The 72089-nt window shown below is 38.6% G+C and overlaps 4 pseudogenes; 3 read left to right on the forward strand and 1 right to left on the reverse strand.

Annotated features, from left to right (window-relative positions):
• Nucleotides 1-3512: 3512 nt before the first annotated feature.
• On the forward strand, nucleotides 3513-4731 carry LOC110258047 (annotated as a pseudogene).
• A 4192-nt stretch (nucleotides 4732-8923) lies between these two features.
• LOC110258048 lies at nucleotides 8924-9851 on the forward strand (annotated as a pseudogene).
• Nucleotides 9852-26520: 16669 nt separating this feature from the next.
• Nucleotides 26521-26895, reverse strand: LOC110258050 (annotated as a pseudogene).
• A 3609-nt stretch (nucleotides 26896-30504) lies between these two features.
• LOC110258049 lies at nucleotides 30505-34273 on the forward strand (annotated as a pseudogene).
• Nucleotides 34274-72089: the final 37816 nt, after the last annotated feature.

Consider the following 72089-nt stretch of genomic DNA (forward strand, 5'->3'; position numbering starts at 1 on the left):
AGTGATATCATATGGTATTTGTCTTTGTCTTTCTGGCTCATTTCACTCAGTATGACAGTCTCTAGTTCCATCCATGTTGCTGACCATTTTTTAATCGTGTTTTTGGTTTTTTGATATAAAGCTACTTGAGGCGTTTGTATATTTTGGAGATTAATCCCTTGCCAGTTGCTTCATTTGCAAAAAGTTTCTCCCATTTTGCGGGTTTTCTTTTCATTTGGTTATAGATTCCTTTGCTGTGCAGAAGCTTTTAAATTTGATTAGGTCCCATTTGTTTATTTTTGCTTTTATTTTCATTACTCTAGGAGGTAGATCTGAGAAGACATTGTTGCAGTTTATGTCAGAGTGTTCTGCCTGTTTTTCTCTGAGTTTCATAGTATCAGGCCTTATGTTTAGGTCCTTAATCCACTTTGAGTTTATTTTTGTGTGGTGTTATATAATGTTCTAATTTCGTTGTTTTACATGTAGCTGTCCAGTTTTCCCAGCACCACTTACTGAAGAGACTGTCTTTTTTCCATTGTATATGCTTGCCTTCTTTCTCAGAGATTAGTTGACTGTAAGTGTGTTTATCGCTGGGCTTTCCATCCTATTCCACTGATCTATATTTCTCATTTTGTGCCAGTACGCATATTATTTTGATGACGCTAGCTTTGTAGTATAGTCTGAAGTTGAGGAGCCTGATTCCTCCAGCTCTGTTTTTCTTTCTCAGGATCACTTTGGCTATTCGAGGTCCTTCATGTTTCTGGAGTTCCCTTCGTGGCTCAGGAGTTCCTGTAGTGGCTCAGCAGAAATCAATCTGACTAGTATCTATGAGGAAGTGGATTTGAGACCTGGCCTCGATCAGTGGGTTAAGGATCCAGCGTTGCCTTAAGCTGTGGTGTAGGTTGCAGATGTGGCTCAGATCTGGCATTGCTGTGGCTGTGGTGAAGGCTGGCAGCTTTAGCTATAATTCAACACCTAGCCTGAGAACCTCCATATGCCATGGGTGTAGCCAAAAAAAAAAAAAAAAAGAGTCCTTCATGTTTCCATATAAATTTAAAAATCTTTTGTTCTAGTTATGTGACAAATGCATTGGTAATTTTATAGGGATTGCATTGAATCTGTAAATTTCCTTGGGTAGTATACTCATTTTGACAATACTGATTCTTCCAATCCACAAGCATGGTATATATTTCCATCTGATTATATCACCTTTGATTTCCTCCAACAGCATTTTATAGTTTTCAGAATACAGGTCTTTTACCTCTTTAGGTAAGTTCATTCCTAGGTATTTTGTTCTTTTTGACATGATGTAAATGAGATTGTTTCTTACTTTTTCTGATCTTTCATTATTAGTGTATAGGAATGTGAAAGGTTTCTGTGTATTAATTTTTCATCCTGTATCTTTACTAAATACATTGATGAGCTCTAGTAGTTTTCTGATAGCATCTTTAGGATTTTCTATATATAGTATCATGTAATCTGCAAACAGCAACAGTTTTACTTCTTCTTTTCCCATTTGGATTCCTTTATTTCCTTCTCTTATTTGATTGCTGTGGTTATGACTTCCAAAATTATGTTGAATAAAAGTGGCAAGAGTGGACATCCTTTTCTTGTTCCTGATCTTGGCAGGAATTCTTTTCACTTTTCATTGTTGAGAATGAGGTTAGCTGGGTTTGTCATATATGACCTTTATTATATTTAGGCATGGGTTCCCTCTATGCCCACTTTCTGGAAGGTTTTAATCATAAATGGATCTTAATCTTGTCAAATGCTTTTTCTGCATCTGTTGAGATAATCATGTGGTTTTTATACTTCAATTTGTTAGCATGGTGTATCACAAAGATCGATTTGCAGATATCAAAAAATCCTTGCATCCCTGGGATATATTCCACTTGATCATGGTGTATGATCCTTTTAATGTACTGTTGGATTTGGTTTGCAAGTGTTTTGTTGAGGATTTTTGCATCTATCTTCATCAGTGATATTGGTCTGTAATTTTCATTTCTTGAGGTATCTTTGTCTGGTTTTGGAACCAGGGTGATAGTGGCCTCAAAGAATGAGTTTTACAAAGAAAAATATTCTGTTTTACAAAACAGAAATAGACCCACAGACATAGAAAACACACTTATAGTTATCAAAGGGGAGGGAGGGATAAATTAGGAGTTTGGTATTAACATATACACAGTGCTATATATAAAACAGATAACCAACAAGGACCTAGGATGTAGCACAGGGAGCTATACTCAATATTTTTAATAAACTATAAGGGAAAATAATCTGAAAAAAAGATATATATGTATAACTGGGTCACTTTGCTATACTCCTGAAACTAACACAACATTTTAAATTAACTTCAGGTTTTTTAAAAAATATATATTATAATTTTTTAAATCACAAAGGTATAAATAATAAATCTAGTATATTTGTTTCTCAGAATAAAAATAATTAAATTAGGATATAAAACCAGCTAACCTACAGCAGAAAAAAGAAGACATAACTATAAAAGGAGAACTCTGCAGACACACTTAGCACACAGTGGTACAGGTATTCTGGAACAAGTATAGTGAAGGACACTCACAATATCTACACAGAAGTTTTTTTTAAACTCTGAGACATTAAATCAAAGTTACATAAGTGATATCTTGTGTTTGGAGGTTGGACAACTGTATTTTAAAACTCATTCTTCCTCTGTGCATTTATATGTTCAATATAATACCAAACACCCACTGAGTTCTTCTGAAATTTCAAAAGCTGATTCTGAAGTTTATATGAAATTACAAAGGCCCACAATTAATTAACAGACATCTTAAGACACACAAGGTGGAAGGGCTTTCTCTCCCAAATACTATGACATATTGTAAACCTGCTCTACCCAGTACAAAATACTACTGGCACAGGGATAATTAAATAGACTAGTGAAACATTAAAGAGCAAAGAAATAAATATCTTTACTTTTTTTTAAGCTCAAAGTGATTTTTAATATGCCAATCAATGTTAGTAAAACACAAGTCAAACAGACAAGTGGAAACAGTTTTAAACCAAAATTAATAGGAAAGCAAACAACAGACAAATTATTTTTGCAGCATCTGTTAGCCAGTATTATTAGTCAAATAATAATGTCCCAAATACTGCTGACTCTAGAGTTTAATCTGTAGTAGCTGTGCATATGGTTTCATATGACTCCTTTTATTTGAGAAGAAGATTCTGTTATTTTTTTTTTCCCACTGTACAGCATGGGGATCAAGTTATTCTTACATGTATACATTTTTCCCCCACCCTTTGTTCTGTTGCAATATGAGTATCTAGACATAGTTCTCAATGCTGTTCAGCAGGATCTCCTTGTAAATCTATTCTAAATTGTATCTGAGATTCTGTTATTTATTTAGGTTCCAAAATCATATATGGAAATTATTTTCTTTCCCCATTATTAAAAAAAACATTCCATTTACAGATATTTGTACTTTATTTAGATGACACCACATGAAAGCTAATAACACTTTCTCTGTTTCTTACCAGACAAGCTAACTGGATATATGGGCCAACAGAATCTATCATTGCTGACTGAATTCATTCTGATGGGAGTCACAAGGAAGCCTGAGCTTCAGGCCTCAATTTTTGGGATCTTCCTCATCCTCTAAACAATCACAATAGTGGCCAATCTGGGTAAGATCATTTTGACCCAAATGGATTCCCACCTACACACCCCTATATGCTTTATTATCAAACACCTGGCTTTCATTGATCTTGGTAATTTTACAGTCATTTGTCCCAAGATGCTTGTAAATTTGTTGTGGATCAAAGTACCATTTCCTGTTATGCATGTGCCACACAGTTGGCTTTCTTCCCTATAGTCATCATCAGGGCATTTTTTAGCTTGTTTATCTATTTGGCTATCTGTAGCCCCCTCCTCTACAATGTTATCATCTCCCAGAGAATTTGCCATGTGCTGGTAGGCATTCCATACATCTACAGTGCCTTTCAGGCACTAATGTTCACCATTAAGATTTTTACATTGACCCTTTTTGTCTCTAATGTCATTAGCCATTTCTATTGTGATGATGTTCCCTTGGTACTTATACTCTGCTCAAATGCACAAGAAATAGAATTGACCATATTATTTATTTATTTATTTATTTACTTCTTTACTTATTTTTTGGCTTTTTGCTATTTCTTTGGGCCGCTCCCACGGCATATGGAGGTTCCCAGGCTAGGGGTCTAATCAGAGCTGTAGCCGCTGGCCTACGCCAGAGCCACAGCAACGCGGGATCCGCGCCACGTCTGCAACCTACACCACAGCTCACGGCAATGCCGGATCCTTAACCCACTGAGCAAGGGTAGGGACCGAACCCGCAACCTCATTGTTCCTAGTCAGATTCGTTAACCACTGCGCCACGACGGGAACTCCAGAATTGGCCATATTATTTAAAGCATTTAATTTGATCTCTTCCCTCTTGGTCATCCTAGTGTCATACCTACTGATCCTGATAGTCATATTTCAAATGCATTCTACACAGGGCAGGAAAAGAGCTTTCTCTACATGTGGTTCTCATCTGTCAGTGGCGGTTGCGTTCTATGGGTCTCTACCATTTATGTACATACAGCCCAAATTCACTCACTCCTTTGATACTGATAAGATGGCCTCTGTATTTTACACTTGAGTAATCCCCATATTTAACCCCCTGATCTATAGCTTAAGGAAGTAAAAATGTCTTCTACAGGGTCTTTAAGAGTCAATGCAAACTTTGTATGTAATATCCAATATGAAATATTATTTTAAAGTATGAAAAAGTCAAATGGCATCTGATAATATTTCTAATAAATATAATTGCATTATTCTCAGCTCCAGAGCAAAGGCTAATTAAAATGCATGGATAGAGGTTGCAGGTTCGGTCCCTGCCCTTGCTCAGTGGGTTAACAATCCGGTGTTGCTGTGAGCTGTGGTGTAGGTTGCAGACGTGGCTCGGATCCCGTGTTGCTGTGGCTCTGGCGTAGGCTGGTGGCTACAGCTCCAATTGGACCCCTAGCCTGGGAACCACCATATGCCATGGGAGCGGCCCAAAGAAATAGCAAAAAAAAAAAAAAAAAAAAAAAAAAGCATGGATAAATACTTTCCTTTGTATTCAGCCATATTAATCCTCATGTTTTAGGTCTCAATTTAATGTCACTCCCTCTCCAACATGCCTTATTCTTGAATCAATATTTCCTTTATTGATTCCACAGAACCCCACATCTCTCCCAATGGAAACACTTATTAAGCTCTTAGTCAGGAAACCACGTGTTTGTTATCAGGCAAATTCTTAAAACATATTTATGTTCAATATACTGAGTAATTTAATAAAAAACATAGTAGTTTGAGGGGATAAATAAAAGATCAAAAATAACCAATTGGGACTTCTGGAGATGAAAATGCCTTATTCTATAGGAACATATATTTATTGAATGAGAGTAACAGCATGTAATATGCTGAAAAAGAAATGATAGTTACACTTAAGCACATCACAGTAAAGGCTATCAAAAACGAGGTCATAGGAAAACCAAAATTCTGAATGAACTTAATGAAAGTAGTCTCAGTGATCCTTAGAATAGCAGCAAGTTGTGTACAGTACATTTAAATTTAGGTCCAAGTGGAAAGAAGAAATTATATGAGGCAGAAAACCTGGCAGAAGAAATGTTGGCCAGAATTTTTTCCAAACCATAAAGAATAAAAAAAACCCTATAACCCCAAGGTATAAAATGCTAAAATAATTCTAAGCAGGATAAACAGAAAGGAAATTACACCAAAGTATGTCATATAAGGTTTCTGAAAACCAAAGATACAGAAAAACATTTTTAAAAGATTGGGATGAAAGACAACATAGGAACTGATTAAAAAAATATTTACCACCAATCATTGGCAAAAACAATGTCACAAAACATTTTCTTATATCAACTTATAACTATATGTCCATCAAAATTACATTTGGTTAATGAATGCTACTTTGTCATAATATTATATAATGCTTTTCAACAAAGTCATTTTTCATTTACTCATGAATTGCATATGTATGTTTCAAATATACTTAACATGCACATTATATTATGTACTTGAGACACTGACAATGGCATATTTATTTTTTCCAATGTTTAGTGCCTTTGTACAATTTATTTATTCAGTTAGGCCCAGGCATGACATACTTTTGACTTTTCCTAATGGTGCTTTTGGAGAATAATTAGCAAATATCCAAAACACTCTTCCTTGGTAATTACATACATTTTAAAAAATCCTTGAATGAGATCAAATCTTTAACAAAATGCATCTCAGAGGGGGTTGAAAAACACAAAATATTCTGCAATGACAATGAGAATGAAAACAATAGGAAGTAAAAGCAGATTTTCCAATAATGTAAGTAGCAACATTGGTCTTGAAAACTTCTTGGCACATACAGCTTAAATTCAATCATCACCAAAGATTGAAACTATTATGCAGTGCAAAACTGTTTCTTTAGTTTAAATGGATTTATCTATCATGTACTACAAACCAGTATAGTCTCTGATACTCTGTGTTGTGGATTTAGACAATGTTAGCATTTTTTTTTTCAAATGAGCATAATGCTTCAAATTTTTTTTTTTGTATTTTTGCTATTTCTTGGGCCGCTCCTGCGGCATATGGAGGTTCCCAGGCTAGAGGTTGAATCAGAGCTGCAGCCACAAGCCTACACCACACAGCAACGCTGGATCCGAGCCATGTCTGCAACCTACACCACAGCTCACGGCAATGCCGGATTGTTAACCCACTGAGCAAGGGCAGGGACTGAATCCACAACCTCATGGTTCCTAGTCGGATTCATTAACCACTGCGCCAAGATGGGAACTCCTCAAGTATCTATTTTAGCAAGGATCTTTGCCTATCATTATTTACCTAGTATTTCTCCTGACCCACTTTTTATTTCCTATGTTTTCAGGTAGACCTTACTAGAGTAGAAGAATACTATCATGTTTTTCCAGATATATTCTGAAGATAGAATAACTTTGAATCCTGATTCTACCACTTATTATCTAGATAACTTGGTTAAGTTAATTCACTCCTTGTGCACCTTGTTTCCTTGACTATCAGATGGACTATGGTAATACGATTGTCACATGAACAACAAGGGTTTGCACTGCATGGGTCCTCTTAAACACAAACTATTTTTAGTGCATACATTACTATGTTTACCAGTGGTAGTTGTTAGAATCTGCAGATGCAGAATCCCCTGAGGACAAAGAAGGCGGACTTTGAGGCCTGAGCATCTGCAGATTTGGGATCTGCAGCAGGTTCTAGAACCAAGACCCTGTGAATACAGAGATGACCAAACTACTTCCTAGAGTTGTTGTGTGGATGAAACAAATTAATATATGTAAAATGCTCAGAAAAATGTCTGGCACATAATGCATTCTCTATCAGTGCTTGCTGTTCATTTGTATTCTGCTTCCTACTGGGTCTCTTTACGTGAATCTCTATAAATCATTAGAATTCATAAATAATCAGAATGGCCAAGACCTTTTTATACAAAAGAGGGAGGTACAATGGGAAGTTCACTAGAGGTAATTTGTCAGAAACAACAGATGTAAAAAAAGGAGAACTAAGATATTAATAGCAAAATTTTAAAATTAACATAGCATTGGATTTTGAATTGGGTAAACAAGCTGACTTTATAGTAAGTGGAAGTACTGAAATTTATATCCAGTGGTCAGAAGTTTTATAATCACCACATAATTGATCACTCCACTAACAGTTTAGAATTTCTTCCTGTTTACAATTTTAAACAGATATGATGACTGTTGATAATGCAAATTTTATGGTTTGGCTGTCGATTTCTGTTTTATAATTATTCAAAATTTAAAAAAAGCAGAAATATAATATATAGGTCTTTTGATATATTTAGAAAAGACTTTGGGTAAAAAGAAGTAGCTGTATCAAAACAGTCACTTCAAAATGTCTCGCCCCTTTAAAGCATTCTTTACAAATGTTTCAGTGAATATGTGCTTTGTGATTCTATCAACTAGGAATAGGTGTTCAAGTGGGCCTTAATATTTGTGGTGAACTCCCAGGGAGCTTTCCCCTGGCCAGAGCTAGTGTGTGGCTGGGTCAGCCCTTGTGATTCTTATTATGATTGGAGGATGCAACAGTCATTGGGGAACCTTGAAAAACAAGGCTTATTACTCATACCCTGGAGGGCACATGGCACACTCAGAGACACACAGAGAAGCTAAGCAGAGAGCAAGGGAGGGAGGAAAGCCATGGGTTCTGCTTTCATTGTGGTCAAGGGTGGGGTGTTTAGATTCACTTTGTTCTGGTGAATTAAAAACATAAGATCAGAAATGAATGTGCAAGAAGGGAAAAGCAGGTTCAATCAAGCAATCAGTTACCTGTATCATCTAGGGCTTTCTAAAAAGGAAAATTTATGGTTGGGGTGGCCTGGCTCTTAATCTAATTGGTATGGCTGAAAATGTATTTACTTGAGGTGAATGTCTTGAAATGGACTGTCTCAGCAATGAAAAGCTTATATCAAGAACCTCATTACAATCAGAAAAGGTAATCATTGGGCACTTTCACTGCCATGTAAATGTAGGTATGTGTGATTTTGTCCTTATGAGAAGAGGAATCTTTATTTATATTTGAGATAAAGAAAACAATTCTCTATCTCATATATCATGTATTGAATTCCCTTAGGAGATAGGATCCAATATTGGAATTCAGGATCCAGTATTGTCTCTGAGGCAGCACAGTTTTGATCCCCAGCCTGGTACAATGAGTTAAGGATCTGACCTTGGGGCAGCTATGGTGTAGGTCACAACTGCAGCTGGGATTCAGTCCCTAGCCTTGAAACTTCCATATGCCTGCAATAGTGTCCATTAAAAAAGAAGAAGAGGAAGAGAGCATCTCAAATATAATAAGTATTGATCTGATACACAGGTTACCAGGATGATCCATATGGAGAAACACAATCATACTGCAGTAACAAAAGTGGGGCCAAATTTATTCTCATGGGGATCACCAATAACCCTAGGCTCCAGGTGTCTCTTTTTGGAATCTTCCTCATCCTACACTAGGTCAGTGATGGTAAATCTGGGCAAGGTTTTCCTGACCCATTTGGACTCCAAGCTACATAATCCCATGTATTTTTTCCTTAGACATTTGCCAATTACTGATCTGGTTACTCCACTCTCATTGGCCCAAAAATGATGGGCAACTTTGTCCTGCACCAAAATACAATTTCCTACAATTGGTGTGCCACCCAACTAGCAGTCTTTGAGATTTTCATCATCACTGAGAAGTTTATGCTATCAGCAATGGCCTATGATCATTATGCAGCCATCTGCAAACCTCTTCTCTACATAGTCATCATGGCAGAGAAAGTATGTTGGGGCCTGGTACTCACTCCCTAGCTCTACAGCACTTTGTGTCACTGATTCTCACAATTACATTATTTAATTTGTCCTCCTGTGGCTCTAACATTTCTATGGTGACTGCCTCTCTCTGATTTCCATGCTCTGTTCTGGCACACACAAATCAGAATTGATCATTTTGATAGTTTCAGGGTGTAACTTGCTCTCTTCACCCTTGATTGTTCTTGTATCCTACACATTTATTCTCATGGCTCTTCTCAGAATGAACTCCACTGAGGGAAGTCACAAAGCCTTCTCTAACTGCAGTTCACACCTGACAGTGGAGGTCATGTTATATGGAACATTATTATTTATTTACCTGAAACACAAATCTAGCCATATGTTTTCTATAGATAAAATGGTCTCTGTTTTGCACCCTGGTGATTCCTATGCTGAACCCATTGATCTATTGCCTAAGAAACAGAGAAGTTAAAGATGTTCTGAGGAGAACTTTAACTAAATGATGCAAAATCCCCAATTAATATCTTAATATTCAGTTACAAATGTGGGTCCAAAAATTGTTGTTTAATACTTTGTCAGTCCAATTATACCATCAAAAAGTAGAAATGTTTTACCACATTGCCTTCCTCTTTTTCATGATGAAACACTTCCTCCTTGGATTGAATAATTATAGCTAGATAATTTGTCTCAAGTAATTTTAAAGACCATATTGGAACCTCTATATTTAGAAATAAGGCAAAGCATACCAATTTTTTTGGTCAAACGTCAATTTTTCTGGTCAAACCATATCAATTTTTTTTAACTCATGGAGGTTAAAAATGTCTCAAGTCATCCAAATGGAATGCAATTAACTAGAAAAATTGTAATACACATGTCATAGAAGTCACTGTGCCTTAAAGATAAACATAATTGAACCATGAAGAATGTGTAGGTTAGAAAAGCCTCAAATAGAAGTAAATTTGTGATTATAATACATCATGAACAAGCTGCTTCAAGAATCTAAGCTGAGTAGAAAATACAGCATGCCACTTCAGAATGAAATATTCAGTCAGATTGAGTTAAGAGTCTCCTTTTCATGGCTAGAGTGGGCATTTGGAAGATTTTTTTTTCTTAATGAAGAACCATGAGAAAAATATTGGCCAACTCTAGATATCCTTTGAGACACCCTCACACTACAACTAACTTTGGTTTCTGATAGCTTCTGGATAAAGAAGTTGATTTAGAATTGGCAAGCTCAAGATAAAGAAGTTATCTGGTCACTTCCTAAATGACACCAATATTTTGAAAAGCTGTGGCAATGAAAACAGAGATTAGAGATAATTGATGCCCTTTAGAGTTAATTGCACTTTCATCAAGTCATCTTTGACTCCTTAATGAGTTTGTACAAACAGAGCCAATATTTTGCTAATACAATGCTTCATCACCATTTCTATTCACTCAGCAAATGCACAGACTCCTTGCATCTTTGTGTTCTCCTAGTTTTTTACAGAGGCATTTTTTAGATTTTTAAAATGTATATGTTACCTCAATCATGTTTGTTTCAATCTACCCTAGCATTTGAAGTGAAAATTGTGAGGAATTAAATCAAAATATGAATCAGGATCACTTTATCTCAGATTCATATATTTCATTTACTTTGTCCATTTTTTAATGCACTGAGGTTTACTTTGTTAAATAAGTTCATCTTAAGTGTTCCCATCACAAAATAAAAAAAAATCTATGTGAGGTAATGGATTAGCTAATCACTTTACTTTAGCTATATTTATATATTTAGCTATATATAAATATATATTACATATATTTAGCTATATATATGTATATATTTTGTCTTTTTACAATTTCTTGGGCTGCTCCCACAGCATATGAAGGTTCCCAGGCTAGGGGTCTAATCGGAGCTGTAGCTGCTGGCCTCCACCAGAGCCACAGCAATGCAGGATCTGAGCCACATCTGCAACCTACACCACAGCTCATGGCAATGCCGGATCCTTAACCCACTGAGCAAGACCTGGGATCAAACCCGCAACCTCATGGTTCCTAGTTGGATTCATTAACCACTGAGCCATGATGGGAACTCCTGTATGCTATATATATTTTTATACACATATTTAGCTATATATATAAATATATAGCTAAATCTCAAAATATCATATTGTGTCCTAGAAACTTATACAATTTTGATGTATTAATTACAAATTCTAGAAAGCTACAAATTTTTAATTTTTAAATAAAAATGAAATAAAGTAAAACACAAAGTAAAAGAAATATAAAGTTGCAGTCTCCAAAAAAATCAATTCTGCTAACCATGTTAGCTTTGGATCCTGTCCATCAGCATATATAATTTCATGAATAAATTTTAGTGTTGAGACTAACATTTCATATTATATTGCAGACTTTTTGATCATATATGATTCCCCCAAAATTCTATCATTTCTATTAATTTTCATAACCCCAAGTAAAGTTTAATATTATTCATATCTGTGGTATCACCCATATAGAAAGAACTTTCAAAAAATCATAATACATGATATCATATGGTATTTGTCTTTCTCTTTCTGACGTACTTCACTCAGGAAGAGAGTCTCTAGTTCCATCCATGTTGCTGAAAATGGCATTATTTTCTTCTTTTTTATGGCTGAGTAGTATTCCATTGTGTATATACACCACATCTTCCTAATCCAATCATCTGTCAGTGGACATTTGGGTTGATTCCATGTCTTGGCTATTTTGAATAGAGCTGCAATGAACATGTGGGTGCTTGTGTCTTTTTTGATATCATTTATATCTGGAATATAATATATGGCACAAAGGAACCTTTCCATAGAAAAGAAAATCATGGAATGGAGAATAGACTTGTGGTTGCCAAAGGGAGGGGGAGGGAGTGGCACAGACTGGGAGCTTGGGGTAAATAGATGCAGAATGTTGCCTTCAGGATGAATTAGCAATGGGATCCTTCTGTGCAGCACTGGGAACTCTGTCCAGTCACTTATGATGGAACATGTAATGTGAGAAAAAAGAATGTGTACATGTAAGTGTAACTGGGTCTCCATGCTGTACAGTAGAAAAAATATATGTAAATAAAAAAGATTAAAAAAATCATAATACATCAAAAACACTAAACTTACCTTTCTAACTTGAGAATTCATCATGAGCATCTTTCTTGGGCAATAAAGGTTTGTTTTCATTTTTGATATCAGCATACAACTGTGGAATACAGATTAATCACTTTTTATTTGGTCATTCTTTGACTGATGGACACTTGATTGTTTGTAGGTTTTTATTTTTTTACCACTATTACAAAATGCTGTAATAAATAGCATTGTGCTTATAAAACAATATACTATTAATTTTTATTTCTAAAATAAATGCATAATGTTTCCTCTGCAATCTAACTATGTGCTGCTGGGTAAGTGATTTACATATTTGCATAATAATTTAAAATAAAAATAAAGCACTAACAAAAAGTGCTATGCATTGTGATTTTTCCCCAAGTAGCCAAGTAGTATTTTTTTCCAAGAAAGGATATTGACATATCCTTTTCATTGAATGATGACAAAATTGCAAAATGGCAATAATAGATGAATAGCATCAGCTATTTGATGTCATGGATACAATGTGAATTGTCCTAAAACATCACCTTATTTTTTAATAGAAAGCTTATAATATTCCCAACTTCACTGTCCCTGGACATAGTCTTAATTCCCACAAAGCACATGTTTACATTCTAGTTATAATAATGAAGAGTTTAGAAATAATGCTTCCAACTTATATGAAAATTTTTTAGTATTTGTATGCTCAAACTTCTTCCCAAAGTAGAACTTTTAGTTTTCCTTACATTATTTATGTTCACTCCATACCTAATTAATGGCTTGATTCACTAAGAGCTTTGAATTAGGAAACTGGAAAAATTTGGTGAAGTCTTAAATGGCAATAGTTGCAAGGCCCCAGTGACTCAAGTGCATATACTCAACCTCCAGTTATTTCTAAAAGTCCTTGAGGTTGATTTCCTTCATGGACTCTGTAATGATTTCTTCAATTTCTATCCAATTACTTCTTTATTCAGACTGCCAATATACTCTTTTTTGAAGAGATTTTTCCAAACACTTCAATTTTCCCACATGTAATAGGAAAACATTCTGGCTTTAAGGGGTTGAGGAAAGATGACTCAAAAAAGGAGCATTATCTATTTTAATATTTATCCTCATCAGCTGAGTGGCTCATCCCTTAACTTAACACTATGTTATTAAGACCAAATGTATACCTTTTAACAAGGTATACCCTTAATTTTAAATTAGGGGCCACAATTAAATATTGAAAAAATTTAATAATCACTACCAAATGTGACTGCTCTTGGAGTGAGCAGGCATTTCTAGACTTAACATTAAGGTCTAAAAACTAAATCCCTTGTGTCTGGCTTTAGCCTGTTTCTGTACAGTAGAGAGAAGATCTACCGGAATAGCTAAAGAGATTTTGAAGAAGAAAATTGATGTGCTTACAGCAATGATTTCCTATAAACCTATAGTAATCAAGACAGAGCAATATATTATAGAAATAGACAAAAATATGTATGGAACAGTGTCCAAAAAATGTACATATGTATTTTCAATTAATTATCAACTAAGAAGTCATAGTAAGTAGATAGGCTATAGACTATACATAAATAACCTCTAAAAAATATTGACAGAAAGATAGCCTAATAACAGCAAGGGAAATATCTCAAAAGACATTTCACAGAAGGAATATGAATACATAATAAAAACAAAAATGGCCAAACATATTTAGTCATCAGGAAAATGAAACTACATGAGCAATGAAATACTATTCCTCATCCATCAGTCTGAGATAACAATAAAAATATTAAATTCCTAAGTACAAAGTACCATAACAGCTCCTATGTTCAGCTCCAAAAAATAACATATATTGTTGATTGGACAATAGAAAAGCACTTTGCTTTGGAAAACAGTTTGACAGTTTTAAGCAATGTGGATCATGGACTTCTAGACACCAGAACTAAGAATATATTTCTACTGTTTAAGTCAACCAGTTTATAATATTTTGCTACAACTGCCCAAGCAAACTGATATATTTTTCATCTTTTTTAATTATTATTTCCCCCAACATGTTTTTTTTCCACAGTACAGTATGGGGACCCAGTTACACATACATGTATACATAATTTTTTCTCCCATTGTCATGCTCCATTGCAAGTATCTAGACATAGTTCTCAGTGCTACACAGCAGAATCTCATTGTTAATCCATTCCAAAAGAAATAATTTGCTTCTGTTAACCGCAAGCTCCCAATCCATCCCACTCCCTCCCCCTCTGCCTGGGCAACCACATGTCTATTCTCCAAGTCCATGATTTTCTTTTCTGTGGAAAGTTTCATTTGTGCTGTATATTAGATACTGGATATGAGTGATATCATATGGAATATGTCTTTCTCTTTCTGACTTACTTCACTCAGTATAAGAGTCTCTAGTTCCATCCATGTTGCTGCAAATGGCATTATGTCATTCTTTTTATGGCTGAGTAGTATTCCATTGTGTATATATACCACCTCTTCCGAATCCAATCCTCTGTCGATGGACATTTAGGTTGTTTCCATGTCCTGGCTATTGTGAATAGTGCTGCAATGAACATGTGGGTGCATGTGTCTCTTTTAAGGAGAGTTTTGTCCAGATATACATGTATAGATTTCTAAGGTACCTCCACACTGTTCTCCATAGTGGTTGTAACAGATATTTTTCATCTTAATTTATTCAGTCCTCTCTCCCATGACCAGGTATCCATCTGCATATATTTAATGTGAATCTGTTTTGTTTTCCTCTGTTCTTATGAAGTGTATATTATTGTTCCATATGCCTGCATTTACATATTATGTACATGCCATTTTGCCACTGGCTTCAACTTCCAGCTTTAAATGTAAGGCCTTACAGGAAAAAAAATTCTTATGATGGAAAATAATTATTATTGCCAAGAGAACTTAAGCTTCAAAGAGAGAATTACTCCATCGTGGGTTCTTCTCTCCATAATTCTTTTAGTCTTTTAATGTGTAAACATGTATCTCTAAAATATTCAGGGTGCAAAAAATTTATTTGTGGGACAGGAAATGTATAGACATGACACAAGGGCTTTATTTTTAAACATTCTGTTTGACTCTTGGAGTTATCGTCTATCTTTTCTCATTTGAAAGACAATTATGAAGAAAAATTAAAATAATACTTTTATTACTGAGGATTGTTTTTTGGAGAAAAAATCCACACTTTGAACATCCACTTTACCCCATTCCTTGAAATAATGACTATCTTAATTTTGTATTCTTTGAAGTAAAAGCAGAGAAAAAAACAACAGAAATAGTGGCATAATAAAAATACAGTTTATTCATGGACTTTGTTCTCTTTTCACTGCTAACCTATTGGTTTCTAAATCTTTAATATTACATTTTTGCAATAACAAATCTCAAAGCAAATGAGCCACTCTAACAGGTGCACTTTAATCAGATGTCACAGAGTTGAACTCACTTCAATAATGTAGGTCCAGACTACCACACACACATACCCAAAGACTGCTGGGGTGTCTGGATGAACTCCTAGACAGAAACCTTGTTAAGGAGTAAATCCCAGGTGAAATATTCCCCAAGGATGCAAAAGGCAATTTGTGGATGCTAGAATCACTTGTGCTTCAGAGTTAGGCTCTGAAAGGTTTATAAAGCTCCACTAAATCTCACTGCCACAGCCATGCAGAAACTCTATGAGGCTGAAACTGAATTTCATTAGAGGTGGGTAGACAATGCTCAGCAATGTTTTAGTAAAAAGCACACCACCTCTTACTACGAATGTGCCATGTAGTTAGGAGGGTTCTTAGATTTCATTGTGGCTGAGGTTTTCATGTTAGCTGTCTTGGCCTATGACTGCTATGAGCCTTTTGTACCCCTTTGCTCTACATGGTAGTGGTTATCTCAGTGGATCTGCCTTCTGCAAGTTTCTCTCACATACCCTCCCACTCTACAGTTTTTCCACAGCTATTGTAGTTTCATCTTGTGTCTTCTCTGTCTTACTGCTCTTCTAATGTAATCAGTCATTTTTACTGTGATAATGTCCCTCTGTTAGCATTATCCTGCTCTAATACCTACTTTCCAGAAACAGTAGTATTTATACCTGTAGCTACAAACTTGATTTCTTCCATAACTATAGTTCTGGTGTCTTATTTCAACATGTTTTGTCCATTCTAAGAATACGTTTATCAGAAGGATGGAAAAAAAGCCTTTTCCACCTGTGCATCACATATGAGGGCAGTGTCAGTTTTCTGTGGAACCCTCCTTTTCATGTATTTGCAGCCTCGAACAAACCATTCATTGGATACTGGTAAAATGGCCTCTGTGTTTTATACACTGGTGATTTCTATGCTGAATCCCATGATCTATAGCCTGAGGAATAAGGATGTGAAGGCTGCCTTAAAGAGATTTCTGAGAAATTCATGCTATCCTTTAAGTAAATGTGATTTTAAAACTCTACAGGTAACTGAAGAGATTGTTAATATAGTCTGGCATTGTGTTAGAAGAAGCTGAGGTTAGATGGCTTGCCTGTATGTTTATAAGTAATTCTAGGAATTGAAAGAAGCTAAGCTTGGGGAAACATTGATTTTTAAAATGGGAGTTCCCTGGTGGCTCAGTGGGTTAAGGATCCAGTGTTGTCACTGCTGTGGCACAGGCTGGGAACTTCCACATGCCAAGAGTATGGCCAAAATTTTAAAAAATAATAATTAAATTAAAAAATATACTGAAGATCTTGGTATTATGAGCTACATACAGAGCTGGAATCTTGAGAGACATGTTAAAAATTTTAAGTTTGAACAGAGCAACAATGATGGAGGACAGAATTAAGTTATAGTTCTTATATTTTGGTGTCCTTTTTCTTTTTTCCTGCCTAAGTTTGGTTTCATGGATCACTGCATCTTGAAGAACTGTAATTACAGATCTCGAAAATCCTTTTTTAGCTAACTTTGTGAAGTTAAACTGACAAGTATCTTTAAAAATCTGTAACTCCTTTTTAATATTGTGTGATTTAAAAAATATGTAGTCCTTGGAGAAGAGACTTGTGGTTGCCTGATGGGAAGGGGAGGGAGTGGGAGGGATCGGGAGCTTGGGCTTATCAGACACAACCTAGAATAGATTTATAAGGAGATCCTGCTGAATAGCATTGAGAACTATGTCTAGATACTCATGTCGCAACAGAAGAAAGGGTTGGGGAAAAAACTGTAACTGCAATGTATACATCTAAGGATGACCTGACCCCCTTGCTGTACAGTGGGAAAATAAAAAAAAAAAATGTAGTCCTAATGAATTTATATTCTGAATGGTATTAAAACATGATTTCAATTATTTTATTCCATTAATAATGTATATAATTTATTATACATTTACATATCAACATGAAGGCATATTCAACTATCATTGAGTATGTTTGTATTTTATTCAGGAACTTAGTGGATGTCATCAAATGTCTCCTTACCCCCACTCTAAGAATCAGGTTTAATTTTTTTTTGTTTTTTTTTTGTTTTCATTTCTACAGCTGCACCCATGGCATATGGAGGTTCCCAGGCTAGGTGTCTAATCGGAGCTGTAGCCACCGGCCCACACCAGAGCCACAGCAATGAGGGATCCAAGCCAAGTTGGTGACTTGCACCACAGCTCACAGCAATGCCAGATCCTTAGTCCACTGAGAGAGGCCAGGGATCAAACCTGCAATCTCATAGTTCCCAGTCAGATTCATTAACCACTGAGCCACAATGGTAACTCCGGATCAGGTTTTTTTAAAATAGTGTTTAATATGTTTGCTGTTATTATGATACATTAGACTTTTGATGGACACTGTGAGAATTATTTATACCATTACAGGAAAATATAATTTTAATTAAAATTATTTTCTGTTTTCTGAAAATTTTTGATCAGTAAGATTACAACAAAATCTGTTGCATAGCTTTGAATAGATAGAGGTGACCAGAATCTTTCTCAGCCTTACAAATCAGAATCACCAGAGAAAGGTCACTAAATCCATATTTTAATAAGCTCAACTAGTATCCCTGAGGATGTGGGTTCAATCCCTGGCAAAATCATATTAACATTCTTTGTGTACATTTACTTATAAACAGGTTTTAGTGTAGATGAGCTTCTTCAAATATAGGTGCTAAATCTTCACTCATAATAGTTAAAATATAAGACAAGGAATGTAGTCCTACAAAGCAAAAATAAACTCATATACATGAAAGATTATAGCTGGGGTATCCTCATATTACCCCCCCACCTATTTAAAAAAAAACACTTTTTTTTACAAATTCCCTTACTAATTAAATTATTCAAAGGAATTTTTTTACCTCCCAATGTAGGGAGAAGAAATATGAGGACTTGGAGTAAAGTTTTCTTTAATCTGTTTCACTAACATTAGGATAAAGCCTTTAGTTAATACTTTGCATTGCCTCTTGTTTCCTTGAATTTATTATTAAGTTATTGATAAATGGTACTAGTTTTAGAATGGGTAGTTAGAGCATATCTTAGTAAGCAAGGAGTCATATAGTCCTTTGAAATTTTTAGCTTCCCTGAAATTAGGTATGTGAACTCACAGATCTACTAAAAAAAATAGGAAAGGTTGCAATGATGCAGTTTTTTTAATAATACACCTACTACATAATCTATGTTAAAACACTGATTTATTGGTTGAGTCTAATGTTACAAGAAGGGAGGTCGATAACTCACTATATTACATTTGTTTGTCTGAACAGCCAAGTTCTGTTTACTAAGCATGGAGTTTTTTAGCTGTTTATTCACAGACTATGTTCTAAAAATCTTGTTTGTGATGAGCTATGAGAGTGAGGAAATGGATGTTGAACGATGTACTAAGGATGAGTTATATATGGACACTTTGAGTGGTTGCTACAACTCTGGATAGAAATCTATGAACTTATGTTATACAAGACCATAGGTGAAACATATTCAGGATTCACTGTATAAAGTTCCTTAAGTCACACAAAAAATGTAGACTCAGTTTTTCATAGACCACTATAAAATATTTCCTGTCAATTATGCTCATTTATTTGTTTAAACTCATAATATCTTAAGATGAAAAAACCTGGGAAATCAAATATAATTTCTGATGTTTCTAATTCATCAGTAAGAATTTTCTCTTAGTTACATTTAAGGACAAAGAGATTGTCCTGGGACTCTATCCATCTTCCTAAAGGTTTGTGTTTGTTTGTTTGAAGTGTTGTACCATGTGTAACGATGAACCAATTCAACACCAAACCACAAGTAATTGCATTTTATAGCAAGGCACAAGCAGAGGTGGGATATTTTGCCAAGATTACCAGATGTGTTTATCTGATGCAAAATATTTTTTTTTAAAGAGAGACACTATACATTCACAGAAGAATTATTTAATATCTAAAATCACATAGTTCAAACATGTAAATTTCCCACCTTCATCATCGTATGCACAATGGAAATGGGCTGTGATCTCTAGGACTTTGCTATATTTTCTCAAACTATTCTGCATGAAAAAGAGAAATGCAAGATTTTATCCCCTTCTTCATTATATGGCAGCCCAGTATTAAATATTAATTCATTGGGAAACTAAGGGACAGATTTTACATTCATAATTAGTATATAAAACATACAAATCCACCCTTCTTTTCTCTCACAGTAGACTCATAATATATTCTTACTCATCATCTAGTTTAGAGTGACTAGGATGCAAGCTAATGCCTAGAGCTTTTATAAAATGCCTTGTGCATACAGTTCTGAGGGGTAGAATTGGGTAGTGGGGGGTTTCATAGACAAAAGTATCCTCTGTGTCCCTAGAGATGTTTACAAAAGCAAAGACTGTAATTTAGTAATAAGGGGAAGAAATAGTCAAATATAATTAGTATGATATTGATCTGAAATTAATTCACTCAAAATTTACTTTATTTTTCCATTACCTAACATCTAGAAGAGACTATACTAGGAAATTTTAAATGAGACAAAAAAAAAAAAAAAAAAACCACACAAAGCTCTCAATCATTCAGCCTTAAGGTGTCTAATGTCTAGTAGGGAAAAGGTATGGAAACATTATATTGTTATAAATGTGATAAGAAATATAAATGAATTATGTCTAAAGTGATTCTAGATTACAAATATGAACTATTTCACCTCAACATGAAAAGTAAGGCTTGAAAGTTATATTTCAACAGGATTTTAAGGATAAATATTGTTTCCCCTGCAACTATCCTTTTTTCTTGTAGAGAAAGGTAATAGGAATGGCAATAACAAAAGTAGAGAATGTGAAAGAACTTTTTTTTCTTTTTTCTTTTTGTCTTCACCTGCAGCATAAGGAGGTTCCTGGGCCAGGGAATGAACCCACACCTCTGCACCAACCTGAATACTCCAGTCAGATCCGTAACCCACTACCACAGCAGGAACTCTGGAAGGACATCTTTTTTATTGACAAATGGAGAACAATTATATTAATTGGACCAATGGCTATCCATTGACGATTGAAAGAAATTGAATGGAATTGGGATTATAAAAATGTTGAGGGATGAGATTGTAAAATGTCACATTTGCATGTACATTGTCAAATATAATCCACACTTTATTTTATACAATGTAAAATGGAGTATTATATATTTAGAAATATCAGAGTTTTTTGTTTTGGAAAGAATGGAAAAAATGCGAGAAAAAGAGACCAGCACTGTGGGTGCAGAGGGAAGGGGGAAAGGGCCACAAAGGCGGTGCCAGAGGGAGGGGGGCAGTATGGGCACATGGCCAGTGCTGGCTGAGCTGCAGGATTGAGGTAAGGAGCTTGGGTTTCCCCCAGCATCCAGAACATGGATAAGAAATCCAACAAGCTGCTGCTGGCTTTGGTGATGCTCTTCCTATTTGCAGTGATGCTCCTCCAAAACATGTGCCCAGGCACAGAATGTAAGCTCCTCTGCCTGCAGGCGTTCAGCCTTGCATGCCAGCCCAGCCTGGACTGCTTGAGGATGAGAGCTCCACCAGGTTCCATCAGCATTACAATTTCAGCACAGTGACCTCAGGCGCAAAGTAGAATTCAGCATCAAGGGCGATGACCTGATCTTGTTCCTGAACATCCAGAAGAAAAGAGGCACCACTTCTGGCCAGCAGTATCCAGCTGGAGCTGCAGTTTCAATGCTCTGTGGGTTATAAGAAATGTACTTGCCACTGGCCAGGTAAGCGGGAGACCTGGCTCTTCTCCAGGTTCTCCACAGGCTGGAGCTGTGGACTGCATGCCAACTGGACCAAGCTCACCAGATGTGTGCCTGCAGTGGTGGATGGCAAGCGCGACGCCTGGCTGAGGCTGTGCACATGAGTGCATGGCCGGGGCAAATCAGGGCCCAGGAACATGGGAGCAGACCCTGGCCAGGGCGGGAGGAGGGCTGGAAGGCTTGGTGGGCTGCTGCCAGCAACCATGGGAGCACCTAGGTGCCCCTGCGGTTTAGGGCGGGCACCAGGCGCCCTGGAGAGTTCTCACCACACTGTGGCAGCCTCAGGAAGCTTGTCCCTTCTGCCCCAAGATGGCTACCTCCGGGTTGGCCTGCTTGGTGGCTGGGAGTGAGTACAAGGGAAGCAGCCAGGAGGCCAGGAAGGAGTGCATAGGAACGGGGTACTGCAAGCCGACTTGGCACTGGATAGCCAGAAAGAGATACCCTCTGTGTGTAGCATCCCTGACCCCCTCCAACCCTCTCTCTGCTTTCTTCCTCACCCAGGTCCCAAAGCCTCCTCTTGATCTCTTCTTTCCTACTACTGCATTTTACCATCTGCCTCACACCTCCACCTCCCTCCCAGTCCCTTGATTCCTCTATTGGCCTTTCTCTCCTTTTCATGTTCATGATCTTGTTGCCTCTGGCCACTGCCTCTTCTCCCTCCGCTTTCCTCTCTCACTTTGCTTCTCCTTCCTTTTTCACCTTTTCTGATTTTCTTCTCTTCCTTCCTGACTTTGGTTGCCTCTGTCCTCCTTTGTGCTGGCTCTCTCTCCCTGGGCAAATGCATGTCCCTCTGTGGCTATTTGGGGACATCCAGAGGGTATCTAGGTGGACACCCAGAGGGGGCAGATGGTATCCAGCTTGCACTTCTCACTGCTGGCTGCACACTGGGCACCCTCCAAGCTTTGTGAGTGTGTGGGGCACAGGGTTGAGTGGGCGGGGGTGGGGAGGGGGGCGCTTGAACCAGAGGTTGGGTAGGGTCGCTTTCCCACATCCTGTGTGCTGTTCAGTCTTGAGAAACCTCTCCGATTTAGTAACTTTGAGCCCCCCTCCCCCTCCTTGAGCATGGCCAGCAGGGCACCTCCAGGCCACTTGCTGGGAACCCATAGCTGGTGTAGAAAGGAAAGTGCTATTTTGTGAAGAGAGCATAGGCAGTTGCTTTTGAAGCTAGGGAATTTCCCCTATCCCCCTGCAAAGCTAGGTTGCCTGAGGTCTTGGATTAGGAAGAAGGAAAGACTCTTGGGGGTGCAATTTCCCCAGTCAGGACTCCTCTTGTACCACTCACCATAAATCAGATTAGGTCAGAGGCAGGGAGTCCAAGTATTGGTCAGAGTAAGTCTAGTTTACTTGGCCTTCCTATTGGCCTCCCCACTGAGGTGACCTTAGGGGTCCTTGAGGCTGCTGCTGTTATAGAGTCTGCCTACCTAGAATGGCTCCCAGCTCCCTCCTCTGCCTCCCAGAGTGAGGGGGGCTCTGTGTCCTGGACATGGCCACATTTTGTTGATGCCTCTTCCAATACAACAGCAATACAACAGCAAGTGCAGTTTCTTCTGTCCAGCTCCAAAGGAGCTGACATTCCTCTGACTTTCTGGTCACCATTGAGATTTTAGAGGAACCCTCACAGCCTACTCACTTTCCCTTCCCTCAGTTTACAGTGTCCTTTCTGAATGCTGGAATTCTGGGAAGATCTGTAGAAATTTCATTTCCTTTCCAGATTTTGTTTGTTTTGTTTTGTTTTTTTATTCCATCCTAAGAGAACCTTGGCCCTAGGAGGATTGCCACCTGGATCCATTGTGGGAACTGTGTTAAGTCATTGTCACCACAAGATTCTGATGTTTAAGAAGTTCCCAGATGATTTGGCAATATTAAAAAAATCCCTCTTGCTGATGGAGCTGGCAGATGCAGTGAGAGGTTAATAAAAAGCCCTTGAGGGCAGAAATAGAATTCCACAGCAATGGCTGTGGCAGAGGAGTAAAAATGAGGTCTTGGCAAGGAGTGGAATCCCCAGCCTGCCTGGAGTTCCCCAGGGTACATGTGCCTTTTAAAATCCTTTTGTATAAGTAGGTGTGACATGGTCTTGCTTATGTATTTGGTGGCCACTGTCCAACACAGAAAATCAGAACTCCTTAAGGGGAGGCTTCAGCCTCTTGGGCTGTCCCCAGATGATGCAAAATTATTTGAAATAGGATTCTATGGGTCATCAAAATGGTGATACCATAGTGCCATCTAGTCTAATAAAAGAACCACTTTTTAAAGTGTCAAAAAAAAGAGACCATAAAAATAAGGAAAAAATGGATAAGCTTTCTTCCTTTTTAAAAAATTTAACCATAGTTAATTTACAATATCATATTACCTTTAAATGTGCAATGTATATACAATCTTAAAAATAGAGCGGTACAGCAGAAATCATCACAACATTGTCAATCAACTGTTCTTTCATAAAACTTTAAAAAATGAGCAATAAATAAATTAAAACTATAATCATCTAATGAATATAACAAACAGAAAAAGACCCACAAGCATAGAGATCAAATTAATGGTTACCAATGGGGAGAGGGAAGTGGGGAAGGACAAGATAGGGGGAAGGGATTAAGATGCAAAAACTGTTATGTATAAAATAATTGGAAAATTGGAGAACATGCATATAAGGAGTGTTTTTAGATATCTGATGGTTAGCAGCGGAGGACCATGACCTGTGAGTAAAGAGACACAATTACTGGTGCCTTATAAAGGGTGAACATAGACATATGGAGAACACAATAGTCATGTGGAGATTAAGACACAAATCAGATCGGGAAGGGCTGAGTTGCCTGGAATATACAGAGCCAAGTACTGGGTGGAGACATCGAAGTTGTCCAAGTGATTACATAGCAGCATGAAGGCTGAGATGTCAAGTGATTTCTAAACTGCACATATTAAGGTGAGATTCCATAAGGCCAGGCCAAGAACACACACCAGGGAAACTATCAGGGATCTGTACCATGAAAACTACCAGTTCACACAGGGCTGGGACACATTCAAACTCCATCCTATCTTAGGAGGAATCTCATTGAACATCCACTGCTTTCAATGGAGTCAGCAGAAAAGAGAAAAACTACAGAGGAAATGATTCACTATAATCCACTCTAACAGAGCCCAACATTAACTCTCAAAAGATTAAGCCAGTTTGCAAGTACATAAACTGCCTGCCAAAACAAAACTCAACACTGTTTGAAAAAAGATAAGACACCTGGACTCAACTGAAAAATATTCACAATATTCAACATCCAAAGAAATATTGATCTGCAATTTGAAGAAGTAGGAAAATGTTACCCATAAGCTTGAGAAAGATAAGTCATTTCTTGACTGACTTTACATTTTCCATTTTTTAAAAGCAAATTCGGCACTACAAGAAAATAAAATAAAGAACTTATACACAAAGACAATGGAAACTAACCATACATATGTGCCAAGAGACTTAATTTTTTATCTTAATTTAGAAATTTGAAAGATCTATGGAAAATATACCAAACACACACAAAAAAGATAAGAATGAATGCAGACTTTCTGATAAAAAAAAATAGTGTGAGCCAGAAGATAATGGAACAATCTGTTTAACATATGGACACACAAAAAACTCAAAAATAATTTTTATCTGGCCAAAACATAATTTTAAAACTGAAAGAATTACATGATTTCCTGATCTTTCTGGTAATGAGCCACCTATGCTTGATTACCCCACAGTTAAAAACTAATATCTTCTTAGATTCCAAAAATGATACAAAAGAGCTTATCAACAAACAGAAACAAACTCAAAGATTTTGAAACCAAACTTATGGTTACCAAAGGAAAAGTACTGGGGGGGAGGTTAGGGATAAAAATGAGAGGGTGGGATTGGCATACACATGCTACTATATACACAATTGCTGGGTAACAAGAACCTACTGCATAGTACTGGGAAATGTATTCATGGCTCTCTGATAGACTATATAGGGAGAGAATCAAAAAAGAATGTATGTATATGAATATGCATGACTAATTCACTTTTCCTGTACACCTGAAAGTAACACAACATTACAAGTCAACTATTCTCCAATAAAATGTATTTTTAAAAAGAATACAATTTTAGGGGAAAAAAACAACTTGAAAGTCCTGGAAAGAGACTAAAATAAGGAGATGCAGAACATAATCAAAAGCTCTAGGAATGGTCAATTTTCCCATTTACAACTTCTATTTTGAAGGAAGTCTCCAGTCTGTACCATTCAAATAGAAATATTGAATATAACCCACAGTTATCTGATCTAAAGGACAAAAGGTAGAGTTTGAGACAATAGTCACAGGAAATATGGGGATGCATTGCAGAAAGGAACAAGCCAGTGAAAGTCAGACCCATATTCTATGGACCAACTCTGTCCTGTCACTGAGCCTGAATCATGCAGGTGTCCAGTATCCAAGAGAAGGCTAAAAAATAAGCTAAAAATCATTTTAAAAATAAAAAATAAAATAAAACAAGGAAAACATCAAAAAGTTATGTGAAGAAATGAACGAATATTTATGTTAGTATGCAGAGTTTGCAGTTTGACATGACCCTTGTTAATTGCCTGCTAAAATAAAAAAGAAATAGAATAAAATAAACCTTCTTAGGAGAAAAATAGCATTCAGATATCTTTACAGCTTAATATCCCAATATCCAAGATAGAATCCAAAGTTGCTCGACACATGAATGTGCCAGAAAATTATCGCCATTCTTTTTTTTTTTTCTTTTAATGAGTAACTTGAAGTTTATAGCATATAGTTCAGGTTGAGACACATACAAGGAGAAAGGGGAAGAGCAAAGCCAGTGACAGAACACACTCAGTTAGGGAAGATGTTTACACAGAGCAGAGTGCGACACCAGCAAAAGCCCGGTACGCACTCGTGCACATATGGAGGTGCCAGATCCCTCCATGGCACATCCAAGAATGGGGAGCACAGGGAGGAGGCCATTCCTGTCATTCCAGTTTTAGAAGCTCCATGTCAAAGACAAGAGTGGCATTCGGCAGGATGATGCCTGGGTGCCCAGTTGGCACTGTAGGCATAGTCTGTGGAGATAGCTTGGCTCTCTGACCCACACTCATCTGGGTGACCCCTTCTTCCCAGCCTCAGATCACCTCCTGCTTGCCTAGCACATATTTAAAGGGCTTGCTTCTGTCCCGGGAGGCGTCAAATTTCTTTCCATCTTCAAGCATCCCTGTGTAGTGCACCACGGAGGTCTGGCCGTGCTTTGGGAAGATGTGCCCATCTCAAGGGGAGATGGTCTCCACCTGCACTCCCATGGCTGCTGCTGTGGTGGCAGCAGCAATGGCAGTGGTGGGCTGGCTGGTGGTGTGATGGGCAGCATGGAGAGACAATCATCACCCTTCTTGAAGTGATAACAGAGAGTGGTTCTTAGTTTCCCTGTTCCCTCCTCAGCTTTTAGCGTGTTAGTCTGTGTACCACGGGTTGTGACTTTATTAGTTTTACTAGCTTTACAGCCTCTCCTGCCACTCCAACCTCTCCACCTGTTTTGTGCATGCATCACACTTAAGCAGGAGAGAATTTTTGGCCCTATCCATTGGTAACACAACTCTGTTTTGTATCAGTGCAGGATGTTGGGCAAAGTAATTAAACAGAAATATCAAAACAATAAAACTTCTAGTAGAAAATCTGAAAAAGTAGTTTCATCTAAAACATAAAAATTCAAAAAGAGCAGTAAAAAGACAAAAACTAAATTAAAGTGGGTAAATGGTACAAGCTTTGAAATGTAGCTAAGAAGTTCCTGTGTGGTGGAGTGGGTTAAGAATCTGGAATTACTGTAGCTGTGGCATCTGTTGCAACTGCAGCGCAGTTCCATCCCTGGTCAGAGAACTTCCAAATGCTATGGGAGAGGCCAAATAATAGTAGTAATAATAATATTCACAGGTAAACATAAAAATAAAGCTAGCTATATGAATGTACAGTAAGTACATAGGAAAGTATCCACTATCATTAGTCACTGAGTAAGTGAAATTTTAAACTCACAATGAGATTATTTTTGAGTTCCCATTGTAGCTCAGTGGTTAATGAACCCAACTAGCATCTGTGAGGATGTGGGTTCGGTCCCTGGCCTCACTCAGTGGGTGAAGCATCCGGAATTGCAGTGAGCCATGATGCAGGTCACAGATGTAGCTGGATCCTGCATTGCTGTGGCTGTGGCATAGGCTGGGGGCTATAGCTCCGATTGGACCCCTAGTCTGGGAACCTCCATATGCCATGGGTGTGGCCATAAAGGAGACAAAAAGACCCCAAAAAAGAGAGATTATTTTATACCAATTTCCATTTATTTATTTTTTAATTTCCTCAACAAATATGATCAAGGATGTGACTAAAAGGGAACTCTTGTACATATTTGTTGGTAATGTAAAATACTGCAGTTATTATTTAAAGATTGCATTTCCTTATAAAATAAAACACACAGTTATCTATGTCCAATAATTTCCCTTTTAGCTCTATAGCAGAGAAATTGATGCATACATATCCATATACACTTATATAGGGGTGTTTATACTAGGCTTTTTATAATAACCCCAAACTTAAAAATCCATTAGTGGGAGGTTTCTTGAAGAATTGTGGTATATGCATGCAGTGGAATATCATGTAGATATAAAATCAAAACACAGATGAATTTTAAAACGCTGAATGAAAGGAACCAGACTGAGAATATGTATTGTGGGGTTCTACTTATATGAAACTCAGAAATAGGGAAAATAAGCTTAGGCTAGAAACCAGAGCTGCAGTGCTGAAGGTAGGAGGATATTTAGGGTGTTAAGACCTTATGATAGAATTCATCTTGGTTGTGGGGATTTAAAGAATCAGGGAACTGTTTTTGGTGTTGAACGTAATCTACATCTTGACTTAGGTATTTATTAAGAACAAATGAAACATTTTTCAAAACCTATCCATTATACCATCTAGATCCAGCTTTTAACTGTATGTAAATTCCCCTCAATTCTTAGACACAGGAAGTCAAATGGAAGAGGGCATAGGTAAAATGGTATGAGATGGAATGTACTATCTCATATTAGATTCTACTTACTATGACATTGTACTGAACATTGTTCAAAAGTGGTGGGATCTCAGCCCAGAAAACAGTATGGTTGAGACAATCATTATGGTAACACATTTCATTACAGAAATTTGTTATGGATTTGCCATGTTAAAGACAAGGCATACAAATCACTCATTTAAAGATGAGACTTAAATTTCCAATTTTCTAGTTATCAATCTGAGCTTGGTGTCCTCTAAATATCAGAATGGTAATATATATTTCATATAGGTTAAAATTTTATTTTTTTTTCTTTTTTCAGCTGCAACCTCAGCATTTGGAAGTTCTTGGGCCAGAGGTTAAATCTGAGCTTCAGCTGCTTCCTATGCCACAGCTAGGGCAATGCCAGATCCTTAAACCCCTGAGCTCCAGCAGAAACTCCTAATGGTATATTTTTAAGCCAATGCCTTCTACATATTTCTATTGGACTAATAAATTTAGATGAAAAATTTTATGCAGTGATGATGATTCATTTACAATTTTATCATGACTTATGGAACTGTTCCAGTTTTGCTGAGAAAAAGCTCATCAGTCTTTTTCGTTCTTGCTGGGATCACTGTCTCTGTATAAGTGAGTGAGGACCTTTACATCCTGTAGGTCTCCATGGAACTGTACACATCATCTATGCTATTCCTTTCTTTAAATTGTCCCTTACATTTTTTTTAACTCGGAATACATAGGAAATCCTGGATAATTAGCAGGCACCACAGGCAATTTTTAAAAATCTCTCAGATGATTTGGATATAATGTGAATAAATTTCATGCTCCTTCCTTTGGGAGCATCACCAAGAGAGAAAAAGCATAAATTCTCTCTACTGAAAGAAAAAGAAGAAATTGAGAGTAGGATGTCCAACTCTTCACTAAAGGAGAGTAGGTAGGAATCGCTGTTGATTTTGATTATCATCTGGGTATTGGTAATTTCCCTTGATTCTTGGCTTCTGACTATTGACAGTCTTTGGATACAGTTTATTTTTTACATAACAAAAATATCATTTTATCCTGTCTTAACTGATTTCCCTGGAATAGCGTGGTATTTTATGGCATCAAATCCTGGAAACTGACTAGATATCATATATCCACTTGATTTAAAAAAGTTGAAAGTGGCATTTGGATATCACAAGCAAAGAGGAAGTTAGAAATATCTAAAAATCATCACCAATCTAATCTATCAGAACCCTTTAAGGTTAGGATTTTCAGATTAAAACACAAGAAACTCAGTTACAATTAAATTCCAGATAAATAAAATTACTTTTTAATATATGTCTCATGTAATATGCAATGAGTATTATTTTTAGAAACATATCTAATGCAGTATTTGAAAAGAATACTTAAGATATTTACTACCCATGAATATTCTATAAATTGCATATAATTTTAACACAAGGATATGTACATCCTTATATATGATGATTAAAGTCTCATGCATAAACTTTAAACTTGGATATTTTCTATTTGTTGTGCTTATTTTCCCTACTGGTTGCTTATTATCCCCCCCCTTTTTTTTCAGGGAAGGATTTACAAATCCATTGAATAGACTAGTAAGCAGAATGATGTCTAACAGTTATGGAGACAGATGGAGTTGGCTCATGTGAGGTGGCAGCTGAGTGGTGGCAGAGGTGCAGAGGGGCCTGAGCCCTTCCCTGAGCAGGTGGTGGAATTGGATGGGAAAGCAGCAGTCAAGGCTGCATCTGCCTGCCCAGTGCAGTGCCTGCATAGCCTGGGGCTGCCAGTGCCCAATGCACCTTGTTGAGGGAGGAGGCAGCTGATTATTGCAGAGTCTGGGTGCGAGGGCAGAGGTGACTGCAAGGGGCAGAGGCATCACATGGGGAACATTTTCATCTGTTGCATGTCCCCAACACCAGCCCCAAGCTGGGCTGGTGTCAAGCTAGTGGAGCCAGACTAAGTCTGGGTCTATCTGTTGGAAGACCCCTGGTGGCTGGGGTCGCAGTGGCAGTAGCATCCATGCTGGCTGGCATGGAACCAGCCAAGTTGGATTTTGGAGCCAGTGAGCACCACCACCTGCAGCACATCAGCAACCAGGAGATGCCCTAAGACTTAGCTTTGGAATCAAACCCTTCTGACAACCCAAGGGCAAGCACAAATTTTCTGAGAAAATTTCAAATGGATGTGCCAGAAAAGAGGAAGAGCAACCATTTAAACCATGTTATCTCAAGGTTAGCTTACTAGAATGTCTAACTCAGGCTCAATGATATTTCTAGATGGCAGCACAGTCAGCCTGCCTAGTCTTAGAACCACAATAAAATGTGGGCCTTTAGCAATGTATTACCACAAAAAAAAAAAAAAAACCCAAACAAACAAACAGAGATGTAAATAGATTCTTGGTTTTTTTTTTCTTTTTTTAATTTTTTTATTACTCAAATTAATTTATCACATCTGTAGTTGTATAATGATCATAACAATCCGGTTTCACAGGATTTCCATCCCATAACCCAGGCACATCCCCCCACCCCCCAAACTGTCTCCTCCGGAGACCATAAGTTTTTCAATGTCTGTGAGTCAGCATCTGTTCTGCAAAGTTCAGTCTGTCCTTTTTTTAAATTACACACGTCAGTGAAAGCATTTGATGTTGGTGTCTCATTATATGGCTGACTTCACTTAGTATGATAATTTCTAGGTCCGTCCATGTTGCAAAAAATGCTGGTATTTTGTTCATTTTAATGGCTGAGTAATATTCCATTGTGTGTAGGTACCACATCTTCATTTTTTTTTAATATTTTTTTTTATTTTCCCACTGTACAGCAAGGGGGTCAGGTTATCCTTACATGTATACATTACAATTACATTTTTCCCCCACCCTTTCTTCTGTTGCAACATGAGTATCTAGACATAGTTCTCAATGCTACTCAGCAGGATCTCCTTATAAATCTATTCTAAGTTGTGTCTGATAAGCCCAAGCTCCCAATCCCTCCCACTCCCTCCCCCTCCCATCAGGCAGCCACAAGTCTCTTCTCCAAGTCCATGATTTTCTTTTCTGAGGAGATGTTCATTTGTGCTGGATATTAGATTCCAGTTATAAGTGATATCATATGGTATTTGTCTTTGTCTTTCTGGCTCATTTCACTCAGTATGATTCTCTAGTTCCATCCATGTTGCTGCAAATGGCATTATGTCATCCTTTTTTATGGCTGAGTAGTATTCCATTGTGTATATATACCACCTCTTCCGAATCCAATCCTCTGTCGATGGACATTTGGGTGGTTTCCATGTCCTGGCTATTGTGAAGAGTGCTGCAATGAACATGCGGGTGCATGTGTCTCTTTTAAGTAGAGCTTTGTCCGGATAGATGCCCAAGAGTGGGATTGCGGGGTCATATGGAAGTTCTATGTATAGATTTCTAAGGTATCTCCAAACTGTTCTCCATAGTGGCTGTACCAGTTTCCATTCCCACCAACAGTGCAGGAGGGTTCCCTTTTCTCCACAGCCCCTCCAGCACTTGTTATTTGTGGACTTATTAATGATGGCCATTCTGACTGGTGTGAGGTGATATCTCATGGTAGTTTTGATTTGCATTTCTCTTATAATCAGCGATGTTGAGCATTTTTTCATGTGTTTGTTGGCCATCTGTATATCTTCTTTGGAGAAATGTCTATTCAGGTCTTTTGCCCATTTTTCCATTGATTGATTGGCTTTTTTGCTGTTGGGTTGTATAAGTTGTTTATATATTCTAGAGATTAAGCCCTTGTCAGTTGCATCATTTGAAACTGTTTTCTCCCATTCTGAAAGTTGTCTTTTTGTTTTCTTTTGGGTTTCCTTTGCTGTGCAAAAGCTTTTCAGTTTGATGAGGTCCCATGGGTTTATTTTTGCTCTATTTCTATTGCTTTGGGAGACTGACCTGAGAAAATATTCATGATGTTGATGTCAGAGAGTGTTTTGCCTATGTTTTCTTCTAGGAGTTTGATGGTGTCCTGTCGTATATTTAAGTCTTTCAGCCATTTGGAGTTTATTTGTGTGCATGGTGTGAGGGTGTGTTCTAGTTTCATTGCTTTGCATGCAGCTGTCCAGGTTTCCCAGCAATGCTTGCTGAATAGACTTTCCTTTTCCCATTTGATGTTCTTGCCTCCCTTGTCAAAGATTAATTGACCATAGGTGTCAGGGTTTATTTCCGGATTCTCTATTCTGTTCCATTGGTCTGTCTGTCTGTTTTGGTAGCAATACCACACTGTTTTGATGAATGCACATCTTCTTGATACCCTCCTCTGTCGATGGAGATTCAGGTTGTTTCCAAGTCTTGGCTATTGCAAATAGTGCTGCAATGAACAGTGGAGTACATGTGTCTTTGTGAGTCGTGGTTTTCTCTGGATAGATGCCCAGGAGTGGGATTGCTGGATCAAATTATAGTTCTATTTTTAGTTTTCTGAGGAATCTAGATATAAGACCAGACACTATAAAACTCTTAGAGGAAAACATAGGCCAAGTGCTCTCTGACATAAACGGCAGAACATCTTCTAGATCCACCTCTTAGAGTCATGACAGTAAAAGCAAAAATAAACAAATGGGACCTAATCAAACTGAAAAGTTTCTGCACAGCAAAGGAAACCCTAAGCAAAACAATAAGACGACCCACAGAATGGGAGAAAATCTTTGCAAGTGAATCAACTGACAAGGGATTAATCTCCAAAATTTATAAACACCTTCTGCAGCTCCATACCAAAAAAACAAACAACCCCATCAAAAAATGGGCAGAAGATCTAAATAGACAATTCTCCAAAGAAGACATGCAGGTGGCCAAAAACACATGAAAAGATGTTCAACATCACTCATTATTAGAGAAATGCAAATTAAACCACAATGACGTACCACCTTACAATATCCAGGATAGCCATCATCTGAAAGTCTATAAACAATCAGTGCTGGAGAAGGTGTGGAGAAAAAGGAACCCTATTACACTGTTGGTGGGATTGTAAATTGGTGCAACCACTGTGGAAAACAGTATGGAGATTCCTCAGGAAACTAAAAATAGAACTACAATTTGATTCTTGGATATTTTTGATGAGCAACCATATTCACTCACATGAGCAAGGGTACCAGAGGAATACTTTAAGCATGATCCTGAAATTCATTTATATTAGTTCGTAGTCTTTTTAGTGCCACACAGCTAACAGCTGGATGTGCAATAGTAACTCTGGTTTACTTAGAAAGGCCTTTAACTTAATGCTGAGATGGACATTTGTCTCAGTAACTGGAAAAGAATTGTCTTGGGAACTATTCTTCTTGCCTCCAAGGTTTGGGACAATCAGGCTGTAAGGAATGTGGACTACTGCCAAGTCCTCAAGGACATTACAGTTGAGGACATGAATGAGATGGAAAGGCAATTTCTGGAGCTACTTCATTTTAATATGAATATTCCTGCCAGTGCTTATGGCAAATATTACTTTGATCTTTGCTCCTTAGCAGATGACAACATGAACTTTCTTTTTGCTCCTCTTAGGAAAAAAAGAGCACAGCACCTCAAGGCCATTTCCAGATTGTGTGAAGCCAAATACAAAGACTTGTGCAGAGCTGCCCTGAGGAAGTCTTTCAGAGTTAATAATTTCATTGGTATTCAGTGCTCCAATGTCATCCTCTCTTAAGAGAGAAGTGAGGGGTTGTAACATCATCATCCCCTTAAAACAAAGACTGGAGATATATCACCTCTCCTGCTCATAAACTAGCAAAGTTAGTATTTTCACCTGAAAGAAAGACATTGAATTCAAAAGATTCAAGGACAGTGAGGATTATGCTCATAAGAAAGAATGGGACCTTGTCAATGCAACAGACTCTTCTCTCTTTTTAATATAAAGGAAGTTACAAAAACCACTCCAAAGCTAAAAGCTCCCAATTAACACAGAGATATTTACTTACTGTGTAGGCTGATAGCAGTGAACTATGTGACTTTTTAATTAATAGGTTTTCTTTAGATTTTAAAGACACTGAATATATAACTTCTGCATTTTTCCAATTTTTCTTGCCCTTCTCTATATTGCTGCATATTCCTTTATAATTAATGTGACATTACCATTAAAACATGGGACTCCTAACAACTCATAAAGCCACTTAGCAAAGGACTGCTCTAGCAGTCCTTAGCAACTAGCCACTTAGCAAAGGACTGTTAGGTTTTGGAAGATTCTTCCCCCCTATTATATTATTGAAGCTGCTATTCATTATTGGCAATCAGTTTAAACCAAAAAAGCTGCTGAATAACACATTTTAATTCTTTGCAAGCCCTACTTAGCATATTAGCATATTGGGAATCAGAAGCAGAGAAACTATGTTATTGTCTACTTCCATTGGGTCTATGCTGCATTTCTCGTGAACTTATAATAGTGCTTCTCATTTCCTGATGATTTCCCCCTTGTTAAATACTTGTATTAAAGGGTACTTTCATAATTCCAACCAACTTGGAGGTCCAGTAGTTAACAAGCGGGTAATGAAAGAGAGTGAGTCCCAGAAGTCTTAGGGCAATTTTCAGCTTTAATATACTGTACTTGGACACTCCAGAACACTGCTGCCAAAGTATTACTGCTACTGACTGACAGGATATCACTTACAAGTTGGTTGCATTGCTTTTGAGCTTGGTTTTGTGGCTTTTGAGCATTGAGCTTTTGGTTTTAAATTTTTGTTTCAGCCCTCTTGAAAATGGCAAACAATAGCTGTCACAAAAAAAATAAAATTGAGAGCCTACTATTTGAAATTTACATAACTAGGTGAGTTTGGGAAAAATTCAATTAAACTTTCAGGTGGTGTTTTGTAAGTGTGTGGCACTTATACTTTTACGAGTATCAAGGCTTAAGGTTGCACTAAGACTTCAGGGAATATTTTATATCTTGACAGACCTTCCCTCCTTTTTTAAAAATAGTTCTTCACCGGGCTGGGTTCTCTACCTTCTTTGATCATCTAAGGTTCATTTTTCTAGATTTGGTAAAGGGATTATAAAGAGCAGTGTTAATTCACTTGTAAAAATCTAAAAGGAACTGGACCCTAATAGTAATAGTGATATAAAAATAGGTGATATGAAACAGATTTTCTATCCTATGTATTTAACATGGCTGTAGGTATCTCATTTCAAGTTCTGCCATTTGAGAGGAAACATACAAATCTTAGGAACCCTTACTTATCTCAGACTTTAAAAAACAGGGAGGTCTAGTAATCAGTTTTTTAGGAGATTGGTAATAATGTCACCTAAACTTGAAATATTTTTTAAAAACTGTGTTTTCAACTATGCAAAATCTTTCTCCTCTTACCTTCAAGAATTTTGCCTATAAACAAAGCATTTCTGGGCCTGGAATACTTTCTCTCTTTATAGAAAGGCTTCACTTTATATTGAGTGCTGCAGCTTCCATCATTTTTAAAGGACAGAGACCTAAATGATAAAAATGGCATATAAAATATTACAATCTACCATCTCAAAAATATTGTTTATGGAGCTTGAAGATTCGAGTATTGATTGAAGTTTTATTTGTAAAAGAATGCTACAGCTTATGTGTTTTTTCTTTCTCATGTTCATATTAAAAGAAAAGCTAATAAACACTGTTTGAACTGAAAACAAAAACCCTTATGGAGAAAGCACTCGACCTCAAATAATTGCTTACTTCTATCACTAGGTCTGAAGATTGAAAAGATAGCCATCACTTTGCCTACTCTTTGTATCCTTTCTATGCTAATGGTTGGCCCTAAGTGGAAGTACATAAAGTTTTGCATCAAGATGCTCAATATTGACCAGATATCCTTTTGCAAATACAAAGGATGGGGAGGGTATTAATATGCCTTTAAGGTCCTGCTAGCAATTCTGTTTTATAAATACCCAGAAGTGAGGTTGCTGGATCATATGCGGAGTTGTCATTCAACAAGTACCAGTTATGTAAGATGAGTAAGATCTAGGGATCCACTGTGTAACACTGTGGCTATAATTAACAATACTGTACTATATGGTTAAAGGCCTTTTAGTGGACTAGACTCAGGTTAAGTAATCTTACCATAAATTAAGATTTAAAAAAATAGGCAGCATAAAAGAATCTAGACATCTTCAGAGGTAGGTGATAACTGAAACTGCACTCAATAAACACTAGAATAATTCTTAGCAGAACTGAAGACTTCAAAGGTAGGCTTCAGGATTGGTACTAGAAGTCTGAGTTCCTTTGCTTAATCCAGTATGTCTCGTTCTACAGGAAGACTCATGATATCAGGCCATGCAACACTTGATGCTTATCTATGAAAGAGGAAGGGGCCTGCTAGCAGAGTGGGACTCACTAGAGAAACAGCAAATAACTTCATCTAGGAAAAAAAATAGAATTGGTTCATCAGTATCCAGCATTGCCTTCTCTTCCCAACCCCATTCTTTGGATCAGACTAGATGCCTGGTTTGATATGACAGAACTTTTGTAGCATCTCAAGGGGAAAATAAAGCCTCACAAGAAAATCTTTATCTTCTGGGTTTCCCTTCATTCAACTGACTTAAAATGTAATGTTCAAAAATAAATTTATTTTTTTTAAAATCCTGCCTTATAATTTTATCATAAAGGAAAAGTCTAGGTATATAGAAACTATTTCTTATACAGGTTTGCAAGGCTACTGCTATTTCTTGTCAGCCACGAAACACTGGTGAAAATTAAAGATAAGTCACATATCCTTTAATCTCCTGGTTGCTCATTAGTATTCATAAGAAGATTGTTAAAGCCTAGAGTATGATCAGGAATGACATTCTCTTTTAAGAAGTTGTTTTAATTGAATTATACTTGATTTATACTGTTGTGTTAATTTCTGGTATAGAGCAAAATGATTCAGTTTTACGTAAGGAATAACATACTTAAATACTTCAAATCAAGTGTGTTAGCCTTATTTGAAACTACATTCATTCTCACTTTCTGATTCTATGGTGCCACTGAAAAAGTGATGTGTACTTGATGGTGGAATGCACAGAAAATGAAACTAAGGTGTATTTTATTTGTTCTTAAAAATAGCTCATTACATATTTTACTACTCAATTAATGACTGCTATTTATTTGCTAATGAGCTAATCTGAGAGAATCATGACATGGAAATCAAGAAGGATACAGTAGTCAATGACGACATAAAAGAAAGCTTGGGAGTTCCCATCGTGGCACAGTGGTTAAAGAATCTGACTAGGAACCGTGAGGCTGCGGATTCGATCCCTGGCCTTGCTCAGTGGGTTAAGGATCTGGCATTGCCATGAGCTGTGGTGTAGGTCGCAGATTAGGCTCGGATCATGTATTGCTGTGGCTCTGGTGTAGGCTGGTGGCTACAGCTCCAATTTGACCCTTAGCCTGGGAACCTCCATATGCTGCAAGAGCTGCCAAAGAGACAAAAAAGAAAAAAGAAAAAAAGGAAAAGAAAGAAAGCTTGACAGAAGCAAGTAGAAGAGGTGTGCTAAAATGGCAAAGCATTATGTAAATTGACAAATAATACAATACAGGAATTTAAAAGAAAATTAGAGGATGAATGTTAATGATTTAAAATGGCTGCTTTTTAAAACTTATTTTTTTGCAATATATAATCAACAATATATTAGATTTCAGGCAAATAGAGGAGATAACATAATTTTGGAAGTATAATTGTAGGAAATCTCACCCAAGGAATTGCCCTTCCCTTGCCATCTAATACAGTCCTAGACAATACTTTAATATCTGTAACCATTTTTCCTTGTCTTCCCCAAAAAGAACTGGGTTAACTGATTTGATAATAAATTAATGCATTACTGTTTATATACTGCATGTAACAAAACTGGGCATTTCCAATGAAGAACGATAATCCTTCTTTGAAATTAATGTATTAAAACTGTTTGGATCTCAGAGTGCCTGTCGTGGCACAGTGGTTAATGAATCCGACTAGGAACCATGAGGTTGTGGGTTCGATCCTTGGCCTCCCTCAGCAGGTTAAGAATCTGGCATTGCCATGAGCTGTAGCGTAGGTCGCAGATGCGGCTCAGATCCTACGTTGCTGTGGCTCTGGCGTAGGCCAGCAGCAAAAGCTCCAACTAGCCCCCTAGCCTGGGAACCTCCATATGCCATGGGAGTGGCCCTAGAAAAGACAAAAAATAATAATAATAAAATAAAATTTTTTGGCTCTCTAGACCAGCCATTTACCTGGTATACAAGTAATATTCCAGAAAATATTTGACTTCATTTAAAATCCCAAACAGTAAACATTAAAATAATACTCAGTGTTACATTATAAAGTGTTTCTGGTTTTTTTCTTTTCTTTTCTCTTATGCTGTGCAAACTAATAATGTTATGAATACAACCTCATTTGGAAGGGTATTTTTGAATAACTTTCTTAATCTTTAGAAGTTTCTTTATAAAACTATTAAGTATTCCCCAGATCTGTCTGTGTAACACCTCCTCTCTCTTCTGGATCAGAATACTTGAGTTTGGTCAATTACTTCCATTTATCAGTCACCTTTTAAAATATGTCCCATTAAAAATTTTTTCAAATGCCTATAGTACTTGTGCTGTGAATTTAGTATGTTTAAAAATGTGTGGACACCACTATTATCATTGTAAACAGAAAAGGGTAATCTTTTTTTTTTTGATTTTTTTATTTTTATTTTTAAAATTAATTTATTTATTTTTATTTTTTAATTGTTGTTACCCCAATACAATTTTTTTCCAGTGTACAGGATGGTGACCCAGTTACACATACATGTATACATTCTTTTTTCTCACATCATCATGCTCCATCATATGTGACTAGACATAGGTTCCCAGTGCTATACAGCAGGATCTCATTGCTAATCCATTCCAAAGGCAATAGTTTGCATTGATTAACCGCAAGCTCCCAATCCACCCAACTCCCTCCCCCTCCCCCTTGGCAACTACAAGTCTATTCTCCAAGTCCATGATTTTCTTTTCTGTGGAAAGGGTCATTTGTGCCCTATATTAGATTCCAGATATAAGTGCTATCATATGGTATTTGTCTTTCTTTTACTTACTTCATTCAGTATGAGTCTCTAGTTCCATCCATGTTGCAATCCAAAATGGCATTATATTGGTTTTTTTAATGGATGTGTAGTATTCCATTGTGTATATATACCACATCTCCCTAATCCAGTCATCTGTTGGTGGACATTTGGGTTGTTTCCATGTCTGGGCTATTGTTAATAGTGCTGCAATGAACATACGGGTGCAAGTGTATTTTTTTTTTTTTATTTTCCCACTGTACAGCAAGGGGGTCAGGTTATCCTTAGATGTATACATTGCAGTTACAGTTTTTTCCCCCACCCTTTCTTCTGTTGCAACATGAGTATCTAGACATAGTTCTCAATGCTATTCAGCAGAATCTCCTTGTAAATCTATTCTAGGTTGTGTCTGATAAGCCCAAGCTCCCGATCCCTCCCACTCCCTCCCCCTCCCATCAGGCAGCCACAAGTCTCTTCTCCAAGTCCATGATTTTCTTTTCTGAGGAGATGTTCATTTGTGCTGGATATTAGATTCCAGTTATAAGTGATATCATATGGTATTTGTCTTTGTCTTTCTGGCTCATTTCACTCAGGATGAGATTCTCTAGCTCCATCTAGGTTGCTGCAAATGGCATTATGTCATCCTTTTTTATGGCTGAGTAGTATTCCTTTGTGTATATATACCACTTCTTCCGAATCTAGTCATCTGTCGATGGACATTTGGGTGGTTTCCATGTCCTGTCTATTGTGAAGAGTGCTGCAATGAACATGCGGGTGCATGTGTCTCTTTTAAGTAGAGCTTTGTCCGGATAGATGCCCAAGAGTGGGATTGTGGGGTCACATGGAAGTTCTATGGATAGATTTCTAAGGTATCTCCAAACTGTTCTCCATAGTGGCTGTACCAGTTTCCATTCCCACCAGCAGTGCAGGAGGGTTCCCTTTTCTCCACAGCCCCTCCAGCACTTGTTATTTGTGGATTTATTAATGATGGCCATTCTGACTGGTGTGAGGTTGTATCTCATGGTAGTTTTGATTTGCATTTTTCTTATAATCAGCGATGTTGAGCATTTTTTCATGTGTTTGCTGGCCATCTGTATATCTTCTTTGGAGAAATGTCTATTCAGGTCTTTTGCCCATTTTTCCATTGATTGATTGGCTTTTTTGCTGTTGGGTTGTATAAGTTGTTTATATATTCTAGAGATTAAGCCCTTGTCAGTTGCATCATTTGAAACTATTTTCTCCCATTCTGTAAGTTGTCTTTTTGTTTTCTTTTGGGTTTCCTTTGCTGTGCAAAAGAGAAAAGGGTAGTCTTGTAATTTATTAAAGGAAATGAGAGAGAACATCTCCTTATGCTGGTAATCAAAACAGTTATTGTCTCAGGCCAAACAATTCTATGTTAGAGGCACAAGTGGCATCAAGGATGAAAAAGAAGGATGCCAATATGAATGGGGTGAGACAGAAGACCAAAAGAGAGTGAGGAAGAGAACAAGGTGGGATGTGTGGATTATATGGTGTCATGTGTGTTCTACTATATATATTCATAGCCTACTAGGATTCATTCTATATACTCAGAGCCTGAACATCTCTTCAAGGCCACATATAATTAGAAAAACATAATGTAACAGCAAACAAATTTCAAGGACAAGTTGTATGGTGCCAGAAGACTGGGTGGTATTTATGAATTGTGACTTGAGCACCTTAGCCATAGATTGAAGGAAAAAAGTCAGAAACCAACACATCAGACTTAGAAAATTTCCCTACAGCCTAGTAGCTTCTGATATTCAATAGGCACTGACACTGTTCGTTGTGACCTCCTTGTGACAATAGAGACAAACCATGAAGACCATTAGCATAAAACAAGAATAAGATTATAATTCATGAAAAACCAAAGTTGAAGCAATTCCTAGACAAAGGTCAAATTTCATCATTCTGAAAAGAGGAAGATATGTGTATCATCTGTTATGACCACAGTTTTGAGATGAAGAATCCATTTATGACTTGTGAATTAATTTAAGTGAAAATATAAAAGAATGGAAAAAATGATTTGTGTCTGCTATAATTTTTATATAGTACACTATTTCTAGCAGTATGTTAACCAATTTATAGGCATCATTTATTTCTAAAATTATATTAATCCCATTTTTAACCCAAAACAAATAGCATTTGGATTTTAAGCCAATTCTCAGATAAGATAGTGGCAAGTTTGAAAAGAGCAATGGCCAAAATCTACCAGCTAATAAGTGAAAGAGCTAGGATTCAAAACAAATTTAACGCAAAGACCTATACTCCCAACAACTACATGCAACTATATAACATCAAATTGTGTTTAGTTCATATTTTCATTATACAAAATTCAACTAAATGTAGGTATTTATATTATGTAAATACAAATTGATGCTACACATTTTATAATGGCAGATAAATTGGGAGCTAGCCATAACATTAAAAAAATTGTTAATTGATGATGTTCTTAATAGCTTTATTTACATATATACCATGAAATTTACCTATTGGAAGTAAATGAATTGCAAGTGAAATAATTTCAGTAATTTATTCTTTTAGTAAGTCTATTGAATTATGCAACCATACCATTATCTGTATACAGCTCCAAAGTTGTAACTTTACAAAGTCAATATTTGTAAATAAACAGAGCTGTGCAAAGGTAACCACGATCCAGTTGTAAATATTTATATCACCACAAAAATTTCCTTTGTGCACATTTCTGGTTGATTTTCAATTCCTCCTATACCTCTAAGCCACTGGTGATCTACATTCTGTATCATATATTTGCCATGTTAGGAATTTTCATATAAATGCACTCATGTAATGTATAGACTTTTATGTATAGCTTCTTTTGCTCAACAATTTTCTTTTTGTTTCTTTCATGGTGTAGCATGTATTAGAAATATCATCCTTAGAGTTCCCTTCATGTTTCAGTGGTTAATGAACTCAAATAGTATCCCTGGCCCCACTAAGTGGTTTAATGACCATGCATTGCTGTGGCTGTGGTATAGGCTGGCAGCTGTAGCTCCAATTCAACCTGGAAACTTCCATACGCCACGTGGTGTATGGGCACTAAAATGAAAAAAAATATCCTTTGTATTACTGAGTAGTATTTGTATGGATATTTTTTTTAATCCATTTACCAATTGATAGACATTTGGATTGTTCTCTTTTTGGCCTTACATGAATAATGTTGCTATGAATTTTGTGTAAGAGTGTCATTTTTATAAATATGTTTTTATTTTTCGTGGATTGATATCTTGGAATAGAATTTCTGGGGTGAGAGGAGAGACCATAAAACTACCTTTTATAAAACTACCAAAAAGTTTTCCAAAGCTTTTTTTCATCCCCATAGAAAAATAAGAGTTCCAGCTTCTTCATAATAATATTTGGTATTGGCAGTTATTTTGATTAAAGTCATTCTAGCTGATGTGTAATGACACCCTGCTGTGGTTTTAATTTGCATTTCTTAAATGGCTGATTATTGACCTTGATCTCTCTATTAAATCTGCAGCTGATGTGCTAGTCTGATGGTTCTACCAACCAGTATTGGACCAGTATAGAGCCTCACAGATTCTACAACTTTGGCCTTTCCCAGAAAAGCCGCTGAGATCATTTTGTTTTGAAAACAACCCTGTGAATAGGGATTCTTCAAATTCCACTCTGAATCAAATCAGCCCCTCTCTATCAGCAAAGCTGAAGGTCCTCATGACTTCCCTCCAATCACACTTCTAGATATTTACATAATGAATCTGATTTATCCAAAATGAAATTTGGCTTATTGTAGCCACCCATATAATGGAATACTATCTAGCAAGAAAATGTAGTGAGCTATCAAGGTACAAGTGGAGATAGGACATTTGGCCAATTGTGGTAGATTCATATGTAAAATTAAGCAATGAAATAAAAAATGAATTGTGTAACCCACAAAATACTGGTTGGTATTTTTAAGTAATTGACACATTGTTGTTTCAATGAAATCTTTAGTGTCTATGAATCATGTTTAAAAAAATTCTGTCCCTCTCCTCATTATACTGTACCCCAGTGTTATAATTTTTGGAAGTTTTTTAAGTGGAAAACTATGTGGTGGGTTACCCAATATTTTCTACAAGGGTAAGTCAATTTGGCAAATTTTTAACAAAATGTTTCTTATCTAGCTCTCTATTATAAAGAGAAGGAGGATAAAGAGAATGCCATATTTACTCAAGAGAAATATAGAATAAAACATTTGGTATTGGTCCAAAGAGTAAGGAGATTGTTACACTTTATGTTATAAAAGCAGTGAAGGAAATATCTTGGAGGATGGGAGATGTTGCTCCAAGATCATTACCGGAGGTTGTGTTTGTGTTTACAGAAATTGAGAGAAGTCTAGATAGTGCATTAACAGTGCTTATTCACCATTAGTGTATTTCAGTTTAGTGAATCTTGACCAGGATTCCAGTGATAAGACAGTATAGAAGAGAATGAGGGAGAATACAGAGCAGAAAGGAAGCGCATCTCAGATAATGAGAGGAGAGTGTGTGCTAAGATGCATGTACACACCTTGAGATTGGAACACAATTGCCTGGTTTTGAAAGCTTCCATAATGCCAAGGCATAGTCATCTAGAAAGTCCCTTGGATAGGCGTCTGCAGGGGAAAACAGGATCCTTTGAAGTGAAGAAACAAAGAACCATCATTCTAGAGTCTCCTTCTACTACTAACCAGCCAAGTGAGGTTAGGCAAGTTCTTAAAGATCACCATAGTCACCAAAAGGTATCATTATGTTGAAATGATTCTATGGGAGAACAACACACTGGTCAGCAATGTTGATTCCTCCTCCACTATGGAAGAGGAGCATAACATCAATAAAACCCTTTCATAGTCTCAGGTTCCACTGAGAGGTCTTCACCCATTGGGCAGATACTAGTGAAAATGGACAAAACTAGGAAATGAAACTTTTGACCAATGACCAGTTCCCTACTAATTATCTCATCAAATTTTACCCAAAGGGTTTTCTTCTAAATTCCCCAGTTTAGGGACATGAAATGTGAGACATTCCAAGGAAAATATTCTATATCAGTTATACTAATATTGTGACAAAATCCTTAGTTCCTATTTGGCATTGTATCTTGTTCTCTTTAATTCATTACAAAATTATTGATTAATGACCCTAGTTTAAGAATAGACAGCCAGAGCAAATGTTTTAGTAAGCACAGAGGGCACATGGTTCTTTGGTATCTTTGTTATTTCCCCTGGAATTAAGTATGAGAACTCACAGATCTCTATAAAATAAGAAAGAATGAAATTATGTATTGTCTTCTAGTATACACCACTAGTTAATCATCACTGAAACACTGATGTATTGATTCAGTATAAGGTTACAATATGGAAACCCTTTATTTACTACATTACATTTGTTTGATTGCACAATCAAGCTCTGTTCACTGGGCATAGTGTTCATTACATGTATATTATATGTTTATTACATATGCACACTATGCCCTATAAATCTTGTTTGTGATGAGATATGAGAAAAAGAAATGGGTGTTGCAGGATGAGCTAAGTCCTGAATTACATATGGACCCTTCCAGTGGTTGCTACAACTCTGGATAGAAATCTATGGATTTGTGTTAAATGAGACTATCAGGGGAATTATACGGAGGATTCACTGTATAAACTTCCTGAACTCCCATATAAAATATAGTCTTGGTTTCCCATGGCCATTTATACAATATCCTTTATCATTTTTGCTTTAGTTACTTAATGTGATATAATGTTTTAAGATTAAAAACAAAAAAATGGGGAATTAAATGTAATTTCTGGATTTAAATATTTCTAACTCATCTATAATGATTTCCTCAATTGTATTCAAGATCAAAAAGCTTGCTGAGGACACTCTAAGGATTTGAAGATTTTTTTGAAGTATCATACCATATATAACAGTCAATGTGTATCTCAATACCATCTTAACACCAAATCACAAATCATGGCATTTTGTAACAAGGCACAAGCAGAGATGAAACATTTAGCTATATTGTACCAGATATGTCTCCTTGATGGAAAAAAATTTAGAAAAATAGAGTATATTCATAGAATAATTATTTAAGAAATTCAGACATACAAACGTCCTCTACACAATGTGATTTCTAAGCCTTTGTTGTATTTGCTTTTTAAGTCAAAGTGCCCTGTTTATACAGCATGAAAAAGAAGTGCAAGATTATCAACCCTTTCTTAGATTGCAGCCCAGTGTTAAATATTCATTAGAAAACAGAGAATTCATAGACAGTATATAAAATACACAATCCTTAACTTATATTTGCCCAGTACGAAATGGAAGCCAATTTCATATTCATCACATAACTCAGAGTGACTAAGGTGTAAGCTGATTCCCAGAGCTTTTAGCAGATGACTTCCGTGACCCGTATTCAGGATCATGCCCTTGGAGAAACTGGATGAACACCTCCTAGGAAGCTACTTGTGAGAATTTTTAAGTACTAACCCTACCGGATTTAAAAATGCTGAGGGACACCGCAAGCATGGTGGGATATCAGCGGAGCTCCAGGTGACAAGTTTCAAGTTAGATTATTTTATGAGAAAGGGAAGAGGGTGGACAAATTCCCTTTGAAAATGGGAGGAAAGGTGGGAGGAAAGGAGGGGGAATAGTGGAATGTGGGAGTGTGGGCAGGGGCGAGGGGGCAGGGAAGCGCTTGAGTGCTGGCACTGCCTGGGGGTTGCATGGCCGACGGTCAATTGCGTGTGGTGCCTGGGCTGTGGTGGAGGCTGCGTGCATGGGGCGGAGGGGAGAGCAGAAAGGAATGCTGAGTGACAAAACAAGCATGGGGGACTGAGGTAAGGATTTCAGCGGAGCTCCCACTGAGAGCTTCAAGTTAGGCTATTTTTTGAGAAGGGGAAGAGGGTGCCAAGGATACATATGAAAATCAGAAGAAAGAATTCCGGAAGGGGGGGAATGAGCAAGTGGGAAGGGGCGGGGCAGAATGCGCGAGTGTGGGTGGGGGCGAGGGGTTGGGGACATACTTCTGGGCAGTATGTCTCTGTGCATAGGGGAGAGCAGAAGAGAATGCTGTGGGACAAAATGTGTGAGGGAATGAGGAAGGATGTCAGCGGAGCTTCTGCTGGCAACCTCAAGTTAGGATTATCAAAAAAGGGAAGAGGGTGGACAGGATCCAACTGAAAGTAACAGGAAAGCTGTCAGTGGGGGGGGGGGGGGTAAGATGCAGGAATGTGGGAATGCAAGGTGGGAAAGGAGTGGTGGAAACACACCTACCTATGCCCTGTGCCTGGACAAGGTGGGATATGGGTGAATGGGACAGTGTGGGGAGGGGGCTTGCGAGAGACCAGGGCGTGGCGGTTGCGTGCGTGCGTGAGGGCTCCTTGCATGAGTCGCCTGCGAGGTGGTGGAGGTTGCGTGCGGGGGCGATGTGTACGTGAGGCGGAAGGGAGAGTGGAAGGGAGTGCTGAGGGACACCGGGAGCGCGGGGGATGGTGGGAAGGATGTCAGCGGAGCTCCCTCAGACAGCTTCAAGGTAGGGTATGTTTTGAGAAGGGGAAGAGGGTGGAGAGGATCCCTTTGAAAAGGGGAGGAAAGATCTCAGGAATGGGGGTGGGATGGGTGAGTGCTGGGAGGGGTGAGGGGGGCGAGGACCCATTAGCGTGTGGCTCATGTGTATTGGGGGTAGCTGGAATGCGTGTGGGGGGAGGAAGAGCGGAAGGGAATGCTGAGGGTCACCACGAGGGAGTGGTACCTAGGGAAGGATGTCAGCAGAGCTCCTGGGGACAGCTTCAAGATAGGGTTGATTTTGAGAAGGGGAAGAGGGTGGAGAGGATCCCTTTGAAAAACAGAGGAAAGCTGGCAGGAAGGGGAGGAGGATGCGCAAGTGAGGGAGTGCCTGGGGTAGCAAGGGTGGCTGGGACCCGCTTGCCTGAGGTGAGTGCCTGGGGGTGGCATGCTTGAGGGTTGTCTGTGTAGGGAGGAAGGGAGAGCAGAGGGCATCATGCTGAGGGACACTAGACCTGGGGGACTGAGGTCAGGATGCCAGGGGAGCTGCCCCTGACAGCTTCAAGTTGGGCAGTTTTCTGAGAAGGGGAAGAGGGTGCTCAGGATCCCTTGGAAACTGGGGAAAAGCTAGCAGGACCTGGGGGGAGGGGTATGGGGGAATGGGGCGGTGAGGCGAGGGGGCGGGGCCACGCTTCCCTGAGACCAGGGCGTGGGGGTTGCTTTCGTGCCTGCGTCGCCTGCGTGGTGGTGGAGGTTGCCTGCGTGGGCGTTACGTGCGTGTGCGTTGCGTGCGTGGGGCGGAGGGGAGAGTGGAAGGGAGTGCTGAGGGACACCAGGAGCAAGGGGGACGGAGGGAAGGATGTCAAGGGAGCTGCCCCTGACAGCTTCAAGTTGGACCTTTTTCTGAGAAGGGGAAGAGGGTGCCCAGGATCGCTTGGAAACTGGGCAGAAAGCTAGCAGGACCTGGGGGGTATGGGGGAATGGGGCAGTTCGGCGAGGGGGCGGGGCTCTGCTTGCCTGAGACCAGTGCATGGGGGTTGCTTGTGTGCCTTCGTCGCCTGCGTGGTGGTGGAGGTTGCGTGCGTGGGCGTTGCGTGCGTGTGGGGGAGGGGAGAGTGGGAGGTAGTGCTGAGGGAAACCAGGAGCAAGGGGGACTGAGGGAAGGATGTCAGCGGAGCTCCCAAGGATAGCTTCAAGGTAGGGTATGTTTTGAGAAGGGGAAGAGGGTGGAGAGGATCCCTTTGAAAAGGGTAGGGAAGATCTCAGGAATAGGGGTGGGATGGGTCACTGCTGGGATGGGTGAGGGGGGCGAGGACCAGTTAGTGTGTGGCACATATGTATTTGGGGTGGCTGGCATGCGTCGGGCGGAGGGGAGAGCGGAATGGAATGCTGAGGGACACTAGGAGGGCAGGGTACCAAGGTAAGGATGTCAGCAGATCTCCTGAGGACAGCTTCTAGATAGGGTGTGTTTGAGAAGAGGAAAAGGGTGGAGAGGATCCCTTTGAAAATCAGGAAAGCTGTCAGGAAGGTGAGGAGGATGAGGAAGTGAGAGAGTGCCTGGGGTGGCGAGGGGGGCGGGGACCCGCTTGCCTGAGGTCAGTGCCTGGGGGGTGGCATGCCTGAGGGTTGTCTGTGTAGGGAGGAAGGGAGAGCAGAGGGCATCATGCTGAGGGACAGTAGACCCCTGGGACGGAGTTCAGGATGTCAGGGTGGCTGCTGCTGACAGCTGCTAGTTGGGCAGTTTTCTGAGATGGGAAGAGGGTGCCCAGGGTCCCTTCGAAACTGGGAGGAATGCTAGCAGGACCTGGGGGGGTATGGGGTATGTGGCAGTTCCGCGAAGGGGCGGGGCCCGGTTGCCTGAGACCAGGGCTTCTTAGTTGTGTGCATGTGAGGGTTCCTTGCGGGTGTCACCTTCGTGGTGGTAGAGGTTGTGTGCATGGGCGTTGCGTGCGTGGGGCGGAGGGGAGAGTGGAAGGGAGTGCTGAGGGACACCAGGAGCGACGGGGATGGAGGGACGGATGTCAGCGGAGCTCCTGTGGACAGTTCAAGGCGGGGTATGTTTTGAGAAGGTGAAGAGTGTGGACAGTATCCGTTTGAAAATGGCAGGAACGATGGCAAGAAAGGAGGGGAACGCGCGAATGTGTGAGTGTGTGGAGGAGCGGGCGCGGGGCATGGACACGGTGCCTGAGCCCAGTGCGTGTAGGTTGTGTGCATTGGGTTCCTTGCCTGAGGCGCTTGTGGGCGTGGTGGAGGTTTCATGCTTGGGCATTGCGTGCATGGGTTGCGGGGTAGAGTGGAAAGGAATGCTGAGGGACTCCAGGAGCGAGGGGGACTGAGGTAAGGATGTCAGGGGAGCTCCCTCGGAAGGCTTCAAGGTAGGCTATTTTTTGAGAATGGAAGAGGGCAGGATATCTTTGAAAATGTGAGAAAGTGTGTTGGAGGTTTGGGGACCACCGTAGTGCCAGTAAGGGACGAGTGGGTTGGGGACTCACTTGGTTTCTTTGCTTGTGTGGTGTGTTTTGCGTGTGTGGGGTGGAGGAAAGAGCAAGAGGGAATTCTCAGGTAATCGTGGTGGACTGAGGTAAGGATGATAGCAGAGCTCTAGCTGACAGCTTCAGGTGAGGTTTTTTTTTGAGAAGGGGATCAGGGTGGACAGGATCCCTTGAAAAATCAGAGGATCCCAGGAATTGGGGTGAAACTGCAGTGTTGGGAGGGGCGTGGTGGGCAGGAACCCGCTTGTGTGCAGCCCTTGTCTGGGCATAGCGTGACTGGAAGGGAATGCTGAGGTACTCCATCAGCCTGGGGGTACTGGTCTGTGGTCAGTGCAGATCTGGGCACTGGCTTCAGACATGCTGGTCAGCCTGCTGCTCTGGCTAAATTTGAATCGTGGGGCTTAAGAGATGCAACCTGGTCTAATCCTCCCACTCCTCTTCCTGCGGTCTCCACATCCTGGGTGTAGTGTGTGAGGTGTGACCCTTACCCCCACACGGGTGACTAGGAGAGCAGTGGATTGGGGTTCTGATCCCTTCTTTACCATTAGCTAATTGGGTTATGAAGCAATTTCCCTGAGCTTCCTGTACCTGTCTCTCCTCATTTATAAAATGGGAGAATAGCTCACAGCACAGTTGGAAGTGTGACTGAGACTAATAGTTTCCAGGCACGTGGAAGCATTTAGTGCATGGCCTCGTGCCTGGAAATACCAGTATATACATGTATTTCCAGATAAAGTACAAATTGTAGTAAGAAAGACTGTATTAAACTGCTGATTTCTTTTTGGTCTCTTCTAGGCATACCTCGCTGTGCCATATTCAACCAAAGCCCACCAGGTCCATCTTGTGAAGTCACAAGCCTGAAGCAGGTGGCCCTTTAGTTTAAGTTATTTGTGATATTCTGAGAGATTTGGCTTACTTTACCATTAGCTCCCAGCTGGATTGCTGCCTGGGTCTCCAAGTCTTCACACTTGCTTGCTTCCCTCCAGTTTTATTCTCCCTTATTTCCTCAGAGCAACAGAGTTACCAACTGGTTCAGAGCACAGACCTTGATGTTGGACACATCTCGTTCAGATCCCAACCCCACCCTGCTCTGCCACTTTTGGTGTGGTCTTGGACAAGCTATTTCACCTCTTTAAGAATCCTTTCCCTTGATGTCCCCATCATGGCTCAGCAGAGATGGATTTGACCAGTGTCCATGAGGTTCAATCCCTAGCCTCACTCAGTGGGTTAAGGATCTGACTTTGCCTTGAGCTGTGGTGTAGTTTGCAGGCAGTGGCCTGGATCCTGCATTGCTGTGGCTGTGGCATAGGCCAGCAGCCATAGCTCCGATTTGACCCTTAGCCTAGGAACCTCCATATGCCATGCGCTTGGCCCTAAGAAGACAGAAAAGAATCCTTTCCTTTATTTGTAAAAGGGGGCAGTGGTGGTCTCTACCTTCTTTAGCTGTTGTGAGAAGTTCTAGAAGTATTGAGTGTAGAGTGGCCCATGGTAACTCATAGTAGCTCAGACAAATGGCAGATTAAAATGGATTACAACAGTGAGGCTGCTAACATAAGTGCATGAAGTGATGGACCATGGCATCTAGACATGATAGGGAGTTAAGCAGTAAGGTGGCAATGAATTGAAGAATGGGAGAAGTCAAAGGGAGAGACATTTTTTGAGAATGAGAAGTGGGTATTCTGAGAACTCATAGGTCATAGGGGTGAGAGGTTGTAGCCAGAGAATGGGCCAGTGGACTTCAGGACTTCTGAAGTGGAGCAACCTCATGTGTATGGAGTGGTCTAGGACACTTAAGAGCTGTAAATGCCATGTGAAGTGGCATGTGGTCAGAGGTTTACAAGTGTTGGAGATCAAGGGACAGTGAGATTAGAACTGTGGGCTGAGTCATCGGTAGTCATTGAGGTTGCTTATCTGATGGCATGGGTTGGAATGGAGAGGCAAATGGAGCTAGTGCTGAGCTAATGTCCATTCTCATTAACAGGGAACAGTCATTTATTTCACAAATGTTTACCAAACTCCTAGTAATGCCATGGTGTAGCAAGACAGACAAGAGTCCTGCTCTCTGGGAGCTTGCAGTCTAGGAGGAGTGGTAACAGACCTTACTAATCCTGCCTATAAATAGCAAACTGCAAATTGAGGTAAGAGCCATAAAGGAAACATCAGGGTTCTATAAGTACTTGTCAGAGGAGGACCTGACCCTGTCTGGAATGTCAGGGAAGCCTCCCCTGAAGATGTGATGAGAACAAAGGAAAAATCAGGGTTCTATAAGTACTTCTAAGAGGAGGACCTGACCCTGTATGGAATGTCAGGGAAGCCTCCCCTGAAGAAGTGATGAGAACTGGAAGGATCAAGGGGAGTAGAAGGAGACAGAAGAGGAATGAATGGAGGAAGTATTGCAGATAGAGGAGACAAACATGTGCAGAGACCTGAAGCTAGAACATGGATAAGGAATTTGAAGCACTGAAAGGTGTCTCCTAGGACTAGAACATCTTAAGCAAGGGGAGAGTATTGGGAGCTGAGGCTGGATGGCGGCTCCCTTAATTATTTGAGGCTTTATCCTAGGAGTGGTGGGAATACTCCTACTAAAGGGTATTGATTAGGTGAATAACAAAATCAGATGTCTGCGTTTTCTTTTTTAAAATTTGAAATTAAACTTACTAATATTTCTCTCCCATGTCTTCTGCAAGTACAGAGGTATGTCATTAGGTTATGACTCTGATTCCTTATCTGTATTCCTTTGACAGTCTTTAAGATGTGGGAGGAGGAGGGTAATGTCTGCTAGATTGCTGTAACATTCTCGGGGTAATGAAAGTATCTTTTGCATTGAGTCATTTGGAAAATATTTCTAAAAATCTGAATCAAAGCACAACAGTCTTTCTTGTATTTTATGTGTCATTTGTTATCATAACCCTGAGGTGGACATCCATGAGTCTATATAGAGGGTTATTTTTTATACTTTTCTTTTTTCCTTTTATTTCACAGAATTATTTCCTCCCCTTAAGTTGGTTCCTGTAGCCACACATTGTAGGAGCAGCAAGTTATTCTCTTTTAACTACAGATGTAGTTAGGAACACCTTAATAATCAGTGGAGTTTTCCAGTCACTTTATGATGTGTCATGAGAGAAACTTTTGGTTATTTAGATCACAACTGAAAAAAATAACACAGAAGAATCTAGTGACTTTCACTCCCCCATGGCTTCTGATGCTTTTGTAAGTAGCAATTCTCTACACTAAATATATTTTTGCTTGAGGTACCTAAAGTAGAATGATGTTCCTTCACACAACTATGAATGAAACAGACCAGAGCACCAAAGTGTTTCCAAGAACAAGACCACCAAAAATGGCAGCTAAGGTATTTTTGGAAGGTCCTAAGTGGAAATTACTGGATTTCCATGGCATGAAATAGCAAGTAACTCCTTAGATTATCAAGTGTGTCTGAACAGAGTGCCCCGTGAAGGTAGGACTTAGACTAACTCACCTATCTTTTGGATATTAACCCCTTCCTTGTCAGATATGTGATTCTCAAATATTTTCTCCAAGTCCATAGATTGACTTTTCATTTTTTAGATTGTTTCCTTTGCAATGCATAACTTTTAAGTTTGAGGTAGTCCCACTTGTTTAATTTTGTTTTGTTGTCTTTGCTTTAGTTGTTGAATCCAAAAAATCACTTCCAAGATCATTGTCAAATTCTTGGGTCAAAGAATGTACCCTCAATGTTTTCTTCTAGGAATTTTCTGTTTTCTTGTCTGTGTTTAAATATGTGAACCATTTTGAGTTGATTTTTGTGTATTATATATAAGAAAGAGGCCCAGTTTTGTTTGTGCATGTGGCTGTTCACTTTTCCCAATATATTTATTGAAGAGACTATACTTTCTGCCTTGTAGTCTTGCCTCCTTTGTCATAAATTAATTGATCATTGATATGTGGGTTTATTTTTGGTTTTTTTCTTCTATTCCATTTATCTAATCTCTGTTGTTATGTCAATACTATATTGTTTTGATTGTTGTAGATTTGTAATATAATTTTAAATCAAAGAGCATGAAGCATCCAGCTTTGTCTTTCTCAAGATTGTCTCAACTATTTGGGTCCTTTTAGGTTCTGTACACATCATCTGTGAAAAATACCATTGGAATTTTGATAGAGATTTCATGGACTCTGTATATTGCTCTGGCTAACATAGGTGTTTTAACTATACTAGGACTTAACCTGTGAGCACAGAATATCCATTAATTTCTTTTTAACTTTTTCAATTGACTGCATTAATGTCTTATAATTTGCAGTGTAAAGATATCTCACTTTTCTTTGCTAAGTTTATTCCTGGGTATTTTATTCATTTGATACAATTATAATTTATCATCTAAAGCTCCGGTCACAATTTTGCTGTTATTACTTTTTCTTTTTAATGAATAGACCTTCCAGGTGTTAGACCACCATTTATCAAGGGAGGTTGATTGGATATTGATCATGCAACTCTATGCAATTGTGTGCTATATAAACACTCCAATAAGTAACCTTCTGGGAGTTCCTGTTGTGGGGCAGTGTAAATGAGTCTGAACCAATATCCATGAGGATGCAGGTTCAATCCGTGTCCTTGATCAGTGGGTTGGGGATCTGGTGTTGCTATGAGCCGTGATGTAGGTTGCAGACACATCTTGGATCCTGCATTGCTGTGGCTATGAAATAGGCCAGCAGCTGTAGCTCTGATTTCAATGCCTAGCATGGGAACTTCCATATGCCACAATTGTAGCCCTGAAAAGCAAACAAACAAACAAACAAACAAAAAACAAAAACAAGTCTTCTTTATTAATTTAACTTCAAATTTCTATGTTACATATATACATACATATATATAAACACACATATATATACACGTTTGTATACTAAGTTATTGTAAGGTAGGTAATTTAAAAATACTATCATTTGATTTTCATTATTCTGGTAAGATAAATGCAGTTTTTTCTATCAATTTCCTCAAAATAATTTTGTGAATTTCTACTTAGGAATGTTCTATTTCTACTTAGGAAAGTCATAACATTTTTAATATGCCCTGAGATGCACTTAGTGTATTCTCATTCCCTCCTAATATATTGAATTCTTTCAAAAGTATTACAGTGGACCATGACCACAAAAGAGAATAAAGTGCTATCCAAGAGTGAATTATTTTATGTAGATGGCCTGTTCCTAATAAAGATTCTCTGATTTTATATCTTACAAAAAGGGTAAAGGACAAATTCACAGATTGCCTAAGAAATAGCATATTCTTTATATCTAAAGCAGCTCAAGAGAGAAGGACAGACAAGACCTCAAGTTAGTAGAAGGAAAGAAATCATAAAGATCAGAGCACAAATCAATGAAATAGAAACAAAGAAAACCATAGAAAAGATCAATGAAATGAAAAGCTGGTTCTTTGAGAAGATCAACAAAATTGATAATCCCCTGGCCAGACTTATCAAGCAAAAAAGAGAGAGGACTCAAATCAATGAAATTGGAAATGAAAATGGGGAAGTAACAACAGACATCACAGGAATACAAAGGATCATAAGAGACTACTATATGCAACTATATGCCAATAAAATAGAAAACCTAGAAGAAATGGACACATTCTTAGAAAAGTACAATCTTCCAAGACTAAACCAAGATGAAATAGAAAAGATGAATGGACCCATCACAAGATCTGAATATGAAACTGTGATTAAAAAACTCCCAAGAAACAAAAGTCCAGGACCAGATGGCTTCACAGGCGAATTCTATCAAACAGTTAGAGAAGAGCTAACACCTATCCTTCTGAAACTATTCCAAAAAATTGCAGAGGAAGGGATTCTCCCAAACTCATTCTATGAGGCCATCATCACCCTGGTAACAAAACCAGAAAAAGACACCACAAAAAAAGAAAACTACAGGCCACTTTCACTGATGAACATCGATGCAAAAATCTTCAACAAAATACTAGGAAACCACATCCCATAATACATTAAAAGGATAGTACATCATGATCAAGTGGGATTTATGCCAGGGATGCAAGGGTTCTTCAATATGCGCTAATCCATCAGCGTGATACACCACATTAAAAAACTGAAGAATAAAAACCATATGATTCTCTCAGATGTAGAAAAAGCCTTTGACAAAATCCAACACCCATTTCTGATAAAAACCCTTCAGAAAGTGGGCATAACGGGAACCTACCTAAATATGATAAAGGCCACATACGACAAACCCACAGCAAACATCATTCTCAATGGCGAAAATCTGAAGGAATTTTTGCTGAGATCAGGGACAAGACAAGGATGTCCACTCTCGCCACTACTCTTCAACATAGTTCTGGAAGTCCTAGCCACAGCGATCAGAGAAGTAGAAGAAATAAAAGGAATCCAAACTGAAAAGGATGAAGTAAAACTATCACTATTTGCAGATGACATAGTACTATACCTAGATAATCCTAAAGATTCTACCAGAAAACTGTTAGAACTCATCCATGAATTTGGCAAAGTTGCAGGATACAAAATTAATACACAGAAATCGATGGCATGTCCATACACTAACAATGAAAGAACAGAAACAAATTAGGGAAGCAATCCCGTTTACCATCACATCCAAAAGAAAAAACACCTAGGAGTAAACCTACCTAAAGAGACAAAAGACGTGTACTCTGAAAACTCTAAGCCACTGATGAAAGAAGTCAAAGATGACACATATAGATGGAAAGATATACTGATATACCATGCTCATGGATTGGAAGAGCTAATATTATCAAAATGACTATACTACTTAAGGCAATCTACAGATTCAATACAATCCCTATCAAATTACCAAGGACATTTTTCACAGAACTCAAAATATTTTAAAGTTTGTTTGGAAGCACAAAAGACACAGAATAGCCAAAGATATCCTGAAAAAGAAAAATGGAGCTGGAGGAATCAGGCTCATGGACTTCAGATGGTACTACAAAGCAAAAATCAAAACCACATAGTACTGGCACAAAGACAGAAATAGAGATCAGTGGAACAGGATAGAAAGGCCAGAATTCAACCCACGCACCTACAGCCAACTAATCTATGATAAAGGAGGCGAGAATATACAATGGAAAAAGGACAGCTTGTTCAATAAGTGGTGCTGGGAAAGCTGGACAGCCACATGGAAAAGAATGAAATTAGAACACTCCCTAACACCATACACAAGAATAAACTCAAAATGCATTAAAGACCTAGATAGAAGATCACACAGTATCAAACTCTTAGAGGAAAACATAGGCCAAGTGCTCTCTGACATAAACGACAGAAACATCTCAGATCCACCTCTTAGAGTCATGACAGTAAAAACAAAAATAAACAAATGGGACCTAATCAAACTGAAAAGTTTCTGCACAGCAAAGGAAACCCTAAATAACACAAAAAGACGACCCACAGAATGGGAGAAAAATCTTTGCAAGTGAATCAACTGACAAGGGATTAATCTCCAAAATTTATAAACACCTTCTGCAGCTCCATACCAAAAAAACAAACAAGCCTATAAAAAATGGGAAGAAGATCTAAACAGACAGTTCTCCAAAGAAGACACACAGATGGCCAAAACAGGAAACTACCTCAACATAATAAAGGCCATATATGACAAACCCACAGCAAACATCATTCTCAATGGTGAAAACCTGAAAGAATTCCCACTGAGATCAGGAACAAGACAATGATGTCTGCTCTCACCACTACTCTTCAACATAGTTCTGGAAGTCCTAGCCACAGCAATCAGAGAAGTAAAAGAAATAAAAGGAATCCAAATTGGAAAGGAAGAAGTAAAACTATCACTATTTGCATATGAGATGATACTATACCTAGAGAATCCTAAAGACTCTACCAGAAAACTATTTGAGCTCATCCACGAATTTGGCAAAGTCACAGGATACAAAATTAATACACAGAAATTGATGTCATTTCTATACACTAACGATGAAAGAGCAGAAAAAGAAATTAGGGAAGCAATCCCGTTTACCATTGCATCCAAAAGAATAGAATACTTAGGAGTAAACCTACCTAAAGAGACAAAAGACGTGTACTCTGAAAACTCTAAGCCACTGATGAAAGAAATCAAAGATGTCACAAATAGATGGAAAGATATACCATGCTCCTGGATTGGAAGAGTCAGTATTATCAAAATGACTATACTACCTAAAGTAATCCACAGATTCAAGGCAATCCCTACCAAATTACCAAGGACATTTTTCACAGAACTCAAACAAAATATTTTAAAGTTTGTTTGGAAGCACAAAAGACCCAGAATATCCAAAGACATCCTGAAAAAGAAAAATGGAGCTGGAGGAATCAGGCTCCCGGACTTCAGATGGTACTACAAAGCAACAGTTTCTGCACAGCAAAGGAAACCCTAAACAACATGAAACAACATGAAAAGACAACCCACAGAATGGGAGAAAATCTTTGCAAGTGAATTGACTGACATGGGATTAATCTCCCAAATTTATAAACACCTTCTGCAGCTCCATACCAAATAAACAAGCCTATCAAAAAATGGGCAGAAGATGTAAACAGGCAGTTCTCCAAAGACATACAGATGGCCAAGAAACTCATGAAAGGATGTTCAACGTCACTATTAGAGAGATGAAAATCAAAACCACTCTGAGGTACCACCTTACACCAGCCAGAATGGCCATCATCAAAAATTCTACAAACAATAAGTGCTGGAGACGGTGTGGAGAAAAAGGAACACTAGTACACTGTTGTTGGGATTGTAAACTGGTGCAACCACTGTGGAAAACAGTATGGAGATTCCTCAGAAAACTAAACATAGAACTACCATTTGATCCAGCAATCCCACTCCTCAGCATCTATCCAGAGAAAACCACAACTCACAAAGACACATGTACTCCACTGTTCATTGCAGCACTATTTACAATAGCCAAAACATGGAAACAAACTAAATGTCCATCAACAGAGGAGTGGATCAAGAAGAGGTGGTACATATACCCAATGGAATATTAGCCATTAAAAAGAATGAAATATTGGCATGTTTTGCAACATAGATGGACCTGGAAACTATCATGCTAAGTGAAGTCAGCCATACAGTGAGACACCAACATCAAATGCTTTCACTGACGTGTGGAATTTGAAAAAAGGACAGACTGAACTTCTTTGCAGAACAGATGCTGACTCACAGACATTGAAAAACTTATGGTCTCCGGAGGAGACAGTTTGGGGGTGGGGGGTGTGCTTGGGCTGTGGGATGGAAATCCTGTGAAATCAGATTGTTAAGATCATTATACAACTACAGATGTGATAAATTCATTTGAGCAATAAAAATAAAAATGCATAGTGTTTGCTAGTCAAGAAGGAAAAACAGGTTCTCATTACATTATTCAAGATTATGGAATGTTACAGATAGAATAAAGACATCAAAGACTTCAACCAACCATATTACACATAAAGGTCACATATTTGAAATAAGACAGTCAAGGAATTAAACACAATATCAAAGTGCAGTGTAAGAAATATTTTGAGATGTTTTTGAGTATTACTGTTGCTACTATTATCACTTGTTTCAATTACTAGCTAGAGAGCTCGTGTTTTGAGCACCTAATATGCACTGGAACTGTAATTAGCATTCATACAAAAGTATCATGTATTTCTCAGAACATGTATGAAAGTAGCTGCCATGGTTAATTTTATGTATAAGATACTCATACATAAAGGCATTAGTTTATACAGTGTCATACAGTATAATAATTTTTAGACTCAAAACTGAGACCAAGACCTCTCACAGCCAGCAAATTATATTATATAGGACATATGTTCACTGAGAAATAAGTAATATCAGGTACTCTAGAATGTATTTAGTTACCATCCTAATGCCATACAGCATATAGCACCACATTTTGATAAAATCTCTTTACCTTTGCACTGGATAATAGGCTTGAGAATAAGAAATAAGTGGCCTTGTAAATGTGTTCAGGGATCTGGTGTCTGGGTGGGATGTCAAGCCAGTAGAGAAAGTCTGGCATGCCCAAATGTTATTTCCAGCCACTTACACTGTTAACCTTATGATAGCATCAGAAAATATACTATAATTATCGTGTAGAAAAACACCAGATGCTGTGAGTTGTTATTATTGTATTGTACTTATTCCTCATTTTATAGAATTATTATGTGTTAATAAGGTATGGTGAGAAATGTTTAGGTTTTATTTTTGCTGCTTCATTAATACATATGTTCTTCATGTATAGTTCTAATGGTAGAATGATCAGCAGTGCTTCTATTATCAGGTCAACATATTTAAATTTTGTTGGGCTTTGCCTTACTGTCAAATACTTACAGGCAAGAAAAGGGGCTTAATACTCCCACAGCTCAACTAAACTTCAGGTAACTTTTTTTCTTTCTTCATTACCTTATTCTTGGAGCAGTTACATAAGAAAACAAAAATATAAATTCCATCTCTGTCCCTTGGATATGTGAAAGTTTTACAACCTAGGAATGTGTTGTTCAAAAACCTGGGAGCCTTCCATCCTCAAAGTAATAATCAAGAAAGATAAGGCACCTTTATCCTAGTCTCTATGCAAAGGTAGACCCTAACTTCCATTACGGCTAAATAGTAAGCACAGAAGCCCACCCTTCATGGTAAGGACTTGGAGTACTTTATAATTAGTTCACTCTCTGTTTACAAACACCCCCCTTATGTTTCAGAGGAGCTGAGTTCAATCTCTGTCCTTGGAATAATCTTGACCTTTAGCACAAAGTATTGAATAAAGTTTTCCTTGACAATTTAATTCTGTCTAGTGCCATGCTTTTTTCTTGAAATGTCTGCAACTCTTTACTACCAGATAAGTAACAAAAGAAAGAAATCTTACTCTCAAAATCCATAGGGGTGGCTGCTTTAGTGAGTTTGGACTGCTGCAACAGAATACTCTGAAAGAGTTGGCTTAAACAGTAATTATTTGTTTTTCATATTTCTAAAGGATCAGGTGCAACAATGTCAGGTTCTGATGAATGCCATGTTTCTATTTCACACAGGCTCATTTGTCTCATGCATCATTGCACGACAAAAACAGAGAAAAAAGTGGAGCTCTCTTCCTCCTAGAGGGACTCCGCCCTCATAAACTAATTGCCTACCAAAGGCCCCACCTCTTTGTACCATCCCACTGAAACTCGGGGTGCCAACATAGAATACAATTTTACACAAATATGCAAGCTATAAGTATAGTAACTCATTCTGTTTATAGTCAGAAGGATTTTGTTAGACTGTTGATGATACTATGCATGTAACAGTGATATACTCAAAGTTGGCCTTATTTCGTCATTTTTACATCATTTACCTTGATTCATTATTATAGTCACCATCTTTTAAAAACAGTTGTTGAATAAACTTTAGGAAGATTTTTTTTTAAAAAAACCCATCATATTGCTTGGTCAATCCCCTTGGCAAATTGAATCTATATCAAAACTCAGTTAATTCTCCACTACTGAAATCAATAATAGGACATTTACAAATTTATTTTAATCACAAATTCATTTAATGTGCTTTAACATCTACTGAATGTGCCACTCTTTCTCAACAAACACCTGCAGGTTCATTACTGGATAAATAGACACATCATAAATCTAACCTGTTCAAATGGATGAATCATTGGTGCACCATCATGATCACTTCAAAAATGTTCTTTAGGGTTTGGTTGTCATGATTATTGTACACCTGTAAATGTAATAAAATTCACTAAGGAAAAAAATACAACAGTTTTTGCAGACCTGATGAATTAATGGATCTAAGCAATGGATCTATCAATGGCTGCTGACATCAGAAAATGATAGATAATCAGACATTATTTATCCATGATGGAAGCATACAATAATATCTATAAAGTACTCTCACTAAAACAAAGAAACAAGCAAAAAAACTAACCAGTATCTTATCAGCACTTATTAAACAGGGGAAATTATTCAACAACCTCACAGGGATGCAAGTCTTAACATATAGATAATAGGAAACTCTACAGGATAAAGCAGTCTTGTTCTTTAACAACAAAAACAAAATTACAAGGAACAAAGGAAATGAAAAAAATGGAGACAGAAGTATAAAAAATAGACATGACATACATTAACCAAATGCCAATGTATGAACCTTTTTTGAATACGGATACAGACAACCTGTTAAACATTTTTAAGACAGTAAAACGTTCATCAGACAATAAAAAAAAGTTCTGAGCTTTTTATATGAGACAAATTACCATGTATGCTTTACAAAATATTCAGCTTATTTTATGAATGGACTGGTATATTTCTGATTGTATATAACTTCTGGGGGGAAAGCATCCTTTTCCTAAAAAATTCACTGTCTCATTTTGATATGCGTATTTAGAAATATTCAAAGTTCTTTAATAGAAAATTTGTCTTGAAAAACTTACAGTTATTTTCCTAATTAGTAAAATATTTTCTTAAAGGTGTATTTAACCTTTCCTATGAATAATAGACATTATATCCTTCTGACTTTTCTTTCTCAAAGCCAGAAATAACAAAAATATTTACTGATATTTTTGGCAAATGAAAAATATATTCATGCTATAAATACAAATAACTGTAATAATTTAAAAGATTGTGATAAATTGGAAAATTACTTGAAATAAACAATGAAACATTTGTGAAGAGATAAATTGTGCTTATAGGACACTACAAAATACAAGTCGACATGAAACATGAAAACATTAACTGTTTATAATAAGTTTAAATCTCACATTTTCAATGGTTTTATCTGGAAGTGTCTAGTGATTCAGGGATAGTAGAAATGGATGGGCATGATATTTGAATCAAAAATGGGACTTTTGTATATTCTCCACATGCTGGCTTTTTGCCTCTTTTCCCTGGTTTACCACCAATGCTTCCTGGGGGATATGTTATTTTTTTCTCATAAAAATTATTTTCTTAATCACAGTTGTGTGTAAGCCTAAAATTCAGTTTTGGAAATAAAATGTTTTCTCTGAAAACCAAACTTGTCCATGGAAACACACTTTCTTTTTTATTCTTTTATTTTTTAATTTTTTCCCACTGTACAGCATGGGGATCAAGTTATCCTTACAGGTATACATTTTTACCCCCACCCTTTGTTCTGTTGCAACATGAGTATCCAGACATAGTTCTCAATGCTACTCAGCAGGATCTCCTTGTAAATCTATTCTAAGTTGTGTCTGATAAGCCCAAGCTCCCGATCCCTCCCACTCCCTCCCTCTCCCCCCAGGCAGCCAGAAGTCTATTTTCCAAGTCCATGACTGTTTCTTCTGTGGAGATGTTGATTTGTGCTGGATATTACATTCCAGTTATAAGTGACATCATATGGTATTTGTCTTTGTCTTTCTGGCTCATTTCACTCAGGATGACAGTCTCTAGTTCCATCCATCGTGCTACAACTGGCATTATGTCATTCTTTTTTATGGCTGAGTAGTATTCCATTGTGTATATATACCACCTCTTCCGAATCCAATCCTCTGTCGATGGACATTTGGGTGGTTTCCATGTCCTGGCTATTGTGAATAGTGCTGCAATGAACATGCAGGTGCACGTGTCTCTTTTAAGTAGAGTTTTGTCTGGATAGATGCCCAAGAGTGGGATTGCAGGGTCATATGGAAGTTCTATGTATAGATTTCTAAGGTATCTCCAAACTGTTCTCCATAGTGGCTGTACCAGTTTCCATTCCCACCAACAGTGCAGGAGGGTTCCCTTTTCTCCACAGCCCCTCTAGCACTTGTTATTTGTGGACTTATTATTGAGGGCCATTCTGACTGGTGTGAGGTGGTATATATCTCATGGTAGTTTTGATTTGCATTTCTCTTATAATCAGTGATGTTGAGCATTTTTTCTTGTGTTGGTTGGCCATCTGTATATCTTCCTTGGAGAACAATCTATTCAGGTCTTTTGCCCATTTTTTCCATTGGGGGATTGGATTTTTTTGCTGTTGGGTTGTAGAAGTTGCTTGTATATCCTAAAGATTAAGCCCTTGTCCATTGCATGGTTTGAAACTATTTTCTCCCATTCTGAAAGTTGTCTTTTTGTTTTCTTTTTGGTTTCCTTTGCTGTGCAAAATCTTTTCAGTTTGATGAGGTCCTGTGTGTTTATTTTTGCTCTTATTACTGTTGCTTTGGGAGACTGACCTGAGAAAATATTCATGAGGTTGATGTCAGAGAGAGTTCTGGTAACCACTGAGTCTTCAGAGCATCCTTATAAAGGAGCTATTTATGCTGAATTTCTGAGATGAGGCATCTGAACGTAAAAGAGGCTAAAAACTTCTTTAAGCTGGTATGGGAGATGAGTGGCAAGTTGGGTCTGAACTCATGAGTCTTTGGCTCTAGGTCTGAGCTCTGAATAACTCTTGCCTTCTTGGTATATCCACTCACATCATTAGGAACCGCTGTCCTTGATAACAACTGAATCCAAGTCCACCTTCAAGTAACACTGCAAGCTCCATGCAGAATGCAGGTATCCTACAACAGTGTTCTGGTTCTTCACTCATGCTCCTGTGACATCACTGCTGTTCACCTCACTTCTCCATGTGCCATAATCACCCAGGATGCTGTTCATGTTGTCGCTTTTAACAGTGATCTTTTACAGATCAAGGCAATGAAAAATAGATTTTACATTACTGCCAGTGATTCCTTCTTGATGCTTTTCCTTTCTTTATATAGATCCACATTCCTAAAATCTTCCATCTTCCTTCTGCCTGAATAATTTTACCATTACTTGCAGGACTGGTCTACTGGTAATGGATCCCTTGGTTTTTATTTTCAGAGACTTATTTCTCATTTATTTCTGAAGAACAATCTTTCTGGAAATGGAAAGTTTTTTTTTTTTTTCTTTCAGCACTAGATATTTCATTTCATTCTCTTGCCAACATGATTTCTGATAAGAAGTCCACTGTAATTCTTACTCTTGCTCCTTTATCTGTAAGGAGGTTTCTTTGTTTTGTTTTGTTTTTTCCCCCTCCTCTTTCTTGCTGTGCCTTTTTTGTATTTTCTATTTACTGCCACACCTGCAGCATATGGAAGTTCCTGGGCCAGGGTTCAAAATGGAGCTGCAGCTGCAGCCTATGCCAGAGCCACTGAAACATAATATCTGAGCTGTTCTACAACCTATGCTACAGCTTGCAGCAATGCTGGATCCTTTATCCAATGAACAAGGCCGGAGATCAAACCTGCATCCTTACAGTGACACCATTGGGTCCTTGACCAGCTGAACCACGTAGGAACTCCTTCTTGCTCTATCTTGTTTCACAGTTTTATGTTTGTCTTCAGTTTTCTGTAGTTTGAATATGATATGGCTAAGTGTCAGGGCTTTGGGTATTTACCAATTCTCTGGATCTGGTTTTGGTATTTGTCATTTATTTTGGAAAGTTCTTGGCCATCATTACTTCAAATTTTTCTGCTCTCTTCTGTTTCCTCTGTTCCCAGTAATCCAATAATGCATATATCAAAACTTTTGATGTCATCCCACAGTTCTTAGATATTCCATTCTGTTTTTTGTTTGTTTATTCTTTTCTTCTTCTGACATTTCAGTTTGGGAAGTTTATATTGATATATATTCAAGCTCCCTGATTCTTTCCTCAGCTCTATTCATCAAAGGCATTCTCTGCTTTTTTCAGAGTTTTAAAATTTCTAGTATTCCCTTTTGACTCTTTCTTAGTGTTTTCATCCCTCTGATAACATCACCAATTGGTACTTGCATGGCATCTACTTTTTCTATAGACAGCTTAACACAGTAAGCAGAGATGTTTTAAATTCCTGGCCTGATAACTTGAGGGAACAGGAACTGGAAATAGGAAGTGAGGTAAACAGGCATTACTGTGAGGATGTGTGTCATCTGCTCAGAGTGAGGCCGTAGTTCATGTTTTCAGCAACCACAGATGTTTAAGCCTGCAAACTCCTCTCATGTCCTTGTTTTTGTCTGCTCTCTTGGTTCTGAATTTCTCTAAATCATCCTCCTCAAAGACTGCCTGTGTCCTGTAGCTCTTGAAGCTGTAACCTAGCTATTATACTGGAGCATTGTTGGCATGGCAGAGAGGTGTGGGGGACAGAAGTGTTCTCTACTCTTCAGGTTAAGTCCCAGTGTTTAAGTGGGCCTGTATGTCTGGCCTGTGACCTTCAAGAAGTGTCCCTCTGGTGTTTTCCCTGTGCTTTCTTCTCCAGCTTCAGCATAACCACCCTCTTTCTTGAAGCCCTTTTTTCTCTCTCAGTGGCACAGGAAAGTGGAAGGGCTTATCCTCTTGGGGTAAGTCTTAGGCAGTCTTTCCCTTGGAGAGTGGGCCATAAAAAGGTATTTCACTGGATTATTTTTCCCTTCCCCCTGCCAGAAGCAGGAGAGGATCTTCTTAGGATTTACGCCATGAGAACCTGGTAGGGAGGGTTCCTGGAGACAAAATCCACAACAATTTGGGATCCACCTTAGACTGCAGACCCAGGAGCTTCTCACTTTCAAGATAGAATACATTCATCTAATAACAATTTGTTAAAATTACTAAGTATCTGCTAAGATACACCCAATTTTTAGCATTTTCCAAGTACCTAGTTTCTCCCAGGAAACACTGCATCACTTCTGCATTACTTGCATAGCAAATGAGAGATGGAATTAATTCATAATAGACTAATGGGGAGCATTAAGGGGCAAAGGTCACAGAAATTCTGGGTATCATTTCTTGCTGGGTCATATATTTGAAACACTCTAATGAAAAGGGCCCCAGAAATTTCCATATTATTTAAATGATGTATTTCTAGCCCCTAGTTTCCATCTTCCCAGAGATGCTATATTAAAACACACACAAACACATTCGAAAATTGGCGTATTTCCTCAACATACTGAGATCAAGATACACTATCATAGAAGGCACTAAAGATTTTTTTCCACTCCTCCTCCTTCCCTTCCCCTCATGGTAACCCCCTTCCTGGCCTCTATAACAGAACCTCTGCCACAAACAGTCATGCAGTCACCAATGCTGGCATCCTGCCAATGCTGTGCAAGCTGTAACACTGTGACTAGGCTCTCATCAGCCCACTGGGCCTTAGCTACATTTCATTTGGCTGAGAGAAATAAAGCTGTTAAAATCTGGATGTGTTCTGTTTCTATCCAATTTACTGCCATGTCATAGGTGCCTCCTCAGTGTGGGACTGTCCAATACTGAGAGCAGAAAGGGGTAGGTCCTTCCTGAAACCCCTGCTCTGGGTGCAGGGTGAGACCATTAATGGCATCTGGAAGGTTCCCTTCCATCCTCCCTGAATTAAGCACTGTCAGGGATGAGGTCTTCAGCTGACTTATCTGAACAGCTATGTGCAGTGAAAAGTCAGACTGGATTATGGGGTATTAAAAACCTGGTGTTTCAGGAATAAAAAGGAGGCAATTCTAGGTGTTGTAGACTTCATGAAACGAGATCAGATGGGACAGTAGCATTTTCTGATGCAAAATTGGCCACTGAGGATGCCCAGGAAACATTTGTTCAGGACTGTGTCTTCCCAGACAGGAAGAATGTGATTTGACTAACTGGTTCCCTCACACAACTCCTGACACATGTCCTCTGGGAAGCCATGTGAAGTGCATGGCCTTGAAAAATCCCACGTCTTGGTGCTGATCACTCCACCTGGTGCACCTGCCAGCTTATTCTCCATGCCCCCCCCCCCCATCAAATGGCTTGTTCTACACCAGCCAAGCATTATGGCAATGACTGAGACTAGACAGCCGGAGAAAGCCAGTTACATTTATCTTGGGTATCTCTGAAGAATGTGCTTTGAGAGGGAATAAATAAGTTGACTTATTATTGAGTCTTCTGCTCTTTTATTCAACTGCTTAACTGACCTATCCATTTGGATGTCACATGAAGCTCAAATTTATGTGTCTAAAATAAACAAAGGAGGAGCCTGCTCTCTCTGTGCCTTTGGACTCAGACTGGAACTTAAACCATTGGCTCCACAGATTCTCAGGCCACCATACTTGGACTGGGACTAACCACTGGCTTTCCTGGGTCTCCAGCTTGCAGATGCAAGATGATGGGACTTCTTAGCCTCCACACTAATATAAGCCAATTCCTTACAATAAATCTCCTTACATATCACTATAACTATTTATCCCAGCATATTTATCAATCCCTTCTTGATTCTAATCCTGACTAATACAGTAATTCAGGTTAAATGAGGTCTCAAGGATGCAGTCCTAATCTGATAGGACTGGTGGCCTTATAAGAGGAGGAGAGAGCTCTCCTTCCCGCTCTGTGCACATAAACCAAAGAATTGCTGTGTGCACACACAGGGAGAAGGAGGTGATCTATGAACCAGGAAGAGCCATCTCACCAGGAACCAAACCTGCTGGCCTCCTGATCTTGACTTCAAAGCCTCTAGAACTGGGCGAAAGTAAATTTACTTTGTTAAAGTCACCCAGTGGCCAGTATTCTGAGTGGCAGCCGGAGGGGACCAAGAGACCACCCGACATGAGGCAGCCACAGTCCTCCTCATCCTGGCACCTCACATTTTCCTTTTTGGCACCCACCAGTCTAGGGCATCTTGTGTATGGCCTGACTAGACTGGTATCAGAAGGGCAGGGACAGTGGCCCTTCCACACCTCATTCATCTCTGATGACCCCTCCACAGTCCCTGGAGAACCAGTGCTAGGCTAAAATCAGGAACAATACATGCTTAATGAAAAAAAAATAATTTGATGATGTAATTTTTCATTTAGATCATTTTAATGTTAATACTTCCTATGTTTGCATAGGATTGGACAATACTCCAAATGCCACATGATTAGTGGATCCTCTCAGAAACCCTTTGAAATGGTAGACAGGGCATCAGGGCATCCACAGGTATCTCATTTGGGGAGAACATTCGAAGCAACTCAAACCCTCAGTTTTCTGGGTGAAGAGGGAGTTTTGAGGAACTGCTCATGATAAATAGAGAAAGACAAAAACAGATACAGAGATAAACAGGTAGAGACATAATGAGCAAGAGAAAAAAGAGAAAGATCTGTGGAAGAAGACAAGTGAGATAGAACATAGAAAATCAAGACAGCAACTAGCATAGAGGTAGAGAGTAGGGTGGAGAGAGAGGGTGTCTTTGGTGGTGGAATGGGAAGTTCAGAAACCTGCTATGGGAAGGAGCAGGGCCTCTTATAGGAGAATGTCTGGGGCATCAGACTAGAACATGACCTCTAAAGACAGTCTCCACAGTTGTCCACTCTCTGCTAAGACAAAGGTCTAGGGACTATGGCCATAGTCACATCTTCACTTTGGGCTGGACACTCTATAAGCACTTGGTATTTATAGAATGGCCAGCTGGTGCCATGTCCAAGCCCCACACTTCATGACCACAGGGATAATTCTGTATTAAATAGCTTGTCCTCTTAGTACAGTGGCCAATGCCAGGAAGAGGATGCTCCAAGTCAGATGGCCTCCTGTATTTAGGAACTGAGACCACTTGGGTCTGTTCACCCAGTTTGCTCATGGACAGAACACAGACATTCAGAAGCTGTGTGTGAGCTGCAGGACATGCTCCCACTTCCACACCACTTCACGTGTTTTAGTCCTTCTCTATCTTTCTATCTGGCTTCACTGGACAAGGTGCCCCAACATGGAGATCAAATGGACTCCCTCGATGTTCAGTATTCAGGGGGTGTGGGGCATACCTTTACTGCCCAGAGCTATGACCTCACTTTGTGAGTTGTGAAAACACTCATTCTCTTCCTTTAGTTTGACTTTCTAGGGCAATAGTCTTGTAAAGCCCACACAGCCCCAAAGCAGGCTTCCAGAGGATTCTAGTGATCTGGACAGTCAGCCCCAAGGTAAGCCTTCTGGCATTAATCAGGAAGAAATTTTGATTTCCAAACTGGGACAAACACTTTTTATGAGATCACCCATGTGGCGTTCCCAATTCTTTTTGCTTTAAAAACATAAAGAGAATTTGATCTCTTTGTTCAGGCATATTTGCAAGTTATCAAAAAACTGAACATCTTCAAACATTCTCCATGCTGCCTATACCCTGTTAGCAACAATTTGCTCAGGAAATGAGTCTGATGATTGGCTCCCACTTGGCATAATGTGGAGGTGGCCAGTGGGAAGGAAAATAAAGCAAAAACAGACCCTCTTTGCTGACAGGGACAGAATGATGCTGCAACTCAATGGCATCAAGCCATTTAAATTTTCTTTCTGATTTTTAAACTAGAGCTTGAATTAAGAAGGGGAGCAAATGAGAGAAATCCATTAAGCCAGATTAGTATTGAACTCAAGATCATCACCCACAGTCATTAGATTTGGCTGTGGGTAGAACAAAAAGTAAAATAAAGTCTGGTTTCTGCTTCTCACATCTACATTAATCCAAATTACCTGAGAAGATTACAAATAATCCTTTAAGTGGTGTTAGATGGTGGACTTAAGGTAAAGGACATAAAGCAAGAACTATTCACATGCTTCCTTGACAAGACAGAGCCAAGAAGCTCAGATGTTTTTGTTCTGAGGATTGAAATGGATGTGCAGCTGAATTGAACTGTCCTTGGAAACTCATACTGGAGGTAGTGTGTCTTATGTGGGGGACCATCACAGAGGGTCACTGGGACCATGTGCTAGAGAGAATGTGGTGACTGCTGAACTAATGAATAATGACAATTGTGAAAGCTCATGAGCAGAGAATTGAAGAAAAGGGGAAACTAATATTTAAATGCCCCACAATATGTGATGCTTAATTCTCTGAGCAAAGTCCAGTCTGCAAGCAATAGATTTCAAGAGAAATGAACTCAAATTAGAATAGGACTCAGTATTTCACTTTGCCTTGGTCTTGGGTTAAGTAATTAAATCAGCATCATATTCTGCCTGGAAGCTAGGACAGCTGAGAAGCAGCTAATTGTTAGAGCAGAAAAATTAGCAGAGGATCAAAGAAAATTTTAGAATTTGTTGCACAGAATGAATATGCATGAAATTCTATCCTCTAGTCCTACAAAATGCATACAGGGTACAATTAAATTTAGCTAATGAAATTAGGTATGAATTAATTCATATTTTGTATTTACTAGGCTGCATTAACATTTATCAAGGACTAGTCCTAAAAGTACAGCTTGTATGAGTTGTAGGGACCCTGATGGCAGGTCCCGATTCCTGTTAAATGCCTCACTCTCACATGGAGGGAAAAAAAAACTCACATGGAGGGAATGGCAGGGCACATTATAGTGATCACAAGTGGGATAAGCCAAGAAAATCGTTGTAAGGAATGTTACTAAAGGGAGCATGGGGGCTGGCCACACTTAGAGCATCACTGCTCAAAGGGAAAGGGGTACACATGGAGGAAAAAAACTCACATGGAGGGAATGGCAGGGCACATTATAGTGATCACAAGTGGGATAAGCTTGTGAAGTAAAAAAAACTCACATGGAGGGAATGGCAGTGCACATTATAGTGATCACAAGTGGAATAAGCCAAGAAAATCGTTGTAAGGAATGTGACTAAAGGGAGCATGGGGGCTGGCCACACTTAGAGCATCACTGCTCAAAGGGGAAGGGGCTGAGAAGAGGTAGACCTCAATTTTTGAAAGACTGCTTTTCTTACAATGATTGACTTCCTTTCATTTGCTTTTCAAAGAGGTTGATTCCAAAGGGTTAGAAGGAGGGAAAGCTGCACATCAGAGATTCTGCACTGTAGAACAGCTTGAACCACTGCAGCAGTCTCCTACCTTGTCTTTGCCCATCCATTCTGTGACTGCTGTCTTAAATTTTTATCCACTTAAAATATTTTTATAATCAAGAATTGCTTTAGAAATATCCACAAGACTTAAACTTTAGTTCAATAATTTTATCAGTTGTATGCACTCGTGTAATTATCACCCAAGCATGATATGGAATGTTTTCATCACCCCTCCCTCTAAAATTCCCTGGTCTTCTTTCTGGTTTATTCCCTTAAAAGGCAAGATCTTTCTGATTTCTGTCAATACAGATTCATTTTGTTTTATTCTCAGATCTCATATAAGCTGAATCATGAAGAATGCAGAAGAATGCATTCTTTTGTGTCCAACTTTTATTATTCATCCATGTTGTGTACCGGCAGTAGTTCATTCCTTTTTATTGACAATTAGCATTTTGTTTTTTCACTATACCTCTATGTGTTCATCCATTGTCCTGTTAATGGACATTTGCCTTGTTTCCAGTTATGGGCTATTAAAATTAAGGCCATTATGAATGTCCTTATACAAGTCTTTTTTTCTGGATATGTGTTTTCATTTTTGGGGGTAAATATGTAGGGGCAGAATTGTTGGGTTATAGAGGAGTTGTATATTCAAGTTTATACAAAACTGACAAAAAGGTCTCAAGTACTATTCTCTTCTTTTTTTTAAAGACTTAAAATTTTTCTATTATGGTTGATCTGAAGTCCTATTCTAACATGCCTGCCAGCAAGGGGTGAGAGTCCCAATTGTTCCACATCCTTGTCAATATTGAGCATGTCAGTCACTCTGACTTCAGTCCTATTGGTTGATGAGAAATGGTATCTTGTTTTAATCTGAGTTTCCTTGTGA

The sequence above is a fragment of the Sus scrofa genome, unplaced genomic scaffold (genome assembly GCF_000003025.6).
Source record: "Sus scrofa isolate TJ Tabasco breed Duroc unplaced genomic scaffold, Sscrofa11.1 Contig1111, whole genome shotgun sequence".
NCBI lineage: Eukaryota > Metazoa > Chordata > Mammalia > Artiodactyla > Suidae > Sus > Sus scrofa.